The sequence below is a fragment of the Zea mays genome, chromosome 9 (genome assembly GCF_902167145.1).
Source record: "Zea mays cultivar B73 chromosome 9, Zm-B73-REFERENCE-NAM-5.0, whole genome shotgun sequence".
Classification (NCBI taxonomy): domain Eukaryota; kingdom Viridiplantae; phylum Streptophyta; class Magnoliopsida; order Poales; family Poaceae; genus Zea; species Zea mays.
The window spans coordinates 91,809,626-91,881,714 of NC_050104.1; the positions used below are offsets into that span (position 1 = coordinate 91,809,626).

The 72,089-nt window shown below is 49.1% G+C and overlaps 3 protein-coding genes across 4 annotated transcripts; 1 reads left to right on the forward strand and 2 right to left on the reverse strand.

Annotated features, from left to right (window-relative positions):
- Window positions 1-27,585: 27,585 nt before the first annotated feature.
- Window positions 27,586-34,556, reverse strand: LOC103638663 (zinc finger CCCH domain-containing protein 13). Of its 2 annotated transcripts, XM_020544223.1 has the most exons (6): window positions 34,473-34,556; window positions 34,212-34,391; window positions 34,046-34,114; window positions 33,508-33,870; window positions 27,866-27,971; window positions 27,586-27,731 (listed from the first exon to the last, which is right to left on the reverse strand). In XM_020544223.1, exons 1-4 carry the CDS (start codon window positions 34,528-34,530, stop codon window positions 33,677-33,679), a joined length of 501 nt encoding a protein of 166 aa, XP_020399812.1. In that variant the 5' UTR covers window positions 34,531-34,556; the 3' UTR covers window positions 27,586-27,731; window positions 27,866-27,971; window positions 33,508-33,676. The 2 variants fall into 2 exon arrangements, with proteins under 2 accessions (XP_020399812.1, XP_008659730.1); XM_008661508.2 differs by lacking the exons at window positions 27,586-27,731; window positions 27,866-27,971 and adding an exon at window positions 33,339-33,427.
- Window positions 28,117-29,721, reverse strand: LOC118473457 (ATP-dependent DNA helicase PIF1-like). The gene has a single exon (XM_035962837.1). The coding sequence runs from the start codon at window positions 29,719-29,721 to the stop codon at window positions 28,117-28,119; it is 1,605 nt and encodes a 534-aa protein (XP_035818730.1).
- Window positions 34,557-44,842: 10,286 nt separating the features above from the next.
- On the forward strand, window positions 44,843-46,734 carry LOC100285158 (uncharacterized). The gene is made up of 4 exons (NM_001370701.1): window positions 44,843-45,265; window positions 45,354-45,661; window positions 45,745-45,955; window positions 46,037-46,734. Exons 1-4 carry the CDS (start codon window positions 45,032-45,034, stop codon window positions 46,577-46,579), a joined length of 1,296 nt encoding a protein of 431 aa, NP_001357630.1. The 5' UTR covers window positions 44,843-45,031; the 3' UTR covers window positions 46,580-46,734.
- The last annotated feature ends 25,355 nt before the right edge of the window (window positions 46,735-72,089 follow it).

Below are 72,089 nucleotides of genomic sequence, written 5' to 3' on the forward strand. Positions count from 1 at the left end.
ATTATTATTAGGCATAAACAGAAATATCGTTGAATTACAAGTGTACCTTCAATCGGAAGGAGATGACAGTACAAGCGTGACGCAAAAAGCGAATGCCAAGTCAGCGTGAACAGTACGGGAGTACTGTTCACCTATTTATAGGCACGGGACGCAGCCCGTGCAAAATTACATTAATGCCCTTTACACTTGATAATAATCCTATGGTAATCTGTCGAGGTCTAAATAGCCTTTTCATCTTTAAGTCGGTTTCACCTGCTGCTGTCTCGCCGAAGCTTTCCTGCTTACACCTTCGGCGCTTCACCAACCTTCGTATTATTCTGGTCTACTGTGATGCCTGACTTGAGTCCGAAGATACCTGTTCACACATTATACTCCAGAAACACTATTAAATCCTGTTTTTGAGGACCTTCGGATGCCAAAGGTCCCCAACAACCAGATAACCCAGAGACTGCAGAAGTGTGGTGAATGTATTTTGATGGCTCGCTGAAATTGCAGGGAGCAGGAGCGGGAATTCTCTTCACCGCACCTGGAGGCGAGCACCTCAAATATGCCCTCCAATTGCTATTTCCGGCCTCCAACAATGCAGCCGAGTATGAAGCTTTGATCCATGGATTGAACATCGCCATCTCATTGGGCATCAAGAGACTGATGGTGTACGGAGATTCTCTGGTAGTCATTAGCCAGATAAACAAAGAGTGGGATTGTTCAAGCGATTCAATGGGAAAATACTGCACTGCCGTCCGAAAGCTGGAAGACAAATTTGAGGGTCTGGAGTTTCATCATGTAGAAAGAGATCGGAACACAGCGGCCGACATATTATCCAAGCTAGGATCCAGTCGAACTCAGGTCCCACCTGGAGTCTTTGTGCAAGAAATACTACAGCTGAGCATCTCAATGGATCAAACAGAAGAGTGTAATATTATAGATCAACCTGAGTCAGGCTCTGATGACTGGAGAAGGCCAATCATCAAGTATATAAAGAATGAAGAGGAACCAGATGACAAGAATTCGGCCGAGCGCATTGCCAGACAGTCGGCTCACTACACACTCATTGGGGAGACATTGTACAGAAGGGGTGCATCAGGCGTCCTCATGAAGTGCATTCTCCCATCTACTGGGAAGCGACTTCTGGAGGAGGTCCATGCTGGGCAATGTGGAATACATGCAGCATCCAGAACACTAGTCGGGAAGGTCTTCAGGACAGGATTCTATTGGCCAACAGCGAAGAATGATGCAGCCGAGTTAGTTCAGAGGTGCGAAGCTTGCCAATACTTGTCAAAACAACAACATCTACCAGCACAGCAACTGCAGACCATACCAGTAACTTGGCCTTTTGCATGCTGGGGACTGGATATGATTGGACCTTTCAAGAAAGCTCAAGGAGGATACACTCATGTATTGGTAGCAATCGACAAATTCACTAAATGGATAGAGTTCAAGCCCATTGCTTCTTTAACCTCAGCTAAGGCCGTGGAATTCATACAAGACATAATATTCAGATTTGGGATACCAAACAGCATCATAACTGACCTAGGATCCAACTTCACGAGTTCAGAGTTCTTCGACTTCTGCGAACAAAAAAGCATTCAGATCAAGTATGCATCTGTAGCACATCCAAGAGCCAACGGGCAGGTTGAGCGAGCCAACGGGATGATACTGGAGGAACTCAGGAAAAAGGTCTTCGATAAGAATGAAAAATTCGCAGGAAAGTGGATAATGGAATTGCCCTATGTCGTTTGGAGCCTAAGAACCCAACCTAGCCGAGCTCTACATGGAAACACTCCTTTCTTCATGGTCTATGGGTCAGAGGCAGTGCTACCCGCCGATCTCAAGTTTGGGGCACCAAGGTTGATCTTCGAAAACATAGCAGAAGTCGAGGCCACCAGGCTGGAGGACATTGATATACTCGAAGAAGAACGGCTGAATGCGGTAATCCAATCAGCACGGTACCAGCAGACTCTAAGGCGCTATCACGACAAGGCTGTGCGACAGCGATCCTTCTCAGTAAGAGATCTCGTCCTCCGCCGAATTCTAACGGGGGAGGGACGGCACAAGTTATCGCCCTTATGGGAAGGACCCTTCATAGTAGCAGAAGTCACTCGACCAGGATCATATCGTCTCACTCAGATGGATGGCACAGAAGTCGGGAACTCCTGGAACATAGAACACCTCAGGAAGTTTTATCCCTAGTTGAATTTCAAAAGCTATCGGGACGACGATGTACTCTGTAAAATGGAAACATGTCATCAATAAAAAAGGATTTCAAAGATACTCAGTTTGTTCATGATTGACTCGCATTCTTACTTAACTTGGGGTGACCACTATGCCCTGCTAACGGAGCAATCGGCTTAAGTCGGCAACGACTTAAGGCGGTGCAACATGTTCACGCTTACTTAACTTAGGGTGACCACTATGCCCTGCTAACGGAGCAATCGGCTTAAGTCGGCAACGACTTAAGGCGGTGCAACATGCTCGCGCTTACTTAACTCGGGGTGACCACTATGCCCTGTTAACGGAGCAATCGGCTTAAGTCGACGACGATTTAAGGCGGTGCAACATGCTCGCGCTTACTTAACTTGGGGTGACCACTATGCCCTGCTAACGGAGCAATCGGCTTAAGTCGGCAACGACTTAAGGCGGTGCAACATGCTCGCGCTTACTTAACTTGGGGTGACCACTATGCCCTGCTAAGGAGCAATCAGCTTAAGTCGGCAACGACTTAAGGCGGTGCAACATGCTCACGCTTACGCAATTCAGGGTGACCACTACACCCTATTAACAGAAGCAACCGACTTAAGTCAGCAGCGACTTAAGGCGATCTGACGTGCTTACAATTATTCATATAGGGATGACTTCTATATCCCGCGAACAAGTCTCAAAACCGTCGCACATCATTTTACTACTGCAAATTCACGAACTAATTCTGAAACAACATGAGAATAACAACATCGTTCAAATACTGAAATAACGTCTTCTAACAAATGTCTGACCATGCTAACCGCGCGCTCAAAGCACGCAAAATGTCTCTCTATTTTGTGATATTTTTCTCAGGAGCAGTCGATGAGGAGGGACGACTCGAGGAATCAGGGGCAGCATTCACATCAGCCCTTATATCTTCGGGAACAACCACGCCGGGTCTCCTCATCAAGATTCGCCCCGCCTGAATAGCCTTGTCCATGGCTCTATCGCGCTGGGCTCTGAGAGTAATAGAAGTTTCTTCGGCAACCTTGGTAGCCAACCGAGCAGTTTCTAATTCTTGGGCGATGGATTTCTTGGAAGCTCGGAGTTCTTTGATAGTAGCGTCCTTCGCTGATATCAACTGCTTGAGCCGGGTCACTTCATCCGCGGATTCCTGCAGCTTACAGCGTTGATTGTCCAATTCTTCCATGGTGAAGCGATGGCTCCTCTCCAGGATGGTCAGCGAGTTGCTAGAATCACGATACAATCTGTCGAGACTGTCACAAGAAGCAGCAAGGATACGTTTTTCTTCCTGCAAACAAAAGACAACTACCTCAAAAACCAAGCAAGTAATAGGAGCGCAACAAGGCACACAATTTCATAAATCACCTTTTCAGAATTGAGCTGAGCGTGAAGAGAAGAACTCAGTGCATTGGCATCATCTAAGGCAGCAGAGACCTGAGTTAGTTCGGTCTGACTTTGAGAGTACTTTTCCTCGAAGTCAGCGCACCGTTGGGCTAATTCAGCCTGATCTCGGGAATGTTTTTCCTCAAGAGTGGAAATCTGCCGAGTCATACCTAGCAAGAGACAATCAAACAAGAAGGGGTCAGAATGTAAAGCAGTCTACAATGAAGACAAAGAGAAGCAAGAAAATCACTAACCAGCGTTGGTCGCCTCCAATTCAGAGACGCGATGCTGAAGTGACACTGGATTCCAACATGCAAGCGACGAAGCTACTCCTGGGATAGAAGCACCCTGTAACCTCAGCTGGCTAGCCATCCCATCCACCAAAGCCTGATGAGAAGAACAGATGAGCGTAATGACAGCAGTTTGTGCAATGTAAAAACCAAGCTAAAATACATCACAGTACCTGGAGGTTGGAAAAGAACGAAGGGATTCCCAAATCAGGAGAGATCAATTGATAACTGGGCGTAAGGCCACTACCCGAAGCAGCTTGCAACGAACCAGCAGGAATCAACTCGGTGCCATCAACAGAGCCCAACACTCGGTCAGCGAGGACGCTGCCCTCTAAAGCGACCTCCTGGTCCAAGGTTTGGGCTACCACCATATAGCCGGAGTGTGGAGGCGATCCCGCATGAACGTCCATGGAAGTACAAGAGGGAGACCCCGCTCGGACACCCTCGGGGGCTGGGTCATAGTTTGCACTGCCCACTTGAGCCGGATCATCCCCGGCGGCACCCTCGGGGGCTGGGCAGTGGCTTACACTTCCCACCCGAATCAAGTCATCCCCGGCGACATCCTCGGGGGCTGGGCATGTGTCAGCACCACCCTGGGGGTCCAGGTTCTCTGCGGTAGCCACTTCTAAGGCTGATGGGCCCTCAATTACTTCCATGGGACCAGAACGATCCAATTCAGTCTCCCGACCCTCGAGATCGCGCTCCAAGGTCGACGAGGCACGGGATGACCTCAACCCAGCATCTAGCACATCAGCACAAACCTCCATCACACCATCATCCACTGGCTCCGATAACAAATCCTCTGGAACCATATCCTCAAGAGTCTGATCAAAATTGGCCAGGGACAGTTCTTGCAGGCCAATGAGAGCAGACAAAGCAGGAGAAGGGACTCCACTACTTTCACCACTAGCAATGAACTGCCGACTGTTTTTCCGAGTCAAAGGAACTTCATCTTCTTCCTCCTTGTCGTCCATGTTAGCAACACAGGCAGCACCCCCATTGGGATCAACAACAGATGGAGCACCCACATTGGGATCAGCAACAGAAGGGGCACACCCATTGGTTCAGCAGCAGATTGGGTACACCCATTGGGGTCAGCGTCAGTAAATTCAGTCACAGGCACTTCTTCAGCAGCAGGAACCGAAGTACCAACGTCCCTATCCAAACTGGATACTCGCCGGAGGCGTCTCCTTTTCTTTTTCTGCTCATCAGCAGAAGGATCAGGCTGATTGGCCCGGCAAGGGTGCCTCGGGCGAGTACTGGCAGGCTTCTGAATATCCAAAGTTGTATCAGCCTCTGAGAGGGGCGCCACCACCGATGTCCCAGCAGGAGCAGCATTAGAAGAGTCCTCAGCCAGCAAATCAAGCATAGCACTTATCTCTGCATCGCTAGGATTCAGGGGCACCTCAAAGTGGACCTACCGTTCATCATCAGGAATCTCCCCGAGCGAGGCAACCAAGGCACTAACTTCTTCAGCAGAGGGTCGCACTCTAAGACCCAAACTGCCATCAGTAACAGGTGGATTCGACACAAAAAGGGTGAAGGCTTTGGGAGGAGGCAGGATCCAGGCCGAGTATGCCACTGGGGCACCAACATTTGACACTTTGCCTCTAAGGATCATCTCAAGTCGGCTCACCAAGTCTGCAGAGGGAATTCTTCTGTTGGTAACCCGAGTTGAGTCGGCTAGGCCTCGATACAAATAAGCCGGGTGCGCCCTGTCTTTCAGCGGCTGAATATTCTTGAAGACAAAATCAGCAACAACAGCTTCAGCAGTCAGACCCCTCTCCTTCAGCAGCCCAACTTCAGCCAGCAAAGCACCTGCCTCAGCTACCTCCTGATCTGTGGGGGACTCGGTCCAGCTTGGGGTGTGAACATCCGGCTGTCTTCCCGACCGAGGGGGGAGAGAGTTTCCATAATTCTCAACTATGAACCACTCCAAGCGCCATCCCTTGATACTGTCTTTGAGGGGGATTTCGAGATACTCAGTCTTCCTCCCGCGGCGCATCTCCAAGCTGGCACCCCCAACCAACTGATGTTGTCCCCCGGCCATCCCAGGGCGACAGTGATACAAGTACTTCCACAACCCGAAATGTGGCAGCACACCAAGAAAGGCTTCACATAAATGAACGAAGATGGAGATTTGCAGGATAGAATTGGGATTCAGATGGGTCGAGTTAAGATGGTAGAAATCAAGGAGGCCGCGGAAAAAGGGAGAAATGGGAAGGCCAAGACCGCGAAGAAGGAAAGGAGCATAAATCACGGACTCATGGGTATCCTCAGTTGGGACAGTAACCCCATGGAAAATCTGCCAAGAACAGAGTTCCCTCGAAGGAAGAACCCCGATGGACACGAGGTGGAGAAGTTCGGGCTCAGATATGACGGACATGTGGTTACCTGCGAAAGGCAACTGGCTGTTGGGGTCGATTGGAGGAATCACCACGGCAGACGAACTCGAGGTTTTCCTCTTGGGCGTCATCTCGATTCTACCGGCGAGCAGAGTGGGAGGCGAATTGCAGAGAGGATTCGGAAGCAAGAAAGCAAGAACTAGGGCACGGAAAGCAGAGGCGGCTAAAAGCGCAGCACTTATGGGATATTCCCAAGCCAGATATCGTTTCAAAAAGCGCCTAGTCAGCACCCGGCAGTTATTTCCAGAACACCAGTGCGCCACATCATCACTCGGCTATTATCAAAGTGGCCCACGCAGCCCTCCAGTCACTCGGTGTTACCTCTAAAACGCTGACATCGTCTTCAAGTCGCTCGGCGTTACCTCTAAAATGCTGACGTCGCCCTCCAGTCACTCGGCGTTACCTCTAAAACGCTGACATCGTCGTCAAGTCGCTCGGCATTACCTCTAAAATGCTGACGTCACCCTCAGGTAACTCGGCAGTTATCTCTAAAACTCCGACACCGTGCTCAGTCGCTCGGCAGTTACCTCTAAGGCGCTGACGTCGTCTACAAGTTACTCGGCAGTTATCTCTAAAACTCTGAAATCATCTACAAGTCGCTCGGCAGCTACTTCTAAAAGCATCAGTATGATGCCCGAGTTATTCACTTACTGTTTCAAAGGAATCAACTTCACGAAAAAGGCGGGAAGTTAAATGATTCAAAAACTTTTAAGTTATGAGTATCGAAGAGCAATCATCGCAGAGAAGCCAACTTCATTTCATCATTAAAGGGAAGATATCATACTTACAAATCAACTCATTATGAGTTGATACTTCCCTATTACTACTACTACTACATTACATTACATTACTGCTACTACTACTACACTACTCTACACTACTAAATACTACTACATTATTCTAACTATACTATACTAACATCTAAAAGACCAGTGGCGTCTAGCCACTGGCCCTGTTGCTGCCGCCGCCGCTGCCGCCCCTGTTGCTGCCCCTGCTGCTGCCGCCACCGCCGCTGCCGCCCCTACTGCCGCCACCGTCGTCGTCCTTGCTGCCGCTGCTGCCGCCCCTGCCGCTGCCGTCACCATCACCGTCGCCACCGCCTTCGTCGTCGTCGTCGTCATCGTCGTCCTCGTCCTCGCCGCCACCGTCCGAGTCCCCCTCATCCGAGGAGTACTCCGACTCATCCGAGCCCTCGAGCCCGGAGCGCTCGACGGCCCGGATGTACGTCCAGACCTCCACCGCGAGCCCCTGGGAGTCGTCTGAGTCGTCAGACGACTCACGCAGGGGGATGGGAGCCGGAGACCCCTCAGACTCAGAGGAGAACTCCTCCTCTAAGTATTCCGAATCACCAAAATCCTCCGATGGAGGAGTTGGCTCACGCTTGCGCTTGTTGTTCTTGCCCATGGTGGAAGTGAAAAGGAGAGAAGAAAGGCAAGCAATAGAGAACAGCAAGAGATGTGAAAAAGCCGGAGAGACAACGACATTATTTATAGAAGGAGAAGGCAACCGCTCACCTCCAACCGCGGTCACTGAACAGTCGTAAAGCATTCAATAAGCACTTCAACCCGTCTGAAGACACGTCAGGCGGCTGACGCCGTTCCACACAACACAACACCCATTGGGACTCCAGTCAACAGCGCGGAGGATATGATTACACCCGCCGTCACATCACATTACTACTCAGAAGCAGCCGGCTAAAACACTCAGCGTACCAAGCCGTCCCCTGCCCACACCCATTGGGGGGATGCCCAGGAATTATCAGTAGATTTTTCAAAACGGTCACATCTGCGCAGGGTATGCAGTGAATACCTCAAGACAAAAATGAGATATCAGTAAGGATCAGAGGAAAGCCAAATATAGCCAGTGAAGTACAAAATATGGCCGACAGAAGCGACGTGGAGACTAGACAAAGAACGTCCATCAAATGTCCAATCAGTCGCAGAGCAAATAAATTACGCTACCTAGCAAGATATGGATGGATTGTGAACTCGGCTGCAAAAGACAAAATACATGCTGACCTCTGAAGCATAATATTGATGACATAATGCCGACCTCCAAAGCATAATGCGGATGGCATCATGCCGATTTTTACAAGCAGAAAGGATAATCTTCAGCAAAAAGACACAAAAGGAAGACCTTCGAATGGATTATCCTCAAAAATCCACTTGAAGGTCGGGGGCTACACCCATTGGGTGCACCTTCGGTGCACCCCATGGATCATCATTCCAAGCCGAGATAGTGTCGACTTCTAAGGCATGGGACAAGATTAAAGACAAGGCTGGCCATCAACCAAAACGCAGGAGTAAAATGGAAATAATTTCTAGGGAAGACCTTCGAGTAGATTATTTTCTAAAATCTACTCGAAGCTCGGGGGCTACACCCATTGGGTGCACCTCCGGTGCACCCAATGAAGTTCAGGGTCCTGCAAAACGAAATGTCAACCTCTAAGGCACAAGCACGAAACAAAGCTTCGGTTTACGAATGATCAAAGCAGGAGGAAACAGTAAGAAGTCGTTTTCTTCAAATCGCCTGCAAGCTGGACCTGGGATCTTTGGGTTGATTGCCTCTAAATTAACCCAAAGATCGGGGGCTTGTGGGGGACAGATATCCCCCGGGTCCACTAAAAGAGTAAAAGACCTCACGAAAGGCCCAAGGGCCCAATAAATCGTAAGGTCATTCTTTCGTGGGCCTGGGGAGGAGCAATCAGCAAAGCAGGTTGACATGAGGCTGGATTGGCGCAAACCCGGACGGCCCACAATGTCGAGAGAGCGGCCACAACGGAGGTCCGACTTTCCCGCGCTGGAGCCCCCATGCAACGGAGCCATGCGAGGATAGGTCGGCAGAACTACAGGGAGATAAACTCAAACAGTTCACTATCTTTTAGCTACACATTGTTATCATATCCACGTGTATTGCCCCACGGTCGAGTATATAAGGCCTAGGGGGCACCCCTTCAGAACGATGGACCCTATTACTTAGCCACCCACTTCGACTCTCTGTATTCTCAACTCAGAGAGCCCTCTTGTAACCTCATTCATCCAGCATACCCACCAGGACGTAGGGTGTTACGCATCTTTAAGCGGCCCGAACCTGTAAACATTGTCCACTGTCCCTCGTGCAACTGACACGAACCATTTTGCTACAGTCGTCGACACCGTCCTACTCCTAAAAACACCTTGATGGGCAACCCCGGGTGTGCGGTCGGACCCAAAACACCGACACCGGTGCATTTGTCACCTTGCTGTTTTAAACTCTTTATCACTTGAATGATGCATTAGGTGATAGGAGTTGGGTGTTAAACCAATTGCTGCATTTCCTTCCTTGAAACTATTTACCATTCCTTGATTACCTAATTTATTAAAAAGGTTTTTCTGATGCTTAGTCCTGCTTTAGAAAAACAAATGTTTTGTTTTTAAACAAAAGATGATGCTTCACAGTGGATGGGATGTTTTCAAAATAAAAACTTGATGGTGGATCCATCATGGACATGATGGGTGCAACATCAGAAAAAGATGTACCTCTGCCAGGTACCAGACTTTGGGTTTTTAAATGATAAAGCTAAGACCGGGCGGGTGACTTGCATGAGAAGAGAGTCTCGGTGTAGTGTCTCCGTCTGAGTCAATTAAGGACCGTGTCGATGTAGGATTGATGATTGAGGACCTTTTAACTGGTCACATGCCTCATCATGGGTAAGTTTTGCCTCGGGCAGACTAATACCAGAAAGGCCAACACACAATGGGAGTGGAGAGATGGCGAGAGTAGCGTGTACCCTCCGTGGCAAGAAGCTGGACGGTGGTGTATCTGTGCTCTCGGTTGGCGTGAACCCGGTCTGGTCTTAAGAAACCCAGTGGCGAGTTGACATATGCAAGGGTTAAGTGCTACATATGTCGTGTGATTAGAGATCCCCAGCTGGGTATTAATCGATTCGGATCGCCGTTACTTCTCGGATATGAAGACTTGGTCACTGCCCTACATGTAGCAATCCAGTGAAATGAAGGGATGATAAAAAGATGGCTAGTATAGGCCAAGTGCTTGAACTAGGGTAGAAAGAACTCTAGATGCAGGTAACTTTACTTAACCTGACAAGTAAAAATGGATTTTTAAGGATCCACTCATAGTAAGCTTTTATGCAAACGGAGTCCTTGATTCTTGATAAACCATACCTTGAACTCTTTTAAAACCAGCATACCCTTGAGAGTCTTTTCTTTAGTCGGGTAAGTCTTGCTGAGTAGTTGCGTACTTACGGTTTTATTCCCATTGTTGCTGCAGGTTACGAGTCACTTTGATTGTGATTGGTGTTAAGCGCCGGTGGGCACGGCCTTCTTATAAGTCTAAGTAACTCTTCTATACTTCTTATTGAGGATGGTCACTTGAGCTAGCATATATTTCAAAACTATAAGTAATTTTTAACAGTTCAAAGTTATTTCTCTGAATCCCTTTTGTAATCACTCCGATCATGTACATTGTAAAACTTGATGTAACTTGTAAAATTTGGTAATAAGATTTCCGCTGCAAAATGTTGGTGTGTGATTTGTGTTTACTTAATCCTGCGGTCCTGGTTGTAAGTGGTTTATCCGAGGTCCTTGGGGCACTCGGACAGATCCTGTTAAGTTATCTAGTGCACATGTATAGCCGTCTGAGGGCTTTGAGACAAGGGCAGGTGCATGTGGGCCCAATAACTTGGGAGGTTCTGCCACATCCAGGATCACCACCGCTCGTAGCTCGAGGAAACTGCCGCCATCGCTCGCTTGCTTGAGGGAACCACCGCCCCCGCTAAAACCTAATCCCTGGCGGCCTGTGGATGTTTTTATAGCCACCCGAACTTGGTGTGGCTGGACCGAATGGCACCGTTGAGCCAGGGCTTTCACTAGTTATTGGAAGCCCATGGATCCAAATATACAAACTATATATATAGTTTATATATCTAAAGCCCTAAGCTTAAAATAACTAGAGGAAGCCCAGGTCAGACACTAGGCTATGCAATCCAACCCAACTGCCCCCGATGTCTAGAAAATGAGTCCTAGACCGCTACAGTTCATTTTTTGACGCCCCATCCTGACGCACGAGCATCGGTGGCGGCCTCGGAGACGCGAGCGCCAGCCCTGTCTCGGTGAGGCGCTAGGGTCGCAACATGTGTGCCCCTCACTTGTTGACGGTGGTTACCCGAGGCACGAGCGACGACGACGGTCCCAAAGGCGCGCACAACGACGTCGGTGGCCCCGAAGGAGTGAGCGCCGGCTGCGGCCAAAGGCTCGTGTGGCGACGGCTCCGCATGCGCGCACGACGATGATGGCCCCCTCCGACGATCGCGCGAGGCACTGTCGTCTCCGGCAACGGTGACCACATGAGGCGCGAGTGGCTCAGGTGGCGATAGCGGTCGCACGAGGCACGAGCTGCGAGGGTTGAACTATATATAGGGAGGGAATATTGGGAGCCCTAGGCTTCCAAATGTTAGAAGAAGCCCTGGCCGACTACTCCTGACCTAGCTGGACTGCACCAACGCGCCCACTTACACCCCACACCAGGCTGTCTAGTGCGTCCCTCACCCATGCACCAAGTCAACCTCCCCCACGTGCGTCAGTCAAACATCCAGTCCAACAGCCAACCTCCCGCGTGGGTCGAGCCATAAATTGTGGTTTTGTTTTTTGCGCAAATAAAAAAACAGTTCACAGAAATAGCGTAAATAGTTCATAGAGATAGCATAAACCACGTCCACGTGCACATGCACAACTGCATGCATGGAAATCCTATTTTTATGGTAGATCTAAAAATTATGGCAGATCGTAGGAGTTTTTATTGCATGTACGCAAATTTTAGATGACATTTTCGTTTCCATTGCATGCACACAAAATTGGACGAGTCCATAAATATATGATCCCTCCAACAGCCACACAACTAGTCTTGTTAAAATCAGTTTATGATATTTGTTGATACTAATTATGCTACACGGTGTAGGAATTTATGCAATTTGGTACACTATGTAAAAATTTGTTTCCTACTGCATGCGCATAAATTTAAGATGACAGGAATGTGCGATGAAAGGAAATTGATTGTCATACATGGAAATAATAAAATCTTATTTTAGATGCTCGATTTCCTCCATAAATATAGAATCGCTTTAACAACCATGCAGCTAGGCTCGTTACAACCAGTTTATGATTTATACTTATACTAATTATGCTACACAGTCTTAGTATTTGTGCAATACGGAACGCTGCATAAAAAACTGCCACGTGGTACACTGGTAGACGCATCTCCAGATTCGAGCGTAAATACCTTAAGTTTTGAGCATAAAATCACTAATTTATGTGCGTAAATACCAAGCCGTGTGAGAGAGTTTGATAACTCTGGTGCATTGTATTCACCATCCTATTTTTATGGTGGATCCAAAAGTTATGGGAGTTGAATGCATGTGGTTTCTATTTTTATGCAGATCAAAAAATTATGGTAGATCGTGGGAGTTTCCGTTCCATGCGCGCAAATTTTGGATAACATTTTCGTTTCCACTTCACGCATACAAAACAAATAGGATGACATGATTCATGCAGAGCATAAATTCATATACAAAGTCGCATAAATGCATACACCATGTAGCATAATTGATAAAAAACAAGTATCGGTTCAACTAACAGCCCCCACGGAAATTAAGAATAGTTTTATGGAAGACATAAAAATCGTATTCATCATCGAAAAACCATCACTGGAATGCATAACTAGTGTAAGTAGCAGGCATAAAACATAATCATCGATGGCATAAACATGGATCGTTAGTTCGTCGCGGCAGGACGATCCCGAGGCCGCCAAATCAAAGGACTCCTCAGAGGCCATCGAGTCAAAGGTGGTCGTCGAAGGAGGACACCCTTCGATGTGCCGCATCGGAGGAGATCATTGTCTTCATATGCCACTACAGACAGTCACCGCAGCCATCACCGCTCGTGCCTCGGAAGGTCATTGCCACTGCCACAGATCACGCCTCGCGAGGTCGCGGTCGCCGCCACCGCTCGTGCCTCTGGCAGACACGGCCACCGCCGCTCGCGTCTAGGGCAGTCACGACCACCGAAATGCTCACGTCTCAGGTCGTCACTCACCGACATCGCCTGGGCCGCCGCTGACGCCTCACGACGCCGCAGGACGTCATCGTCGATGTCCGGCAGCCGCTCGCCACCACTCGCACCTCATGCGGTTGCAGCCGCCGCCAGGCCCCGAAACCCTAATCCCTTGGGTCCTAGGGTGTATTTATAGATGCCCAGACCTAGTCCGACTCAACCGAATGGCACGTCTGTCCTAGGCTTCCTATAGTTTTTGGAAGCCCAAGCTTATTATATATATACTAGCTTGTGCAAACAACGTCACCATAGTTGTCTTGCTGATCTAGAGGAGCCAAAAACAGTCTAGAAGCATTGACATGTTTAGAAAGCAAGTTGGTGACAATCTGAATTCCCAGATTCTAATATCAAACAGGAAGACCACACAACATTGAACAACCTAATTTGAGAAGCCCTACAAGTCTCCAGCTGAATTGCACAATTCCTCAGCAACTGCAAGTTCATTTATGTTCAAGAGTTGACATAGTGACCAACATCATATATTGCTATCATAAGATTTGTCATGATTGGGACTGGTTATAGGAATTTAGAATTTGACCTTCTATTGAGAAAGGAAGGTGGTCCATTAGGTATATTCATCACATCTAAGAACTGGTTCGGTATGAGTTTATGGGGTTAGAACCAGCGTTCTTTACCCCTTTTTCCTTAATATAGCTAATCTTCTTCTTCTTCTTCTTCTTCTTCTTCGAGAGAGAGAGAGAGAAAATCATCAGCACCAGTGATGCAATACAGGTACCACAAACTAGGTCCATGAGCACGTCTGCTTGACTACCCTTGCCAGTGACTTGCATGGGGACCACTGGCACCGTCTGCGCTCCCTGCTCCCTCTCTACAGGCCCATCACGACCTACGATGTTGTGGACGGGTGGTCCACAACTTTTTAGTTTGACGATTGGTGTGGTGGCGTTGACCTCGCCACTTGGTTCCCTATGTTGCTCTTGCACTGCCCTAAGCCGGAGGTCAGTGTGCGAGGGGACCTACAGCTAGGCGTGGACAACATCTTTGTGCCGTGCCTCTTGCCTCAGGCCTCCGATGAACTCCAACGCCTCTGTGTCATTATCTCCTCTATCGAACTCAACGATGGGCATGATGTTCGTCGCTACCTCCTGTCTAGGCCCGATGGCAAACTCCACTGTGGCCACCTCTATAACATTTTGCATGGCCTCGCGCTCCCTGCTCCCCTAGATCAAACCTAGTGCCTCAAGACCACATGGATAATGCAACACACTAGGGTCACTCAATCATACACTAGAATTCAATCCCAAACAATGGTTGTGAGTGAGTGTTTGTGAGGCTCAAGTGTGCTCAATGTGTGCAAAGAATGTCCAAGAGAAATGCCAAACACAAGCACCACTTATAATTATACCCCTCCAAACAAAACTAGCCGTTATGGGAAATATATCATGTTTCTGCGCACTCGTGGATGGTTCACGTCCTAGGGTCGGACGGTCTGCCCTTTCTGTAACAGGTATTTTCCATTCAAAAAGGTGCCAGAGGTGTTAGATAAAGTGACATGCGGATGGTCCGCCGACCGGTTCGCCAATCACTACAGTGACTTCTATGACTCTGTCCCTTGCCACAGTACCCTCTCCGATCTCTGCAAGAATTCGATTCAATACCTGTGGACGGTCCACCAACCATGGTCGGATGGTCCGCGACTTGGGAACAGGTCCGAGGCTAGACCCCCAACAGTCTGTAATACAAAACCTCCTAGAACACATAGTCCCTACTCAAACAACTTGAACACTTACAGATAGTCCGCGCCCGACGCCCGGACTGTCTGCACAACAACTCAGGAGCTGTGTAGAACAAGACCCTTCCTAATTAGGATTGTCAGATGGTTCGACCACTTCGCCCCTATGGTTCATAGTACAATCACTTCGGATCACTCTAAAAACATTAAATCTGCAATCCTCTCTGTTATCTCGCGGACGATCTAACCACTTGGCTCGAACGATCCGCGCATTAGACACCTAGCCCCTTTTCAAATACGTTTTTGAAAAAAAAATCTTTCGCGAATCAGAAGTGTTGTTAGTCTTCATGCACATATAACATCTATATGCTCTATGAGGCACTAAGTTTCCCACAAGTAATCATCATTGTCCCCTCTTGATAGTACGACTGTCTAGCCTACTAACCCGTTCAATTTACTTCTCTAATCACCTTATGACCGACAATAGTAAAACCCTACCCAATACCTTTCCCTTGAGCAGTTCCATAATCAATGCCAAAGTTGCCAAGACTTTCAGTATGGATCATCTTCCAGTGGTCCAACCTGCATTTCTTATTTCTCCAAGAAACTGTTTGTAACACCCCAAGTGTTACCTAGGATTATTTTTCCCTCCACACCCACAGTTGTGAACATTATCACATGTAAATGAAATTGAGAAAAAGGCACCAAATTGAAAATCAAAAACTTAAACATGTATTTTTCATATGAAGAAACATACCATAAACACATCATGCACCTCAAGGGAGAAAAATATTCAAAACCCTAGTACTACCCTAACTAAGTCATCTGAACACCAAAAGGGAATTTAGTGAAAAGACTATGAAAAACATAAAATCATAATTTGGACCAATTAACAAAGTTGTAGTACACTAAATAAGCTACAAAATATAGTAAGGAAGTTTAATCAAAAGGGTTTTTGCAAACTTCCCAAAACAGCCCCTTAAGTGAAGACTCAATAGGAAATTCAGAAATCTGAAATTTGACCTCTTCATAAAGATCGACCGTGTTCTCTAAATTCCAAAACTCAAATCCACATGATCCAAATATCAAAGTGGCGTCAAATTACCTTGAACACGCCCTTGCAAAGTTTGAAAACAAATCTCAGCCGTTGACATGATCTTGGCATGTATTTACCTCGGGACGCGACAGCGAGACACTCAAGACTTGGCAACGCGACAACTCCCTGTACACGACCGGAAACCTCTCGACTTCCACACGAAAATGACAAAGCAACATTGGGAGAACATATCTTGTATAGTGATCTTGCCCATATACGTGAAGATATGGAGCCTATGGACGCTTAAACGCAGGCAGAAGCAAAGCGCCACGTGCTCGGTGCCTTGCCAGGCCGGCCGAGCACGGACTGGCCACGACAGCGCGCGCCCCCACACGCGGTCGCCCCACCCCAAGCGCCTGCGCGTCACCCCTGCCTATAAGTGCCCCCAAGGCCTTATCCGTCTTTACTCATGCACCCTAACCCCCGCCTGAGCCAGTGGTCACCGGAGTTCACCGCGAGAGGCAAGCGCCACCGCCCGCCACCACTGCCCGAGCACGACCGTTGTGGCCAGCCTTTTTCCGTAGACCCCCAGCCTCGCCCAAGCCCTTGGAAAGCTTCCCCGAGAGGTCGTGAAGCTTTTCCAAGCTTGAGCCGAGACCCTAACCCGCCGGAGCAGCGAGCACGACCTCGCCGGACTTTGGCCGCCCACCACCGCACGTAGACCGGGCTACCAGGTGAGCTATTTACAAATTCCTTGCGCCTACAACCTCCCTGACTTGCCGTGAAGCTCTCCAACTCACTGGATTGAGCTATACTACCGTGGTTAGGCCAGATCACTCACCGCCGACGAGCTCCAAGGCCTACGCGCAAGGACCGACCAACTCCGGCCATCTCCGACACCGACCCGCACACCGACGTGACCGTCGTGACCTCCCCGACGTCGTCGACCACTTCACCGGAGCTAAATCGTCGCCGGTAAGTCTCGTCGACGTGATCTTTGCCTCGGTCACTGTTCCGACCAACTAGGGACCGCGAGATAGATTTAGGCTAACCCTAGGGGGTTTTCTGCATTGCCAGCGGCTCAGTTGAATAGTAAACCTAGGACTAGTCTATAAGGTAAAAGGAAAAATACACCAGAGACCCAAGTGCAAGATGCGTTTTCCTTCCCTTTTCGAATATTATGTTATTTAAATCTGTTGTAAACTTGATAAATATATAACTTGAAAAATATTCATCCAAATTTGGTCAAACAAATTTTGCTAGACTCTATAAAATATGAACTATCAAACAAAAATATTGAACCCCATGTTTTCTGTACTAATTTTTAGAGTTTTGAATTAAATAGGAAAACTACCCAAATCTTAATAATACAGAGAAAAATAGAAATACTTCTATACTGGACTTGAGAAAAATTGTGGAGACACTCACCTAGTATATACACTGTTTAAAAATAATGAACACCACAATATACAAGACTAAGTCAGAAATATTCATTAAAGATTATTTCTGCCCAAACTTTAAAAAAATAAAAAAGGGGATAGAAAATAGAAACCAAAGAGTTACCATATTTTTCCTAGTATGCCTAAGTGATATAGATCATAGGAAAAATATATGGAACCCTAGTCTAGTGCTAATCTAAGGTTATAAATTTATTTAGGCATTAAGAAGTCAACAAAGGCCATGATTAAAAATATAAGGGCACATCCAATAATGGCAAGAAAAATTCAGTAGACCCCTGACCACTAATATACCACTACAAAAATGGTAAACACCCCAAACCATCATAGTAAGTGAGTTAAACAAATAGAACTTGAATTTGAACAATACTTCAAATAAATCAAAAGAAAGACTAAAAATGTGAAACAGTGAGCAACCCAATTTTTACCTAAGTACTTATGACGTAAACTACCAGAGAAAAATATAAGACTAAGATAAAAATATGATGTAATACACCTCACCCCCTACCCATGAAAAAGACATATATTCCAAGAAATTTTACAGCCCCATCCCTATGAGCAAAGTTAGCCAACTTAAACAAATATGTTGTTTGACATTTTCCAAATATAGTAGTAGTAGAAAGCACCACTAAGCCCTAAAACTTTGGAAAATCCCCATAAAATAACCAGTAGGTATCTTTGGCTAAAATTTGGCATAAGGTCATAATATTATACCTAGATACCAGCAAAAATAACTCTTAAGATAAAACCCACTCCTAGAAGAGAGTTGTAGTTCAAAGCACCCCCTCTGCCCTAAATTTTAATATTTTTGTGCAGAGAAAAGCAGTCCCATTCTAGGCCTCAATTTTTGAGACTGAAACACATACACCAGTGAAAAGCCACTGTAATTTTTACAGAATTCTTGGAATTTTTTGAAGCTATGTTGTAGTTCAAACCTACTCTAAAAAGCATAAGTAGGAAAGGGAAAAAGAGAGAATTAACAGAAATGATAAATCTTCACCATAACAACTTCAGCAAAGACCTTGTTAGAATTTTCACTAAGACATTAAAGGTTAGTGGAGTACTAAATTATTCCAACCTCCAGATCTTGGCCACACCCAATTCTGAATGGCTAGATTAAGCTTTACCTTACTCTATAATCATTTCACCATGCATCAAAATTACTAAATTGCATATCATGGCATACATGAATCTTAATCATTGCATTCATTTAGATTACAACCTCGCTGACAGAGAGTACATGCTCATCCCTGAGCAAGGAGTTGCCCAAGAGGAAGTCCAGGAGCTAGCTCCAGAGCCTGCCACCGAGGATCTCCCCGCAGCCTCAGATTTTGAAGGCAAGCCTCAGTTTTATGCATAACCATTTATATATGCTACTTTACTACACTTAATGTTTGTAGGTTTGTAATGTGCACTTAAGTGTAGGAGTTGCTTGAAACCCTTAGTTGCATGAACTCAGGATTCCTTTTTGAGATGGATACTAGTATGCTAGATCGAGTAGCTGCTTTGCTAATTAGGGATCTCGGTAAAAGTCGAGTGATTTTCCTAGCACTCGTGCGAGGTCAGGAATTGATTGTATTCATCTTGATAACAGGATCTATGTTTATGAGACAGAAATGGAATTAAGGATTATTGTGTGGATACCCGAGTCAAGCGTTTGAACGTACTAGACACATGTTGAGAAATATGGTAACCGATAAACCTAGTACCTGATTGAACCTGCCCGCAGAATTTACTCCTCACTGGACCTGAGATGGGTTCTCCCATGCTAGCTATGGTGGGTACAAGTGCGGCCGTTGCACGGCGGCAGCCAGGGACAATTGGAGCATTGTACGCCAAGGTTGTGAGCCCTATTCTATTGCCAGGGAATCGATGGGGACGGTTGTTATGTGTGGGGACGGAGTGCCCCTACATGTCGTGTGTTTAGGTTTAGCTTGCAAGGTTAAAACTCGATTCGAATCGCCTACTTCTCGCGGCTAATGAGACTGCTTGACCCCTTGTACTGCATTGAATAAAAAGTGAAATGAGGTTCTATTTGAGATAACATGTTGATTGTACTAAATGATTGTCACCATGTATGCTTAGAAAGGAGCAAACCTAGCTAAATTAAATATGCTAGAACTGGAAAAGCTAAAATTGTTTTTAGACTCAGCTAGTGCTTTTGGCAAACCAAACCCCTCAGCCAAACAGCTGCATGGTCTAGAGGTAGAGGAGTAGACTCCTCACACCGGGTAATTCTAGCTGAGTATTAGTATACTCAGTCTTGCTTGTGGCATATATTTTTTTCAGGTACGCTACAGGATATGGTTGATGGTGTGACTTGGCCTTCCACCCTGCCACCGGGTTGGACGGTCGAGTGGGATGCTGCCTCGACAAGAGAGGACTAGGAGGATTAGTGGGCTAGGCCTTGCCCTATTCCTCAGTACCGACATTATCGATTATCCGCTGCATTTTAATTACGAACTTGTTATCTTTTACTAAAACTCTGATTTATGTAATAACTCCAGTACCTTAATTTGTGGTTTCATATTTATTGTATTCTCTCTATGCCTTACCTTCGTGTGAGCTATTGGTATTCGACCTTGGTAAGTGGCTTTATCAGACTAGATCTGAGGGACTGACGAGTTATTCTGATTTAAGTGTGTTGTGGCCTCTAAGGCGTGACTCGGCCAATTAAGCTGGAATAATTCGGACGGTTCTGCCACACTGTTAGCCCACATATAATTGTCATTAATTACGAAAACACTACTTAGGGCCTAGATGCTTCACATAGGTACTAAAGGTTGCTAACATATAGAAGATCTAGTTCTCTAGATATAGTTTGCTACTCAGATGCTGACTAGGCATGTTGTAAAGATTCACTCCACTTCGGGATAAATATTTACACTTGCTGGGGGAGTTATTTCTTAGAAGAGCTGCAAACAGACAATAGTTGCATCGTCGACAATACACGTTAAGTTTGAAGCTGCGTATGAGGCAACTGGGCAGACAATGTTTTTTGACGAAGGGGCGAAGCCCCCTATTTCATTAAGAAATAGGAAAGTTTGTAACAACCGCCCACACGCGGTGGAACCACCAAAAGATCAACCACGGCCAGAAAGTTATCTAGACTCTAACCACTATCACTAGATCAGTGAAGAGACTACGATAACAGGAAAAGTTTTGGCCTCCAAAGAACTACATAAGACTTTCTTATTTACACCCAACATGACAGGCAGAAGCCACAAAAGACCTGAACAGTTTAGCCAACAAAAGACAGACAACTATCCCAACAAGGCTTCACAACTTCAACATCTTGTCATCCAGAAATCCGCCTGTCAAGCGGACACCACCCCAAGGCCCTCCCGAAAGCTTCACTTGCCGTCTTTCGGATTAACTTGCTTCCTAGCACCACCATTCTTTGCTCCTTCTTTTTCTGACGAATCGCCCAGGAGTCCAACCAGAAGCAGCAAAGAAAAATGATGTTAGATGGGTCAAGTAAATGACTATTTCCAAAGCACCAATCATTTCTAGTGCGCCAAATAGCCCAGAATAAAGCACCACAACCAAATAACACCCGCTGAGCCATCTTGTCTTTTGGTTTACATAACCAATTGTCATACAAATCTTTGATATTTTTCGGAATAGATCTCAAATTCAAGGCAACTTGAATAACTCTCCACATGTATTGAGCAATGGGGCAATAAAAGAACAAGTGATCAATAGATTCATCCACCCCACAGAAACAGCAGTTTAGCGAACCAATCCAGCATCTTTTTCTCAAATTATCCTTAGTAAGAATCTTATTTCTTACCACTAACCAGAAGAAAACCTTGATTTTATGAGGCAATTTAGATTTCCACAAAAACTTATATGGAATCAAAGATTGATTTTCCATTTTCTTTCTGTATAAAGAATTAACAGAGAAGTTTTTATTCCCCAGGGACCACACAATTCTATCATCATGATCAGAAAGACAAATCTGCTTACAATAATTAATCAAATCATCATAAAGCACCTTCAGATTACCCACAATCCTTCTTCTGAAAGTAAGGGATTCAAAATTTGAAGTGAAAACTTCGTTGACAGAAATATCTTTGTTATAGGCCAAGTCATACAAAACTTTAAACTGGCCAGACAGCGGTTGGTTACCCAACCAAGTGCTTTTCCAGAAACTAGTTTTCAAACCATTACCCACATTAGTTTTACAGTATTTGTAAAAGATGTCTCTTAAACTCAGAAGCTTTTTCCAGAAATGAGAGTCATTTTGTCTTTGCTTAACTAGGATAAGGGGTTTTCCCTTAAGATACATACTAGCAATAATTTTTTGCCATAATCCATTCGAATTCTCAATATTCCAAAGCCATTTAGAAAGAAAGGAGTCATTCATAACTTCAAGATTCAAAACACCCAGACCCCCCTGAATTTTGGGGGAACAAACCGACTCCCAATCTGCCAGGTGAAATTTCTTGGACTGCTTACCCCCCTGCCATAAAAGTCTCCTTCTCAACAGATCAATTTTTTTAATAACAGATTTAGGGGCAGGATAGATCGACAACATATATAAAGGAACATTAGAAAGGCAACTATTTAGCAGAGTAAGTCTACCACCAAGACTCAAGAATCTACCCTGCCACCCAGCCAATCTTTTTTCCAATTTCTCAATTATGGAGCTCCAAAGATTTTTATTAATCTTTTTCTTATCTATTGGCACACCAAGATATTTCATAGGTAAATTACCTATAGGACAAGTAAAAATATCAGCATACAAAAAGTCTATCTCTTTAGCATCACCAAAACATAATATTTCACTTTTGTGAAAGTTAATTTTCAAACCTGACATACTTTCAAACAAACATAAAATGAATTTAAGATTCCTGGCGCCTTCTAAGCAATCTTGAATAAGAAAAATGGTATCATCAGCATACTGTAAACAACAGCAACCATTTTGAATGATGTGAGGGATAAGCCCTTCAATCAGACCTTCCTCCTGAGCTTTTTTAATCATACAAGCAAGACCATCAGCAACCAAGTTGAACAACAGGGGAGAAAAAGGATCCCCTTGCCTCACCCCTTTGTGAGTAGTGAAATAAGGGCCCAAAGTATCATTAGTCTTGATGGCAACTTTACCACCTCTCACGATCTTCATAACCCAATCACACCACTTACTTCCAAAACCTTTTTTCTCCATCATATTATAAAGGAAATGCCAATTCACTTTGTCATAAGCTTTTTCAAAATCAATTTTTAAAACTACTCCACTTTGACTTTTCCTTTTAACTTCATGGAGAATTTCATTAAGCGAAACGACCCCATCCATAATATATCTATGCTTAATGAAACCATATTGAGAATCACTTATCACTTTTGTGATACAACTCGCCAGTCTGTTGTTCAGAACTTTTGAAATAATTTTGTAGCACACATTCAGCAGGCAGATAGGTCTGAAGTTTTTCATGTCAGCCGCATTGTCCACTTTTGGTAATAATGTTACCACCCCAAAAATCAGTCTTTCAATTTTGAGACTATCATTGTAAAATTCATTGAATAATTGGACAATATCCAACTGAATAGTATCCCAAAAAGTTTGAAAGAATTCAGCAGGAAAGCCATCAGGCCCAGGAGCACTGTTATGCTTCATCTCAAAAATCACTTTCTTAATCTCCTCCACTGAGAAAGGAGCCATCAGGAAAGATCTATCAACTTCTGATAATTGCTTCATGTTACACTGAGACATATTGATATTAGACTAGGTGAGTGCCCGTGCGTTGCAACGGGACCACTACATTGCAACCTTTTAAGCACAAGGGATTTGTCACTTGCAACGAGGCCAAAAGCTCCAATGTCCGGGAACAATTTAGAAGAGGCGAAAATCATAATGCAGAGTCCTTCAGACGGGCAACAGATTATTGACATCATTGGTAAGTACCAAATGTCACAACACAACAATGTAGCAACAGAGAATACAGACCTGAGTCCTGAGGATGGTATCCTTGTCCACCTTGGCCTTTAGACTTTGTCATGGACGGTGCAGTCGTAGTGTGAGTTGGATTGTCCCAGCTCTTCCTCTCGGGCTTCGCAGCCGACCTGCTCCCCAGATCAATCATCTTGGAGATACCAGCCACCAGCACCCCAACCTTCTTCATGGCGGTGCCTTCCCTAGACAGCCAGCGTGAGCTAGGTGATAGGGACGTCTGGGATCCAGCGGGCGCGGGCGACGGCGTGGGAGAATTTGTCGCCACCTCAGCTCGCCCTCCTCCTCCAGTGCTGCGCTCGAGCCCCCGGCTTCGGCAATCAGCGGCGGGGCCACACTGGACGCGACGTTGGGTGGGGGAGTAGCGCTGGGGTGGGATTCTAGATTAGAGATGGTGCAGGAGCAGGAGAGGAGGCTGAGAGAGCCGTCGTGGGAGATGCCAGAGGAGTTATCGTGGGAAGAGATGTCGGGTGTCGAGGGACGGCCGTGGTGGTCCTTGAGGGGATGACGATGCACGCGGGGGCTGAGAAGACAGACGGGCGCGACGTTTCAGGGGGAGGAAGGAGGCGCAACGGCGAGCACGGGTGAGGGCCAGGCTGGGGTCGACGAGGATGGGGCGTGGGAATGGCGGGCGTTGGGAGATGGCGGGGGCGATGGTGAAGCAATGTGGACGCCCACGTTACGTCCTTATAGAGTAGTAGATATTTTATATAATCGTTGTGCACTAACATTTTATCGAATATTTTGTATATCGTTGCAACGCACGGGCACATACCTAGTAGTAGTAGAAATATATACCGCTAGGTGGTTGGTGGATTTAATCTGTATTTATTATTATTATTATTATTATAAACTGGCTGGTAATTAAGAATGACATACTGTATCTAGCACATTCTATAGATAAAGAGCCGGGAGCAAAGGAGGAAATATGTGCGTCCACGTCGGCTTAAATTCTTACAGCCATTCGATATTCTGTCAATGGCTAGAAATGTACCACACGTCCTCTAGCAGCGACTGGAACCTTCCCCGTAGCAGCTTGGGTCAACACATTCAACTGTTCAGGTCCTTGCACATCCGTCATATGTTGCCGTCAGAAAAAAAAAAGAAAAAGGTCCCAGCTACATTTCAGAATAATAAAAAATTTATATTTTCCTATAGAATATATTACATACTAAACTGACTATTAAATTCTAAAATTTGTTTACAGATTCAAACAAGGGACGATATGCATCGGAAAAGAAATAGACATCAAATCCTCTAAGAACTAAATTTTCACTCAGACGATCTTTTGAGTTGCAGAATGTCTATTTTGCAACATATGTATAATTATATATGATGACCTGCTCAGCTCTCTGAAAACAATTTATGTAAATATAACAACCTAATTCTACGTAATGAACAAAAATGTTGACCGTGATCACAACTCACGTAACTCTATTTCATATAAACATATAACATCCGCAGTAATCAAATTAGAAAAAAGTTCTAACGCGCGCAGGGCGCGCGCCAGTGACTAGTCTTCTAGAACAGAGTTCAGGTGATGCGAGAAAGCAGGCACAGATAGAAGCGTCAGCAACGAGACCGCGTGCAGCATGTTTCATTCGTCAAAAGAAAATTAACGAGGCAAAGCCGTAGTACTCGTGGCGAACATTAATCAAATTTAGGCACTCGCACCATAATAAAGATTATTAGGATCTAAGCAAGGCCTAAGATTAATCTATTTGCATGCCGTAAGGTGGAGCCGCCAAGCAGGACGGCTGTAGTGTGGAGTGAAAAATGGTCCATGGCGCTGGACATCAGCATCCAGAATTCTCCGCCTGCACGTCGAAAAGAGAGGCGGCCGCACCGTCGTCATTGTGTCGGAGTTGCCGACCGGCAGCGCAGCGCTGCGAACACCGCCGCCGCGCCGTGGCCCGTGGGCAGAGCAAGCCTGCATGCTGGACTGCTGGAGGAACGCTGGAACAGGACACAGAGGAGGCGTACGTAGTCCTGGAAGCCATAGGAGAGAGTGCGAGAGGTTCACGGTGCGATCGTCAGGCACCCGAGACCCGACGGTGATGCTGCCGGAGTAGCAGGTCATGTGCGGCGCGGCTGGCGATCCTCGATCCGCACGACGCCAGCTGATCGTACCTCCTCGTCCGACTTCGATCTCCTCGAACAACACCCGCTGCTAGCCGGGCCAGGCTAATGAAGCCCGCCAAGTACTACCATGTCCTTCGTGCTAACCGCTTGCGCACTCTTCATGTGTGAACACTACGAACGTGCCCGTGCGATGCCACGGAACACAAATTACGACCTTCTAATGGACTTAGGGCCCTGGCGACGGGCGGCGTGAGTACAATAGTGATGACAAAATATGTGATTATTAAACATAGATACAGAACGATATAAATATGTCTACCCAAATAGATTGAAATAAAATCACACAAATAATTTCTAAAAAGTAAATATATAATGCATCCTAATGTTGTTGCCTACAGTTACTGGGGGTACAGACATAATGCTGTTTCAAACACATCCTTGAGATTATGTGCCCCTTACAAACATACCTACGATTTTAGCAATTTGTGCCACAATACATGGAAACTTCTGTAATTTAGCAAGGTTTCTGAGTTACATCCATCATGCACAAGCACTGATCAAAATTGGTATACCCATTTGTTATTCCAGCATAAGTCAAGATCACTCTCACCGTTTCACTTGTTTTGATTTATTCATTGGATTGAAGGTTGGCGCCTGGATTACTTTCTTGTGTCCGAATCAATCGCAGAAAAAGTGCATGATTCATATATTATTCCGGACACCTCTGCCAGTGATCACAGTCCCCTTGGTCTCGTGCTGAAGCTGTAGGCTGTATCACGGGCTATGCCAAACATTCAGTCTGAAGCCTGGGCCATATTTCTCAGACAGCGATGCTTATTCCTGATGGTTTCTGGTTCGTGCAGATCCCTGGCAGGAACAACGACTTTTGTCAGACTATTAGTGAAACAAGGCTTTGTAATGCACAGAGCAGATTTGACTATTAGTGGATAACTTACTGTTAGCAAAGCTGCACCTTTGTAATGTAAATATGCGGCCATATCTTGTGCTGCACTTGTGCAGCTCAATATGAAAAACTGAATCAACCAAAAGCATGTCTGAACCAAAAGGCGATGATTATAAGCTTACTGCTGCTTATAAGATAGCCAAATTACTGCTATATGTAAGCAAAACGACCAAAAGATAAATAAGGAACAATAAATAGATCTTACTGCTGCTTATAAAGGATAAGGCTGATGACATTTCAAAAAATAAATAGATAAATAAATTTAACACTCTTTTCTACAGCAACATATTTACAAAATGATCGATAGATATATATCTTTCCCCATCTGCCGACACTCGAGTGATAGAATTCTCTGCTACTATGACTGCAGTGTCCTAACATCGCAGCAACGCTCACCAGATCATAAGGAAGGAAATGAATGTTCTTTCCTCATAACCAAACAGAGTCACCTTGACATACAAAAGGGATAGTTTCACACAAGGGCACAAGGCAGTGAAGAAGTGATAATTTTAGACAAGAACACATAGATGATAAAAAGATCACCAGTAGAAGAAGAATCTTCTGAACCAAACCAGCTGAGATGGAAGCAAAGGTGGACACACAAAGCAGGAAGATTTGCTGTTATCTCATAGCTATTCACAGGGTTCCCCTAATCCCCTTATTACATGGTTTCTGGACAACAAGTTGATGGCTACAAAAGTTTTCAGATCTCCCATAAAACTGAGCACTATAAATATATGTACCTAGCTAGGTCCTGCTTTATGGATGCTTAAATAAGATAAGAAGACTACTATAGTGGTCTACCATTGAAGTGTCGGGCAATATAAAAGGTCAAAAAAGCTAAGAACACGTTGATGATTCTCATGCAGTGCACTCAACTTGCAAAAAACAATATCAAGGACAATGATATTGATATGAACTATGAAGAACACTTCATTCATTAGTTAATTGATTATGAATAACAGTTCATTCGTACCAATCTTCTGATATGCTTAGATAACTGATAGGGAAACACTGAATTAAAGTCACATGAGGTATCTGCACATTAGATTAGAGATTTTTTAAGAAAAGAGCAATATACCAATTGCAGCAGATCGTAGAATCAGGAACCAAATATATGTCAAACAGTTCTTCAGATACAAATACATGGTATGTCACAGCTGAAAAATAATGCCAGTCAAGTTTTTGATGTGTCAAAACATCACACGTCATCCAGAATACAACTGATAAAGATAAATTGCAGATAATTAATTCAGATGGCATATTCCAGAATACAACTGATAAAGATAAATACCTTCCTATATGCAGAACCAGTAGGGAACCATCTTTTCAGATTATTGGTACTTGAAGATATTGTTGTTGTTATCTCCCAGCACAAACACATAACCTTCCGGTACAAGCTGAAGCAACAATCAACAAATATGAAAAGCGTTAGGACCCAATCATCCAAGTACCAAACAATGAATGATCATGCTTACAGAAATTTACTCCATGAGATTTTACGTGGTTAACAAACAATTCAGTTTTGACAAACTTACCCTAGGTCTAGTTTGTTAGGACCTCCTTGTATACGATGTTCTTGGTGCATGTCCCACAATCTACTGTAGGGTTCTTTCTTACACCCTTCCTCGACCTCTTCTTCCCATCGAAGGTTGGGATGGCAAGGATCTTTATGTTCGATCGGGATGTCGCTCTAGATAGAGCAACATATAGTTGGCCATGAGAGAACACTGGTTCGGGCAAGTACACGCCAACATTGGGAATAGTCTGACCCTGTGCTTTGTTAACCGTCATTGCAAAGCTAAGCCGTACAGGAAACTGCTTTCTTTTGAACTGGAAAGGGAACATTTCTTCATCGGAGGGACACAGAGGTATACGCGGCAGGAAAATCCGTTTTCCAGCGTGCTGACCTAGTACAATTTCTGCGTCAATGCTATTTCTTTGGAAACCACGAACGACCAGCCTGGTGCCATTGCAAAGTCCATTCGCAGGGTCTATATTCCGAAGCAATATAACGGGGCATCCAATCCTGAGCTTCAAAACATGTGGTGGCAGCCCATTAGGCATCAGTGTGTTTAGGAACTCTGGAGGGTAGTAGTTATGGGGATCATCCATGGCGCTATCGAAACTATGGTACACCATATGCTCCCCTTGAAAACGATCGATCATCTTTGCATTTATCATATCCACCCAGTCGTTCCGCGTTGACAGTATCGCCCTTGAAGTGATATAGGTCGAATTAGACATATTTTCGTTGAGATTTGGGAAAACGAATTCTATTAGCTTGTCAAGATCGTTGTCACTCCCACTATAAGGCACACATACCTCGTCAGGAAGACAGATGTCGTTGTCACTATTTGTGTCCTCGGTTCCACCGCCTACTCGCAGCAAATACTCTGCAAACCAAGGGTCGTTTTTTGCCCTCATATTGCTAACAAGCTTTAAGTGGGACATGGACTCCCATAGGTAAGACATCCGTAGCGAAGAAGCAACCACTTGAGCCCTTGACCCTTTACGAACAACAGGCAAGACTTGTCTAAAATCCCCACCGAAGACAATGGTTTTACCACCGAATGGTAGTTCGGGCCGACCCATTATATCGCGCATGCTATTGTCCAGTGCCTCCACGGCTTGTCTCTTGGTCATAGAAGCCTCGTCCCAGATAATGAGAGATGCTTTCCGTAGCAACTCTGCGGTTCCACTCTGCTTCGTGAAGCTACATACACCGCCATCGTCAATAGTGAGGGGTATCTTGAAGCGTGAATGGGCGGTTCTTCCTCCAGGCATTATGGAAGCCGCAACGCCAGATGTAGTTGTTGCCACTGCAATTTTGCCCTGGCTGCGTAGCGTCGCGAGCAGCACTCTATATAGATAAGTCTTCCCGGTGCCACTAGGTCCATCCACAAAGAACAATCCGTGCTGATCAGTGTCAACGGCAGATAGAATCTTATCATAGGCGGCCCTCTGTTCCTCGTTAAGAGAGTCTTTGAGAGCCACATCTCCCACTGCCGGTTCGATACTTTCCTCCTTGTAAACCTCCCTAGCAGTACCAATAGCATCGTCATATGTGTCGATGATAGGAGGAAGAGGGAATGTCTTTATGTCCTTTCCCATTGATTGTAGCATGTTCCTAATGTCAATCAATACCATCTGCTCAACATGAGTTTTACTCTGACTCCTGTGTTGATAGTCCTCTGACATAGCATCTAGGTGTTTCTGCCAGAGTACCGCCACGTCACTTGGCTCACAGTACACCAATATTGTGGCAAAAAGTCGTCGCAACGTCGATGGCATCTGGAAAAGAGCACGTTCAGTGAGACACTCATCCAGTGTGTTGTCTGACTCAAGCAGTCCCCTTCTCTCTGCTGCCTCACGAAAAGTTGGTAGCGTGACACCATTTACTGTCCTTAGATCCACATAGGAGGTGGCGCAAGTCACATGGTTTAGGAGAACACGGAGATAGTAGCGCTCCCCCTCAGCGGGATGAGCAGAGACTATTCTACCGACTTGTCCACCTGTATCACGCTTCCTCCGTTGCCATACTTTGCCCTTACCACTCTGCCAAGTGTACCACTCAGGGAAGTCACGATACAAGATGCCACGAGCCCCCTCATGTAGCCTATTTGCTTCAAAATATGCCGTGAGCATTGACCTATCAGCACCTGGACGGTTGACGACTCGCTCGACCATTTGTCGTTCGTGAAACGCTACCATGTGCATGTTTGGAAGATGGAGTTGCAGTTGCATCACAGGTGGAGAGTTCTGACTAAGCTCAAAGCCGTATATCCTCCATAACGCTTCTGGAGGAGTCACCCACCTTGCATCTCTGTACTGCTTGATCTCATCTACATCATCATCTGCCTTGCTCGTATCTCTCATAACAACAGACGCACGATCATGGCCTTTGTATATGTACTTGAACAGGTATTTAACAGCCTTGATGCTCCCGCACGCCTCAACATTGATGTGGCAATTGAAGAGACGAAGGAGGTAAGGGTTGTAAGGGACAACCCATCTATTGTCCAATTCGCACCCTCGAACCTTTTCCTTACGCCCATCATCACGACGTCTGTAAATCGGGTATGAGTCCTTCCCTTGCAAGGTTGTGTCACTAAAAGGCCGAGGGTAATGATTCTTACACGATGCATGGCCCTTAGTGCATGGGCAGTTAGGGTTTAGCGACCCACATGGGCCATGCATCATATGCTTGATAACCATCTTTCGTAGTTCAGGGTACTTGTTGTGTGGGATCTCTGCAGAGATCAAAAGGTCATACTGCTCAGGGCTCGTTAGCTTGTACTTCCTCTGCATGATGAGTAGAAAATGGGCATGTGGCAAACCCCGCTTTTGAAACTCCACGACGTAGACGTAGGCCCGAACCTTACCAAGAATATCCTGTTTAGTCAGCCTATGCTTTAACTCCTGTAGCTTCGCATGAAAGACACGCACTACAAGATCAGGACGATCTTGCGGTGTTTGCCCAGGGAGAAGCTCCCTCCTTATCTCATCCCAGTTGGGGTTACATGTCATGGTAAGAAAGATGTCCGGTTTACCAAACTTCCGCACCAGAGCCATAACATCCATATACCGACGTTTCATGTCACGAGGACCGCCAATAAACGACGTAGACAACACAGTTCGCTTCCCAACCTTTTCTGCTCTGATATCTCCGTCTAACATGCTATCCACCAAGCCCTGGTATAGGTCTGCCCTTAAACGATCCTGATTCTTACGTATGAAATCTAAACGAGAGCTCTCAATCTTGATGTACGTGTCGACAGCGAACTGCTGGAAAAGCCGCTTTCCATGAAGTATTGGATTGAATACCCCGGGACGAATCTGGAATTTGTAGCAGTAGTAGTCACGTACGGACACACATAAATGGGTAGGAGATTCTGCATACACAAGGATTGAAAAGTGAGTGATGTTGAAAGAATAGTTAATAATGTGCAAAAATCCCAAAGTACAAAGAAACAACTAACCTGCATCTTCATCATTTGAATTATTTGCCCTATGTGTCGCACGGTATGCATCCACTTCATCCATGGATACACCAACCTTTGGGATATTTGCATGCCATCCAAGTTCACCTCTAGGGAAGAACAGTGGATACGATAGTGCATCGTAGCAACCATGGTATGAGCGGATGCCGTGGCTTGACCTATCCTTCCCATGTAGCATAACACTCTTGCTGAACTGGCCTCGCCGTTCGCTCCCCTCGATCCATACAGCGGCCACCTCCGAAGTGAGAGGTGTGTTATATGTCTTCTGGTTTAAAGTCTGGTCAAGGTTCAATGCGATATGATAGTCATCAAGGTTCTCAACATGGCCCATGCTCCTAAGGTGCTCGGAGTACGGGTTTCCATGGAGTATGCCAACTATCTGTTTAATAACCTCTTTGTCTTTCTGAAGCTGCTCTTTACGACACTTACGGTACCGATGCTCGAGACTGGGATCATCATCGTAAAAGTAAAGCTCTAGATGTTTATGCTCCGACCCACCTTCCTTACCGAATGACTTGATATTGTGGTACATCACGCCTTGTGCTCGGAACGTGTATATACCAGAATCTCGCACATTAGTTGTCATACTATCGAGGCAACAATACAGGGAAGTGAAAGAGAAATGGCCATTAAAAAATCTAATGTTATCACGAAAGTGCTTAGCATCAGAGTCTGCACTATCCCACAACCTCCTGAGCTGGGGAGGGGTATCGAGTGGTGCTAGCTCAACCTTCCCACCACGACAGCAAAACCCAGGTGGCTCGTACTCAAACTTCTTCGCAGTGCAATAACCGCAGTCAGGAACAGGCTTCAACATATGTGTTTCTTCAGGGAGGTTACTGTATACCTTGTCGTATGGGTCAGGCACATCAATGCCAATAGATTCACCTTGAGTACCATCGATTTTGATGTCCTCGTCAGTCTCCTCATCTAATAGTGTTTGGAAAACAACGACTAAGACATGTGTATTTATACAAGCCTTGGTATCATAATCATAATAAAAATTGACATAAGTACATTGGCCAGCGAATATGTATCCCTCCTCGTCGTCGTCGTCATCTTCTCCGAATATAACAGCCTCATCATCATCATCATCTGGATCGTGAAAATACGAGCCACGTAAAAGACAAAGACATTCTGGGTTGGGAAAATGTGTAATCTAAATAAAGATTTTTTACAATTACAATTTGAAATGACCCTTGGCTTCTCTTGTGTATGCTCCACCTCACTTTCTTGTTCGGTTATGCCTTCACTTCCATTTGTTGGCAATGTAGCGACTTGGCATGGAACGCTACATTGTGCTGATGGAAACACACGATTAGTCTGACTATATGCTATCATCGTCGTGCAAGATCCATTTAAGATTGGATAGTAATTACCATTGTTGTTGGCGTCACCGATAGTATCCCCATTCAAAGTAGTCACGTTTCTTGCAATGGATGCTTGAAATTGCTGGTTTCGACGGGCTAAGATAGCTTGTCTTTCCCCACGCGGCACATGATGTTTACGTCTTATTGCTTCAGTAGACATATCGAATGAACCGACATCCTCGGTCTGTGTTTGAGCTGGTAGGAAAGGTGTCCTAACGAATTCAGGGATAACCCAGTCGCAGGCGGTAACTGTTGAAGGTTCCGTTGTAGGGTGCACAACCTCAGGGGTATATGTTGGGTCCTCCATGGCGATGGACGCAACATTCAAAGTGTCAGCCTGTACCACTCTACGTTTTCTCATGTACTCTATCTTTGCCTCTTTCCGCTTTGGTGTCTGATTATACAACCTAAGGCGTTGAAGCCTATACTCCCTCAAGCTGATACCTGGTTCCCCAATGACACCAACAGATTCATGCACACTGCCTAGAATATGGCATGTATAGGTTCAATTGCACGAAATCTGTTGTTTTTGCCTATTTTTAGTAAAGTGAACAGTCATGTACCTGGTGGCAGAAGGTCCGTCGTTGCGACATAGTCGTTTGACTGGAATGTCTCGTTCCGATGCAGCCAGTCGCTATCATCATCTGGATCCACGTTTACTTTTTTGTCGCCATCTACAAAATATGAATACAATTACTTTACAATAGTAGGTCTATGAACATACATATTAATTTAAATTTGACGGGTTTCATCACCTCCTGAAACATTGGGCATCACATTTTGTCCCTTATTTCGTTGACGCATTTGACGACGCTTGTTATTGTACTCATTCCTTTGTTCAACCGACATTGTTGCACGCCTTTCTCTATCCCTTTGCCTCTTTCGTTCGATAGAATTACCAGGCGATGGAGTGTTTTTAATAGGACCTACCATAATCATCCTAGCATTAGCCAAATGAACGGTGGTACAAAAGGCAAAATATTGTGAGATCAATGGTGCTACAGTTAACTGCGAACCATGATGAAATAAAAAATATATAGGATTAATTCATACTAACCAGCAACATGATCTACTGAAATTTATGGTAAAATGTTTTATTACCTGAACCAAGATGCACATCTCGACTTATTTCAACGTTAACCGTCTCACGTGTCTGATTCGTATTAATGTCTTCTTCATTTAATTACCCATATAGAAAAGATACATGTCAACTTTTATTTGTAGGGACATGTAGGTATAATAATTACAAAATTTAAATTTGCATCACCTCTAGATGACTCGGACTTTAGGGGTAGTGCTTTATTTCGTTGACGTGCTTCACGGCGCTTCCTATTTTTCTCATTCTTTTGTTCAATGGACATCGTGGCATATCTTTCCTTATCCCTTTGCCTCTTACATTCATTAGCATCGACTATTGGTACAAGCGAGTTTGATCCATTTTGATCACCTACAATTCAACTGTTTGTATTAATGAACACATACGTACTAAGTTTCAATCATTAATTGACACGTGGGAACAAACTTTTACCTATAATGCTTGTGTTTGAGATGTCTATGAATGGTGTGCGACCAGCATTATGCCCCATTATATCCGTTTCTGTTGGTTCTTCGTTTTCACTGCTAGTTGAGAATGGGATGGTTTAGTTAGTTTCACACAGACTGATTAGCATATTGTCAGCATGTATCAGTTTGCACACATTTTTTACGAGAAACCAATTTGTTGTCGTCACACACTTTTACACGATTTATATACTTCTCAAACACACCAAGGTTCAAAGAATGTTGTAACATAACAATCAGGTTCATAGTGAGATACCAAATCTGGTAGTGTGTACTGTTTACTTAATGGATCTTTCTAGTAAGTTTATCAATGTGTTTACAGTTATTTACCTCAGCTAGCTCAATGTTGCAAGATAACATCAGTTGCCTATAATTATATGCAGGTTTAATGAGGGTAAGATGGAAAGCCCTTTTTTGGTTATTATAACTATGTGGATAAAATAGGTGGTGATGTCCAAATACTTGAACCTAAGAAGGCACCAAACCTTGCGATACAAAGTTCTGTATGATCAGATGTGTTTGTACAAGTTAAAAACACAAGTTAAAAGCATGCGATGAAAACACTGGTAATTATTAGATGCACACAAAATAGTAAGCAAGACGTAATGGTAAAGTAAGACAGAACATGATTAGAGATAGGATCAATGGATAAAAAATGGAATGGTGAATTAAGTTGGTTGTTACCTAGCCGACTTAAGTTATTCGTTTATAAAGGTCCTGTTGAAATACAAAGCTTGAGGTTCCTTTTAATGTCGATCTCTCTTGTAACTGGATTCGAGAGGGAAGGTAATCCAGTTCACCTATCACAATGAAAAGGATGTTATTAGTCCAAAACACTAATATGTACGATCAGATGCAAGGAATTTTAATTGTAATCATTGCTCTATATACAGTATGACATATATCTATGGAGCTCATTGTTAATTTAAACAAACCTCTATATACGAGTTTCTATCAATTCAGGTTTACGCTCAAAGACTATACTGTTTTTGAACAACGTTCACCACCTCAAACGATATTCTAACAGAACTATTAAATAGACATGTACATCATTGAACTGAACCTAGATTCACACTGTACTGAACAAGATCTTAGTGAACCATTAAGAGTAAACCTATTAAACAGACATACATGGAATAAAAATGAAACCGGTGGGTTTATGTAAGTAGTTTTGAAAAAATAAAAAGCATTGCAGATCTGTTTCAGTAGTAACTTAAATGTGTTTGTGTAGTATTCATATGACCAGAACACCATTGTAACGGTGAATTGGAAGAGTACCAGACCAAAAGACTAAATTAATTGAAGTGTATTTCTACAAACTACTACTTGCGTGGGCAACCACTACTAAAAACCATAATTTAATTTTGTAACAGATGAAACCTCAACTACACATTAATCATGCGTGTGAAATCGGAAACTTGAAGTACACAAACTTAATAATCAAGCATGTCTGTGTAGCAGGAGTAACTTAAATATGTTTGTGTAGTATTTAGATGACCTGCACATCATTTTAACGTTGAAATTGAAGAGTAACATGAAAACAAAACTTTGGATAGAGCAAGTGTATTACTGGAAACTTTAATTTAATTTTGTAACAGATTAAACCTCAACTACACAATAATCATGTGTGGAGGAAATATGGCACACATAGGATGATGGGATAACAGTTCATGATCCATGGCAGATCAGTGCAACATCTGTTAAACTTAACAATGCAATCCCTAATCCATAAAATTAAAAGGTGGCATCGACAGCCTGCAACTCACACATCTCCAATTTTCACACAGACACACAACAAAAAGAAGGATTGGGATGTATTCGGGACTCACCAGATGAAAGTGAAGGCGCGCAGAATACAAAGGTCTAAAAGGACCAAAACAGGCTAAAACAACATGTGCTCGCAGAAATCCGACCAAAATAGGCTAATAAATTTTAGGAGGGAACTTTCTGAAATAATCAAACAAAAATTCAACCATATACTATGAGCTCGCAGAAAATTTATACTAAACAAGATAATGTAAATTTCAAGTTGGGTTATATTTCCAAGATCAACATCTCAAAAATAAAACATATAGAGTGGGTCCCGTACAATGATATTTTACATCTAGAAACACTATCGCACAATATATTTGCTATTCAAAAGATCGAAAGGGATTATGAGGCAGCCGCGAAAGGGATTCTGGGGCATGGGATTGGGGGCGCTGATGGCGTCCTTGGTTGGAGATCGCGGATTCGAGGCGTGGTGTGGGCATGGCCGGGTGGAGGGGATTCTGCCGTCGCCGTTGCGGGGTAGGCGAGAGGAGGTGTGGCGGCCGGTGCTTCTGTGGGGCAGGCGAGATGGGACACGAGGTTATTGATAGGGCCAGTATGGCAGTGATAGGTAGGCGGAGCCATGGACGCGCCAGGCGCCCACATTCCATGCTTAATTAGTAGTAGGATTAGATTAATTACGAATAAAAAATATTTTCATATGTCTTCAGAACTTGCAAAACTGAAACAGACCAGGAGAGCCAGTGGGAGCTACGTTCTTATCTTCTTTTATTCTCAGTTTCAGGCTTTCAGCTATGGCTATCAATTATAAACAGTGATGGTCGAACTGGTACCTGGTATGTCAAGTATGGTAGTAAATAGTAATATGACCAACTGATCACAAAAGAGCATTCTAGTTTCAGTTTTTCGATACTAACTAAAGCACCAAATGATACTGCAACATTTTTCAAGAATACAGACAAGAGAAAATCAACTAATCGAATCTGATCCAACCTTGAAATGATACCCAATAAAAGATTTTTGTCATTTGTTTGTGATTTAAACATTGTTCTTCTGGGTACCTGCTAGGAAGAACAGGTGTGGCTCAGGATGCTCTAGAATGTAAGCAACAAGGCATCAAAACGAGGAAGAATAAATATATTCTCTCTAGCTGAAACGTGTAAATGGAAAATAGCAACAGAAATAATGACAGTGTCTAGAATATTATGCTCATAAAAACAGCACAGATCTTGTTGAAGTAAGAATAAAATGGTATAACTGTCACATAGTTCAAATGACCATTGGTGTCAAGCCTTCTATTACAAACAAACTGACTGGGAAGAAAAGGTTAGTTTAAGCATACCTATAGGGGAATCATAGCACGAAAATTAAATGGGCATATCCCAGTGCAAACACCAGGTGGCTCCCGAATGCTAAAGGTGTCGTTCCCAATAGAAACACTTGATTCATATTCGCCCATTTGCAATGTTCCCATTCCACAAGCATGCTCCAACACCTCTGTGGCTCTGTATGATAAGGAATTCAAAACCAAATTAGTACAATAATCTGTCAACATAAGAAAGAGTTTTATCACAGAAAAAGGTCAACATTTGGAGCATATGAGCAGAATATTGGGGGCTACAATAAATAATTCATCAGTAATATTGGCATCTCATGAAATCTATATATAGAAATCATGAGACCACATGTAAGACTACACAAATAATTACCAGCATATATGAGAAAGCAAAGTTTATGTGCTTGTTGTTACAAAACTAAGGTCTAAATTAAGTGATGGCTGAAATTTTCTTTTGGGCGATACAGAAACTTTAAGATAATTACTCTAGTTGTCTAACCAGAAAAGAAAACCAAGTGTGTGCTTTCAATAAATATGCGGTTAAATAAAAAAACATGGTCGTCATGTTTAGCTCAATAAATATGCGGTTAAATAAAATATTTATTGAAAAAGCGCATTAGCTTGCAAATATGTTTAGCTCAAGAAATGTAGCTTCATAGCGGCAGTGCTATTTATAGTCATGAAAAATAGAAATTGGGAGTAATGAGGCTGCATGCTTTTTGCAAAGAATAGAAATAGGTTTCTTGAAAGAACGTGCATTGCTTTCCTGCTCATGAGATGCAAGGAGCAGTATTGTCCAAAAAAACGTGCAGCCTATTCATGTTTATGTGCTTGCAGCAGTAAAGAACTGGCTCTGCTGAACTCTAGCAAGATAGGAAATCATCATTCAAGATTTATGAGGACATGCATTTCTTTACTGCCCATGAGCTGCAAGCAAAAGCAGTATTTTCCCCCAAAAAAACATGCAGCCTATTCCTGCCTATGTGCTTCTAGCAGTAAGGATTTGTCTCTGCTGACCTTTAGCAAGATAAGAAATCACAAGATTTATGAGGACCAGAGTTTATACCCAACAAAGAAGAAATCAGCAAGATAAGAAATCTCAACTAAGAAGAGAATTTGTATCCACCCATTACAAATCGAACTAACTTGCTTTGGATAATTTCACCTGAACCCAACAAAGAATGTTCGATGTAAACATTTTGACCATGATTGGTTGTTGGGCAGTTTTTTCTTTTGTTTTATGGGATACGAGACTTCTTCACGACTCCACTGCACCACCCATATGGTCCAACCCACTCTGACAATAGGATGCAGCAGGCGAGCTAGATCTCGCGACACGACTGGAACAGAGATAGCAGACAGGCAGGCAGACTCACCTTCTCGTTCATAGTCTGGCACTTGGACTGCACATAGACGTCGAGATCGAGGTTGTCGGCGAGCTGCACCCTGCCATCGCCAGTGCTGCCTCCCCCACCCCCGCTCCCCACCGTGGTGGTGCTACTCACCAGGAACACTCTCGAGTGGCCCGCGGGCCGCGACCGCGACGACTTGGCTAACGCCTCTTCGGCGAGGAGAATCAAGGATGGCCACGGGGATGCGTTGTCGGCGTCGTCGGAGGGATTGAAGGAGAGTGTGGGCCGGGTGTTGGGAAGTGAAAGGAAAACTCGAAGGAATTTGGGATTAGGGTTACCTCTCCTCTGCTTGCCGTCCTCTCGGAAGAACTTGAACGCCTAAAAAAGGGCGATGGAGAACTGGTGGAGTCGCCGAGATGACTCGGTTGGATTTGGACTGGCTTCCGCCGCCGCTCCCGTGAGACGTCCTAGCTTGAGTCAGATGCGTCGCGGTAGGATTGTGTGGCACAACAGTGGTTGAGGAGGCGGCGAGCTGTGGCGGAGAAGCAGTGGCCGGCTACATGGACAGGAAGAGGCCGAGGTGGGGGCGGCGGTCATGGATCCCGGTCATCGCATATGTGGACGCGACGCGGGAGGAGCAGAGCGGCGAGCATCGCGGTGCGGGGTGAGTAGGGCGACTCTTGCGCGTGGGGAGGAGCGGGGGACACGGTATCGCCTGGCGCTGTCTGACAGCGCAGAGGGGGTGCGCGGAGCGGAGCCGTGGTAGCGCCAGCGCCCACGTTACGTGCTTAATTAGTAGTAGAGATATCAACGAATGACCAAAAAGATCTTTATAATAAGAAGTGGCAATTTTATTAATACCATCAGCATCACTCACAGGGACATCATCTTGATTTAAGAACGGAATTTTAACCCTCCTCTTCCGACCTTTAGCCAAAAGATGAAAGAACTTGGTATTTTCATCACCCTCATTGATGAATTTCTCTCTAGCAGTTTGTTTTTTTTTACAAATTTCTTCTTCCATAATTTTTTTCAGATTCCATTCCATATCAAGCTTTTCGATTCTCTCAGAATCCGAGATACCCATTATTTCACATTTTTTATCTAACATATCAATTTTTCCTATCAATTCTTTTTTTAATTTCAAATATCTACCCTCAACATTGATATTCCAACCTTTCAACAATTTTTTCAATCTTTTGACTTTTTCTTTCCAAATATCTATACCATTCTTACTTCTAACAGGCAAAGACCAATTATTCACAACTAAAGTCTTAAAATCAGGTCTTAACTTCCAACAAAGCTCATACCGAAATTCTCTTCTAGCCGGAGAAATGTAATCAGTTTTTAAACATAACGGGACATGATCAGAAAAGGATCTACTTAGGCCAGTAACATTCACATTATTATAATGCAGATCCCAATCAGGACTAACAATAAACCTGTCTAACTTCTCAAAAGTAGGAGGATTACGATTATTCGACCAGGTAAAATGACGACCACTAAGATCCAACTCAATCAACTCATGAACATCAATAATAGAATTAAAAAGAGAGCTCCACTTGTTATTCCCCCCGGGCTTGTTCTTATCCGATTCCTTTCTGAGAATATTAAAATCACCGCCAATCAATAAAGGGTGAGAACAATTAGAACAAAAAGCTGATAACTCACTCAAGAATTTCTGCTTTTGATCATTTTGAGCAGCACCATAGACATTAATAAAATTCCAAATAAAACCTGAAACTTTATGAATCACCAACAACCGAATCATAAATTCCCCCAACTCTTTTTCTCTAACATCAAACATGTCCGAATCAAAACCAACCAACAAACCACCAGACCTACCATTAGGAGGAGACCAAACCCAAACAAAAATTCTATTACCACTAATAAAATTCAGCCAAGATTCTTCAAAATCTTTCTTATTGGTTTCTTGAAGACCAATGAAGTTAACCTTCTCTTTCGTGATAATATCACGAAGGAACTCACTTTTCACACTTTTACCGAGCCCCTGACAATTCCAAATCACACCAATCATTCTGAACAAATAAGGGGCTGGCCATCTGACTGGCCTTTCCTCTTAATAGGTATTTTCCTATTTTTAGGAGTTTTACCAGCCAAGTTACTATTGTTTTTTTCCTCACAGTTTTTTTCCTGTGCTAAATTTTACGACCTTTTCTAAGAATCATAACATCTTCGAGATCAGAAAAATTATCATCAAGATTATCGTTATGCATGTTATTATCATCATCAGAAACAATACAATCCTCCTTAGAATTATCACCATTACTCCTAACAGATTGGGCCACTAAATTTTTCCTAGACAATTCTAAAGATTTAATCAGGTTTAAATTTTCAACTGCATCATTAAAAGAAGAACCTAAATCAACACCTATTTTGCTAGCCACTTCCATTAAAACATCATTATCAGTATTCAAAACCGAGAAAGGATTATAGGACGAACCTTTATTGATGAAAGCATCTTTAGCCATAGCTCTTGCAGCAGCCTTATCAGCAATTTTCACTTCCTCAGATGATTCCAATCTGCTGCTCCTTCTCACTCCTTCCGTAGCTACGCCTTCCATAGGACCACCTTTTTTACCACCAGCAATCATGCTAGCATCCTCAACATTGCTCAGATGCAATTTCTTTTTATCTTGGACGGGTGAAGGAATAAATTCATCATCCTTGATGAATTCATCCAACTCCTGTGAATCCAACAGATCATCCTCACTATCATTGAATTCCTCATCCTCATTTCCCTGACTATCAAGGTAACCTTTAGGGTCTTCAGAACCTTTTTCCATTTTCATGCTGTCGGAATGTTCAGACAGGGAACCAGCAACATTGGCCTTACCTGAAGAAATTTTTAAGGGAGATTTTCCCTTGATATCCTTGCCAGAGTCCTCATCACCACTCTTGGCCTTTTTAGCATCTTTGCCAAGAGAGATCTCACCAAACCCTTGTCTATCAACCGAAGCCCTCTTGCCCAGATTAACAGAGTCATCATTCCAACCTTCATCAGTAATATTGTCAATTTTGAAGTAAATGTCATACAAAAAAGGTTTGACACCAACTTCAATGATAGGAGGGATCATAGCAACACTCTTCACATGAACTTTAAACCTCACAATTTCTTTAGAGTTTAAAGAGTTAATATCCACTTCTTCCACTGCTCCAATAGTGGATCCCAATTCACAAATGGCCTGATAGTTTTGTAACTCTTCTGGCACATTCTCAGCAACAATCCACACAGAATGCAGTTTAGATTTAGGCTTAGCCTGAGAACTCCAAGAAGAGACAGAGATTTTGGCTCCAGACAATTTCATTTTCAACTCGGGGAAATTAATCATTTCATCCAATCTCTCTTGAGAGGGGAATTGCATGAGAAAACCAGAATGGCACTTAGTAGCTTTCCAAGTGCGGCCCCAAGGAAAGTGAAAACCAAAATCCTTCTCCAGATCATCGGCGGTGATCAGACCCTCAACTATCTTAACCAAGCCAATAAAACTACGTTTAGGTTTGTTGGATAGGGGTTTGGCGAAATGAGAGGAATAAAACCCTAGCCCATCTGCCGCCATACCAACAATCGGCATACTGGGCTTATTCTGTTTGGGAAGAACACACCGAGCAGTGTTGTGGGTTTCTTTGCGACAGATATCGCACCACAAAGACTTAAAGCACTCCCTAGCATGATGACCATCTAAACCACATTTCTGGCAAAAAACCCTACGCACCAACTCATTCTCAGATTTTGGAATAGGGGGCGGGGGGTTTTGAGGATACCTGGCAAAACAGCATCACCAGGAGTGGAAACGGTAATATCCTCTTTGACCTCAGATTTTCCGGATCCAGACTTCAAGCGCCAGCTGAGGTTCCGATTCTTTCCCCACGACTGAGAACCCTGCGGCGCCTCCTTCGGACCCCATCGATCCCAGTTAGGGTTTCGATTTTTCGAATCCATCAGAGCCGACACACCAGAACGGCCCGGAAGAGGCCACTCCTCACCAAGAGAAGGCGGGCGAAACGGAGAGGAGATCCACCCTCCGCAGAAACTTTCACGCGACGAACTCGGAAGCGACCAAAGGCGAGAGAGACGCAAAGCAAGATGGGGAAAGGAATGCGACCCAAGGAAATCAATAGGAAACCCTACCAGCGTACCTGAAGGACTCCGTCCAACCCGAGCCACGCCGCGCTCCTGTAGCAGTGGGCCGCACTCCTGCGCGACCACTCGCAAGGGACGTGGAGAAGACGGCCCAGCAGCAAAATCTTCAACCGAACGGGCCGCCAGCGGACGGAGGAAGACGGACGAGGGAGCATGGCGTCGCCCTTTTTTCTTTTTCCTCATCCTGCGCAGCTCGATCGAAAGGGCTAGCTAAGCCTTCCTTTTGCAGGTTGCGTAGTGAGCTAAATCGCGGGTGTTTGATATTCACTGGGCAGACAATGTGGATGAAGAAATTCTTACCCAGATTAATAGTGGTTGATAGCATAGAGAGACCACTGAGAATTTACTACAAAAATGAGTCAACAATATTCTACTCCTATAACAACAAGTCAAGTGGCCCTGCCATGTTCATTGACATTAAGTTTTATGTTGGTAAGGAGAAGATCCAGGATCACACTATTAAAGTTGAACATATTAGAACCCAGATGCTAGTAGATCCGCTCACAAAAGGCCTTCCATCCAATGTGTTTAGACAACACGTAGCCGGCATGGGGTTAAGGTGGAGCATGTGACCTTGAATCAAAGGGGCTATAGAAAGAAACCTAGTAAAGATATCTCATTTCGATGCAGGGGAGCAATGTTGTAGTCAATGAGTGACGCGACACTTAATCGATCTTCGTTACTCATTGGTCTTGATGTGTAAACTTTGTCGAAGGGTGGGATCCAGAAAAGTTAAGTATAAGAAATGTAGAGAAACAAAGGGGATAATGTTGGATATGTCCTCTACGGTCGATCAATAGGGACCAGATTGAGCTTAACCTAACTAACTCTGCCTAACCTCGCGCCCTTGATCGGAGAGGCCACCCTAACCATGGTTGCAGCTTCCGGTCACACATCACCATATAGAAGGATTAAGGAGGCGGCATGATTAGCCAACGCTAACTACTAGCACCAAAACCCTAATCCACAATTCTAGAGAGGTCCCCATCGCATAGGCTTCGTAGTGATTGGAAGAGTTGTGATCTATAGCGTCGGACAACAACGGCCCAGGATCCGAGCCTCTTCCACATGAGAACCAAGACACCGGCAACCACGCTCCTCCTCTAACGCGCCAAGATCCACCTCCACCACTACAAGATTCAGAAGAATCCTAGGACACTACACACCTCACCAACCTTTTTCCTTAATCAAAGGCAGACGGTACGCCTCTCTCTCTTTGTTTATGTTCATAGATTAGGAAGGCTTAACCCATTCTCTGTTAATTAAGGCTCTCGGATTGCTAAATTAGGACACAGATCCGCTAAAATCATCACATGAATCTTTTCGCCATCTCGTCGAACAACTTTCTTGCGAAATCCGCACGGCCCAGCATCTTGTACATCTCCATCAGAAAACTTAGGCCTTGTTCGTTTGTGTCGGATTGGTGGGTCGGAACTATTCCTAACCGGATTACTTCTCTAATTTATATAAACTTTGATTAGCTGGAACGATTCCGGGTGCAATCCAACGCAAACGAACAAGGCCTTACGGTGTATGCATCCCAGCCGAACCCGGTCTTCACTGCGGCCGCACGCACGCACCTTGCGCCCCTCGACAGACAGCTTCATCACGCCGATTGCCCTGAGCACGAACGGGCAGGTGTAGCTGTCTGCGACGAGGCCGCGCGCGGAGATCGTAGTAAACTGCCATGACGCATGAGAAACTGCCGCGCCTGGCCAGGGTCCTCATCAGTACGTTGCAGTCGCGCAGCGGCATGGCCTGGTGGCACGCCGTCGCCATCGTGGGACATGTGGCCCTGTGGGTAGGAGGCGCCAAGGTGGAATCTTTTGGGGGGCCGTACGTATAGAAACGGGAGAGCGACGCGGATGGTTGTGGACCTGTGGCCTTGTGGGGCAATTGGCTAGATGGGAAAGAAGGTGGCTGTTGTGGTGGGAGGGAGCGTTGCTGGGCTAGCGTGCGCTCACGCCGTGGCTGGCGCGGGATGGGAGGTGGTTGTGCTGGAGAAGGCGGCAGCGCCGGCGGCGGGGAGCGGCACGGGCGCCGGACTGGGCCTCGACGCGCAGTCTATGGAGATTATCTCGCGCTGGATCCCGGGGTGGGGAATCGACGCGGTCACGCTGCCGCTCGCCGTCGATCTGGTAAGTTTCCCCGTCCTCTCCGGATCGCCCGCGCTCGCGTTGAGGTGAGATCCATTGGAAGTTGCGAGTTGACCGTTCAAGGCTACAGAACATAGCCACGGACAGCGCGACGAAGGCGGCGCGGACGCTGGCGAGGGACGAAGACTTCAAATTCCGCGCGGCTCACTGGGGCGACCTGCACCGGCGGCTGCACGAGGAGCTGCCGCCCGCGGTGACCGTGCTGTGGGGGCACCAGTTCTTGTCGTTCGAGGCGCCGGACGACACACGCGGGGTCGTCGCGACGGCCCGCGTGCTGCGGACGGGAGGGACGGTTGAGGCCACGGGGGACCTGCTCATCGCCGCGGACGGCTCCACGTCGTCTGTCCGTCGCAGCTTCTTGCCAGACCTCAAGCTCAGGTTCAGCTGCCTGCGCGTTTGGTTCGATGATTTGGTCCATAGTGACCCATTTCTTACCCGGCGAGTCACCGTGGTCGGGACAGGTACTCCGGGTACTGCGCGTGGCGAGGCGTGTTTGATTTCAGCGGGAAAGAGAGCTCTGACACCATGACCAGCATCCGAAGAGCCTACCCGGAGCTCGGCAACTGCCTCTACTTCGACCTTGCTTACAAGACCCACGCCGTGCTCTACGAGCTGCCCAGGAGCAGGCTCAACTGGCTCTGGTACATCAACGGCCCAGAACCGGAGCTCGCGGTAATGGCCGTCCCCTCACCGCGTCGTTGACGTGCTAGATGCTGCTCGCACGAGGTACTGATGATTATGCTCGATGTTCAGGGGAACTCGGTGACCATGGAGGCGACTGACGCCATGGTGGGACGAATGCGGAACGAGGCGGAGCGCGTCTGGTGCCCCGAGCTGGCGCGTCTGGTCAGGGAGACCGCGGCGCCGTTCGTAAACGTGATCTACGACGCAGACCCGCTGCGGCGGTTGTCGTGGACGGGCGGCCGCGTGGTACTGGTCGGCGACGCGGCGCACCCGACGACTCCGCACGGGTTGCGGAGCACCAACATGTCGGTCATGGACGCGTGCACGCTCGGGCAGTGCTTGGCGAACTGGAACTCAGAGCCGACGCCTGCGCGCGCGCTGGCAGAGTACGAGGCGGTGCGCCTGCCCGTTGTGGCGGAACAAGTGCTCCACGCCCGCCAGCTCGGGCGGCTCAAGCAGGGCCTGCCAGTGGACGGTGAGGCGGAGGACGGGTTTGACGTGACGACGGCAAAGGCCGAGGTGCTGCAGCTACGGCAGAGGACAATGCCGTTCTTCGATGGCGCACCTGCCGCAGTTGGCGGTGATTTTCCTCTCGTTGGCAGTACAAGATGAATCGAGACAGCATTACCTGTATGACTCTATGACATTTAATCATGGTTTGGCATAGCTTCACCAAATACAATTAAAAAATATATAGTTTAGAATTACCTGTATGACTATGAAATTTAATGATGGCTTGGCATAGCTTCACCAAATACAATTAAAAAATATAGTTTAACTAGCCAACTGTAACACCTAAAATCCTACTTTGTAATTTATAGAATTCTTCTCCAAGAGATTAAGAATTTAAACTGTCTCTTAACATGGATTCCTCACATGTGAAGTCATTTCTCCCAAATTTAAAATGTTTCTAATAAAAGGTTGAGTAAAAAGGATCCCTACGTGAACTTAGTCATCTCTTTGTTGAAGTAATCTATAAAAAGATATCTTTTAGTGAATTTTATACTTAGAAATATTCTCTTTGGATTTAAAAAACATTAGATTTTAAATATGGTTAGAACTTATTATCCAATTTGATGGTACGAGAGGATCCATAATTAGTTAATACTGTGACCTATTTTTTATTTAGTATAAAACATCTACCCAAATAAATGAATAAAATAGGTAGTATATATTAAACTTTGCATACATGCTGGGTTTTTGTTTGAGCGTTTATATTGAAATTTTAAACTAGGATTTGAATCTGGAATTTGAATAGAAAACAAACTAAGAAATAAATGAAAACAAGAAAAAAGAAATGAAAAGAAAAAGAACATCTACAGTGCTTGGGCCAAAATTAAAACCCTCCCAGCTTGGCCCAGGAAGTGACCCCAGCCAGCCAAGCCAACCCCATTTCACCGACATGTGGGCCCAGGTGGCAGGCGCACACACACGGTTCCTTCGCACCGACAGCTGGGACTCTTCTGTCAGCCTCTCCACCCTTACGTAGGCACAAAGTCGCTGGCGCATGGGCCCACGCCCTCAGTTGCTCGGCCAACCTTATTCACACGCGTGCCTGCTCGTATCACTAATCAATGAGACCCAAGCAGCGCCTCCTTTTCGCGCGTAGGGTTATGTAACTGATTCGTGGGCCCTTCCTGTCAGCCGGGGTGACACCGTGTCCTCATGTCTCACTACGTCATGGAACCCATGCTCCAAACTCGTCTTCAATCCAGTAACCAACCCTGATTCTATTACCGAAGATTCAAGCGTCTCTCTCGTGGGCCCTGCTCCTCTCCAAGGTATATATATGAGCAAGCAATCGACTTCTCCATTGCGCCATTCTAGCCAAGAGAGAGAGAGAGAGAGTCATCCATATCAGGATGCAGCCACATCGTGTCGCTCTCGTGACGGGAGTCAGAAAGGAGGTCGAAGGCGCTCCTGCGCGGGGGTAGCCATGCTCGCGTCACTACTGCATGCGCGCGACCATACCAGCGCAGTGGAAAGCGTGGAGAGCAATGTGGGCATGGAGTCTACAACGCATCGAGGATCGATTCTGCTACCGTCGAAAGACATAAGACTATTATGGTTAGGTCTAGATTTTTACGAAATAAACCCTGACGACTTAAGGAATAGTACCATAGGTCATCCAGTTAAGAAATAATAAAAGAAATATGAAAATTGATTTTCAAATATAAAAAAATAATTCTCGAATCTTAGAAAATTCATAACTTACAGGTTTTAACTTTGTTTTACTCCGTTTCAGTTGCGTTAGGTTCATATTAATATTGTCTACGTGGTAACACTATTATTTGCAACATATCACATAGTTTTATTAGAGATTTTTTAAACCTATATTTAGTAGATTAATCTTGATAATCAAAGATAGATCTGACCATAATTATGAACCGACTAAAATACAATCTATAATCTGGTTATAACTTAGATTAAAGTTGAATTAGTTGTTTATTGGTAATATATTTTCTCACAAGATTTATATTAATCAGAACAACATAATATTATTGTTTAAAGCACCTAAAACTTCAGAAAAAATCATATCTTTTTAACCGTAACTCTGATCTTAATGGCTCTCCAACCTACCATCTCTTAGCGACGCGTAGAATATTATTGTGTGTTTTATTTCCATCTTTGGTGTAATGTTACCATATCCATTATTTGCTCGTTTGTATGTATTGCTACGCATAGAAGCGAGGTGACGAGAAATCTGAAGCCTAACTTTTGGGGCAGCATCTGGACTAAAAGCTTATCGCAAGTATAAGGCAAGTGGTGACCTTGATCACTCTTCTTTACCTAATAATGTTCTTGTTAATCACTGTGACATGCTCAGGTTAATTTGATGGGACCTAATAGGTTACCCTAATTTTGTTTACCCCACACCTTGCAAACAAATGAACTATTGGGTAGAATTGCTATTCCTCTACCTGGTTTTGGGATTAATGTTATATCTTAATTATGATCATGTTCCAATAATACTGTTGATTTAATTATTGTTCATGATAAGATTATTGTGTTAATTGGAATATGGAGCTTAACTTAAGATAACAGTGCTACCACATGGGTGGAATGGGATGCCCTTGGTCAAGTAATTAAGAAATCCGGGGAGAGACTACCTTACTCAAAAGGGGCAAGCGAGGAGTGCGTCGCTGCAGAGTATAGATAGGTTTTTCGGGTCGGACTGTCTGTAAATCTTTTTGGATGATGGATTCCTATGCTTCCTTCTTCCTGAATCCGTAGCGGGTTTTCTCGAACTAGTGGAACTTAGGAAAGGCCTCGCAGTTAACCTCTAGTCATTCACCTTGGAAGCGTCTAAGGGTCTAGCTAACCCTGGCTAAATAGGAAACACGTCTTATGGGTAAAGATACACAACCTTTGTAGAGTGTAAAACTGCTATATCAGTCGTGTTCACGGTCAAGAGCAACTTAGGACTCTCGCATGATTAATTTATGGAATTAAACTTAATCTATCATTTACACTGCATTGTGGGATAATTATTATTGTGATCTCATATTTAATTGGGTTAGTATCTATTTATACTTAGTAACTGCTAATAAAATTTTGACCAACTTATTAAAAGCAACGCTCAGCCTTAACCATTCTCTTTGGTAAGTCTTACACTCCATATGAGCCCCCACCGTATGTGAGCTCATGCACATAATTCCCCATAACTTGTTGAGTGATGAACGTATGTGAGCTCACCCTTACTGTACTCACCCCAGGTCAAGAACAGGTACCGCCAAGATGAGGATCATGAAGGATGTCGCGATGAGTTCGTGAGAGGTCTAGGTCATCGTCTCCCAATCAACTATGGTTGTGGAGGATCGTTGTCTTTATATGATGTAATTATTTAGTTATTTTGTACAGAATCCCTATTATATAATTAAGATGTGGCATTCGTTTTTGTACCATGAGTCATCATATGTGTGAGACTTGATTCTAGCACACATTTGATTCGTGCCCGGATTTGCCCTTAAATCTAGGTGTGACACCAGCAGATAAGACTGAAAACTTCAGTCAATAGATACGAGAAGTTACTATTGGGGGAGCGCCTTTAATCGATGGTCTTTATAGTTTTGGATTATTTCTAAATCTGTTGTAGGACTCACAATATAAGCTTCAGATTAAATACCTTCGTAAGGGATGAGACGATAGCTTCATCAGAATAAAGCAGTCGGAGCAGTGAACAAGAAGGTGAAAGAAGGCTCGAGTGACGTATATAGTACGTCTCTAATGGGGAAATAATATAATGTCCTCGATCGATCTCGTAGAACATGAGTGTAGAGTTTAATACACAAATGTAATTTCATGTGAAGTTATACGTAGTGTTGCCCCTATAACTAGAGGTACAATACTCATACATGCAGACACCCTTTTTAGGAAGTAACTAGTGTTTTAATCCTCGAGTCGCTCTGTGTCCAAAGCCACAGTAAGTAAGCATCATTCCGAAGGTAGCTTTGTAATTATATGTAAGGAAAGGCAAGATAGCAAATGAACAAAGCATATATGGAATGAATTGTTTGATATTATATTCTCATATCCTGCTTCATTATGTATTTATGCTCATTTAATCTTCTTCCCTCAGATTGATACATCATTATAAGTGGGTCAATGAGAGAAGAACCGTATTACTTTAATTGTGTTTCCCTATTTTGGTTCTTCAGGGAAAAATCTTAATAGGTGACCAACAGTTACAATCAGGTCCTCAAAAACATAATTGACAATCTCCTACAATCAGATTCTCAAAAACATAATTGACAATCTCCTCGCCTACTTCACATAGACCTATTCCGATGGTGTCAAATTTACTATGAAACCAGAGACACTACCAAAAGAGGTCAATCTCTCCACACCGTTGGAGGAACGCACTGCCACTCTCCATTAAGAAATGAACTACATCATCCTCCAAGACATGGTGAGGCAGTCAGAGGTCCTACTCAACTCTTAGGAGGGAGTTGTCGTGGGAGTGGCTAAATAATTTTGGCTGATAACTACACCGCCCTTGTGCTCACTTTTGGGTCATATCAGGGTGAGAATAAATTCAATAATCGGCCAATGGAGCCAATGCAGGTTAGTTCCCCTGAGGGCACCAGGGTGGATATTTCTCGTCTACCGCACTGACATGCCACATGAGGCCTTCGACATACATTCTAAAGGCTTCGTGTGCAGACTGTGCTACAGACCGCTAAGAGAAGGGAACACTCCCCTTAGCAGCCAACACATACCACCCTAGACAAGGGCAATGCTAACGAGCAGGAGCTGCTCGAGTGGCAGATAAAATTCGGCAATGGTCTGGCTCTTAGCAGTCAGGGCCCATTTTTTTGGAGGCACCAACACCGTTAGCATGTAAGACTGTCTTCAGCGGTTCCTCCTAAATTTCTCCCCCTATATCTCACTCACGTGCCACGTCAGCGTTCTCTTTCCCCCTATATCTCCACGCTGTACAGCGGTTCCCCTTATATCAAACCTATATACCCCACCACACCAATATTTTATACTTTCATCATCAACTAACTCAACTACCATCCAATATTTGTTTTATTTTTATTTGGTCTATGAACAGTGCGCGGCCGTAACTTAGTACACAATTAATTAGCAAACTTCGTAAGCCTTGCCAAGAATACAAGATAACCTGCAAATGCCAAAGAACAAATCAGTTTTAACATTGAATTTACGAATCACAAGATCACCAATTATCCCAAAAACTACCATCGTTAAGATGCATTAGCTAGGAGACTGAATATCTAAATGCATTAGAATTGTCAAGCATAAATCCTCGAACCAAATATATCAATTCAGCTACAAGACTAAGTTTTTCAATAAGAACAGCTACAGAGGCTAAACAAACAAGCAACCTAGGCGCTAACTATGGTCAACAAGCACAAGAACACACAAGCCCGTCGTCGATCTCGCAGCCTCCCACCCGGTGGTCCTCGCAGATCAGGTTGCGGGACGAGCTCGCGCGCTCGCTGTCGATCCCTATCGCTCGAGGCCGGCGGCGGCTCCGGCGACGAGAGGTCCCCGAGCGGCGGGTTGGGCGGCACCGGCAGCAGGGGCGGGCGTCTGCGCGACCAGCCTGCGGGAGCGCCTGTCCCACCTGTCCGTCTCGGAGGGCTCCAGCGCGGCGGCGTCGGAGTGCGCCAACCCGGGCCACGAGACGAGGCGGCGCGCAGCGCCGGTGTCGCTGCTGATGCGGCACGAGCGGGTCGTCGGGGACGCCGACGCCGTGGCGGCGTTCCTGCTGGCGAGGAGGGAGCAGAGGAGGGCGGCGGCGGCCGCACCGCCGCGAGCTTCTGGGCCAAGCTGCTGCGCGCGACGCGGGGAGCAGGGAAGAAGCACGACCGAGGGTGCTCGCTGGCCGCGCGCGGCAACACGAGGGCAGGGGGTCGCTCCTTATCCAGGGGGAGAGAGAGAGTTACCGCAGGATATAGCGGGATAGAGGGTGGGGAAGAGGTCACCGTTGTAGTCAAAGTGGTGGTCCTGTAGCCGCTAAAGCGAGGGGAGGGGGATGCGCGATGGAACCGTTGAAGCCAGTCTAAGAGCTCTTGGCGAACTTCATGAATGACCATTTCTGCATCCTCCTGAAGCGAAATGTGATCGTCTATGCCAAACCATATCCGGAGGAGTTCGATAGGATGCCACCACTGCCAAAGTTTAAAGTTCTAGAGTTTTTGAGCGATGGCACAAGCACAATCTAGCACGTAAGTCGACACATAGCGCAGCTCGGTCTAGCAACTTTGGTCAAACATATGAAAGTTTAGTTGTTTTCTCTTTCACTGTATAGGACCACATTTGGATGGTGCACTTCCCTCGGTCCAAGCTCCATAACCTCATGGAAGCAGATGGAGGGCGCTTCCACACACACTTCTACTCTGCACTGGTGAGATGACCATCTTAGATCTCATCGCACTTTGGCAACAACAGGGTGAATCGGTAAGCCAGTACACCTAGAGGTTCTGAGATGTTCGGAACAAGTGCTACTCACTCTCTTAATCATGGCAAACTTCAAATCCATTGGCGAGTTGTTGGCATGAACATTGAAAGGGAAATGGCCATAACCATGTTCCATATCATTTTTGGTGCTTGACGACCATCACAAATTTTATGGACTAACTAGTTTGGCTAAGTTGTTTATTTCTTAGGCGCATAAGTTCATCTAAATCAATTCTAAGTCAACTGTCCGGAATACCATAGATTATTCCGAACAAGAGATGCTTTTTGGAAATTCAGCTATGTGCGGACCGTCCGTGACACTAGGGTGAGCCTCGGACAGGAACACTGCAAAAACAACATTTACACTGCGGACTATCCGAAGGAGAAGCGAGCACCGTCCGAGACCAAGCGCGGACCGTCCGGCCTCGAACGCGGATCGTCCGACTGTTGAAAAACAAGAAAACCCCGAAGGTGACGGGTTCGGTAAAATGCATTTTTAGCATCCTCGCGGACCGTCTGGGATAGACGACCAGACCATCCGCGACTGCTTTATCTGACATCCAACGACACATTAAATGCACTATAGCCGTTGATATAGCCATTACTACTGACCGTTGTGATTTCAGCAGTTGATGTATAGGGCGGACCGTCCGGACAAGGGGCGCAGACCGTCCGCGGTTGGTAGAAAAGGAGCAACGGCTAGGAAGTGGTTGGTGGTTATAAATACAACCCCAACCACCTCCATTCACACATCCAAGCATTCAATTCACTTACATTCAATACAAGAGCAAGGAATTCATTCCAAGACACATCCAAAGCTTCCAAACCTCTCCAAGTCCCACAATTGAGACAAGTGGTCATTAGTAATTAGTCAATTGAGAGAGTGTGATTCGTGTTTCGTTTGTTGCTCTTGTTGCTTGGTTTTTAATTGTGCTTTTTTCACCTCCTTTTAAACTCTTTAGTGACTTGTAAAGATAGCAAGAGACACCTAAGTGTGTGGTGGTCCTTGCGGGGTCTTAGTGATCTTTGAGATTAAGAAGAAGCACTCAACCAGTCTAAGTGATCGTTTGAGAGAGGGAAAGGGTTGAAAAGACCCGGCCTCCGTGACCTCCTCAACGGGGAGTAGGTTCATTGGAACCGAACCGCAGGAAACAAATCGTTGTGTTCATTTGTGTTGATCATCACCTTACGATTTGATTCTTCCTCTCCCCCCTCTCTCTCTAAGTTCTCTTGCTCATAATATTTTGAGTTAGCTCCCAAAGATATCCACGTTGATTGAGAAACTCATAGCAAGAAGAACTCTCTTCCGCACTCTATACTCATTATAATTTGTTTCTAATCCTAACCCCGGGTGAAGTTCGTGTTCAAAGTTTATAAGTTATAGGTTTTGCCTATTCACCCCCATCTAGGCGACTTTCGGACATTGACATTGGAAAGGTGTGGGGGACGGATATCCCCCGGGTCCACCAGAAGGACAAGATGCCTCTCGAGGGACTCGTGGGCCCAATAATCCGCAAGGTCATCCCTTCATGGGCCTGGGGAGGAACGCCCAATAAAGCGGATCGACGCGAGGCCGGATCAACGCAAGACCAGACGGCTCGATGAGATCGAGCGGTGATCACAACAGTGACCCGACCTTCCCGCGCAGGGGCCCCGTACATCGGAACTGAGCGAGGATGAGTCGGCTGAACTATAGGAAGATAAACTCAGTTAGTTCGCTATTACTTTGTGTCGGGGACCATAATTAGAGGTACCCTCAAGACTCCTAATTCTCAGCTGGTAACCCCCATCAGCATAAAGCTGTTAAGGCCTGATGGGTGCGATTAAGTCAGGGATCAGTCCATTCGAGCGACTCGATCACGCCTCGCCCGAGCCTAGCCTCGGACAAGGGCAGCCGACCCCGGAGGATTTCCGTCTCGCCCGAGGCCCCCTCCGACGGCGAACATATTTCCGGCTCGCCCGAGGCCCTGCCTTCGCTAAGAAGCAACCCTGACTAAATCGCCGCACCGACCGACCAAATCGCAGGAGCATTTAACGCAAAGGTGGCCTGACACCTTTATCCTGACGCGCGCCCCCCGGCAGAGCCGAAGTGACCGCCGTCACTTTGCCGCTCCACTAACCGGCCTGACAGAAGGACAGCGCCGCCTGTGCCACTCCGACTGCAGTGCCACTTGACAGAGTGAGACTGACAGGCAGTCAGGCCCTGCCAAAAGCACCATAGGAAGCTCCGCTTCGCCCGACCCAGGGCTCGGACTCGGGCTAAGTCCCGGAAGACGGCGAACTCCGCTCCGCCCGACCCAGGGCTAGGACTCGGGCTAAGTCTCGGAAGACGGCGAACTCCGCTCCGCCCGACCCAGGGCTCGGACTTGGGCTAAGTCCCGGAAGACGGCGAACTCAGCTCCGCCCGACCCAGGGCTCGGACTCGGGCTAAGTCCGGAAGACGGCGAACTCCGCTCCGCCCGACCCAGGGCTCGGACTCGGGCTATGTCCCGGAAGACGGCGAACTCCGCTCCGCCCGACCCAGGGCTCGGACTCGGGCTCAGCCCCAGAAGACGACGAACTCCGCTTCGCCCGACCCTAGGGCTCGGACTCCGCCCCGGCCTCTGCCGACGACCTCCGCCTCGCCCGACCCAGGGGCTCGGACTCGGCCTCGGCCATGGAAGACAGACTCGACCTCGGCTTCGGAGGAGCCTCCACATCGCCCAACCTAGGGCGCAGGCCAGCCACGTCAACAGGAGGCACCATCATCACCCTACCCCGAGCTGACTCGGGCCGCAGGGAACAAGACCGGTGTCCCATCTGGCTAGCTCCGCCAGATAGGCAATGATGGCGCCCCGCATACTCTGTGACGACGGTGGCTCTCAGCCCCCTTACGGAAGCAAGAGGACGTCAGCAAGGACTCAACCGCTCCGACAGTTGTCCCTCCGCCAGGCTCCATAGCTCCTCCGACGGCCACGACATCACACCAGCTGGGTGCCAAAATCTCTCCGGCTGCCACATCGGCATGTACTTAGGGCGCTAGCTCTCCTCCGCTAGACACGTAGCACTCTGCTACACCCCCCATTGTACACCTGGATCCTCTCCTTACGCCTATAAAAGGAAGGACCAGGGCCCTCTTAGAGAAGGTTGGCCGCGCCGGGACGAGGACGAGACAGGCGCTCGCTTGGAAGCCGCTCGCTCCCTCACCCGCGTGGACGCTTGTAACCCCCTACTGCAAGCGCACCCGACCTGGGCGCGGGACGAACACGAAGGCCGCGGGATTCCCACCTCTCTCACGCCGGTCTCCGGCCGCCTCGCTCTCCCCCCTTCGCGCTCGCCCTCGCGCTCGACCCATCTGGGCTGGGGCACGCGGCGACACTCACTCGTCGGCCCAAGGGACCCCCCGGTCTTGAAACGCCGACAGTTGGCGCGCTAGGTAGGGGCCTGCTGCGTGTTGACGAACAGCTTCCCGTCAAGCTCCAGATGGGCAGTCTCCAGCAACCTCTCCAACCCGGGACGGTGCTCCGTTTCGGGAGTCTTGAGCTCATGTCCCTCGACGGCAGCTACGACATGATACTCCTTTCACCGCCGCGCGACAGCGACAATGGCGGCCGACAGCCCACCCGCCGACGGTGGAATCGACGACGTCTTCCCCGTGTGGTGGAAGAACAACTCTCGACCTCATCCCGCCTTTTCCCCCGCCGACTGAGGGGGAGGCAGGGCGACCAAGGCCAAGTAGGAGGCAGCGCCTCGTTGGCTGTCGAGCGAGTCGACAGCGCCGACACCCCAACGAGGGGCGCACCGGGTATCGACTTCGCGCCTGAGACGAAGACGAGCGCCGTCTCCCCGCGACACGCCAATCCTGAGCAAGCGGACGACGCCAGCGCGCTCGCGGAGAGCTTGCTGGACGTCACCCTCGTACCTGAGACGACGGTGCAGTCATTCCCCGACGTGACTTTGTCGCCGCTCGTCGACCAAGAGGTACCGACCGATTCCCATCCCACGTCATTCGGATCCAGCCTCAACCCACCTAGAGACCTTGCTTTGGCGGGCGCTCTCGTAGAGGCGAGTCCAAACCCTCTGGGGTTTCGCATGCGGTCGCCTTGGGATCGGTTGACGGACGTCTCGACCTACGGGCCCTCTGGGTCCGAGGAAGACGACGAGCCCAGCATCTGTTGGGATTTCTCTGGACTTGGCAACCCCAGTGCCATGCGGGACTTCATGACCGCATGTGACTACTGCCTCTCCGACTGTTCCGACGGTAGCCGCAGCCTCGACGACGAGGACTGCGGCCCAAGCCGCGAATGTTTCCACGTCGATCTAGGGGGTCCCTCCGAAGGCAATCATCTCGGCATGCCAGAGGACGGTGATCTCCCTAGGCCGGTGCCCCGCGCTGACATCCCGCGGGAGCTAGCTGTGGTCCCCGTTCAGGCGGGGGGCCATGACCCACAGCTCGAGCAAATCCGTGGGGTGCAGGCCAGGCTCGATGAGGGAACAGGGGCGCTTGAGCCGATCCGCCGGGACGTCGGGCAAGCATGGGCGGGCCAACCCCCGGCCGGAGAAATACGTCATCTGCCCCAGGGTTTCCAGCACCGCGTCGCCGACGACGTCAAGGTCAGGCCACCACCCGCATCTAGTGGGGTCAGCCAGAACCTGGCTGCAGAAGCGATGCTTCTCCGCGCGATGCCGGCGAATCCAGGGGGAGCTCAAGAATCTCCTAGAAGGCGCCGCGGTCCGACGGGCCGAGAGCTCTGCCTCCCGAAGGCAGGGATACCCCTCGGAACCTCATGCCGCGACTTCCCGATTCATGCGGGAAGCCTCGGTCTACACCGGGTGCACGCGCAACACCGCGCCTGTGGCTCCGGGCCGCCTCGGCAACGAGCACCATCACCGCGACCGTCGGGCCCACCTCGACGAGAGGGTGCGCCGAGGCTACCACCCCAGGCGTGGGGGACGCTACGACAGCGGGGAGGATCGGAGCCCCTCGCCCGAACCGCCCGGTCCGCAGGCCTTCAGCCGGGCCATCCGACGGGCACCGTTCCCGACCCGGTTCCGACCCCCGACTACTATCACAAAGTACTCGGGGGAGAGGAGACCGGAACTGTGGCTCGCGGACTACCGTCTGGCCTGCCAACTAGGTGGAACGGACGATGACAACCTCATCATCCGCAACCTCCCCCTGTTCCTCTCCGACACCGCTCGCGCCTGGTTGGAGCACCTGCCTCCGGGGTATATCTCAACTGGGACGACCTAGTCCGAGCCTTCGCCGGCAATTTCCAGGGCACGTACATGCGCCCCGGGAATTCCTGGGACCTCCGGAGCTGCCGGCAGCAGTCGGGAGAGTCCCTCCGGGACTACATCCGGCGATTCTCGAAGCAGCGCACCGAGCTGCCCAACATCACCGACTCGGATGTCATCGGCGCGTTCCTCGCCGGCACCACCTGCCGCGACCTGGTGAGCAAGTTGGGTCGCAAGACCCCCACTAGGGCGAGAAGGCTGATGGACATTGCCACCAAGTTCGCCTCCGGCCAGGAGGCGGTCGAGGCTATCTTCCGAAAGGACAAGCAGCCCCAGGGCCGCCCATCGGAAGATGCTCCCGAGGCGTCTACTCAGCGTGGCGCCAAGAAGAAAGGCAAGAAGAAGTCGCAAGCGAAACGCGACGCCGTCGACACGGACCTTGTCGCCGCCGCCGAGTACAAGAACCCTCGGAAACCCCCCGGAGGTGCCAACCTCTTCGACAAGATGCTTAAGGAGCCGTGCCCCTATCACCAGGGGACCGTCAAGCACACCCTTGAGGAGTGCGTCATGCTTCGGCGCCACTTCCACAGGGCCGAGCCACCCGCGGAGGGTGGCAGGGCCCGCGACGATGACAAGAAGGAAGATCACCAAGCAGGAGAGTTCCCCGAGGTCCGCGACTGCTTCATGATCTATGGTGGGCAAGCGGCGAATGCCTCGGCTCGGCATCGCAAGCAAGAGCGCCGGGAGGTCTGCTCGGTGAAGGTGGCGGCGCCAGTCTACCTGGACTGGTCCGACAAGCCCATCACCTTCGACCAAGCCGACCACCCCGACCACGTGCCGAGCCCGGGGAAATACCCGCTCGTCGTTGACCCCGTCATCGGCGACGTCAGGCTCACCAAGGTCCTTATGGACGGAGGCAGCAGCCTCAACATCATCTACGCCGAGATCCTCGGGCTCCTGCGCGTCGATCTGTCCTCCGTCCGAGCAGGCGCTGCGCCCTTCCACGGAATCATTCCCGGGAAGCGCGTCCAGCCCCTCGGACAACTCGACCTTCCCGTCTGCTTCGGAACGCCCTCCAACTTTCGAAGGGAGACTCTGACGTTCGAGGTGGTCGGGTTCCGAGGAACCTACCACGCGGTACTGGGAAGGCCATGCTACGCGAAGTTCATGGCCGTCCCCAACTACACCTACCTGAAGCTCAAGATGCCAGGCCCCAACGGGGTCATCACCGTCGGCCCCACGTACAAACACGCGTTCGAATGCGACGTGGAGTGCGTGGAGTACGCCGAGGCCCTCGCCAAGTCCGAGGCCCTCATCGCCGACCTGGAAAGCCTCTCTAAGGAGGTGCCAGACGTGAAACGTCATGCCAGCAACTTCGAGCCAGTGGAGACGGTTAAGGCCGTCCCCCTCGACCCCAGCGGCGACGCCTCCAAGCAAATTCGGATCGGCTCCGGGCTCGATCCCAAATAGGAAGCCGTGCTCGCCGACTTCCTCCGCGCGAATGCCGACGTCTTCGCGTGGAGTCCCTCGGACATGCCCGGCATACCGAGGGATGTCGCCGAGCACTCGCTGGATATTCGGGCCGGAGCCTGACCCGTCAAGCAGCCTCTGCGCCGATTCGACGAGGAGAAGCGTAGAGCGATAGGCGAGGAGATCCACAAGCTGATGGCGGCAGGGTTCATCAAAGAGGTATTCCATCCCGAATGGCTTGCCAACCCTGTGCTTGTGAGAAAGAAAGGGGGGAAATGGCGGATGTGTGTAGACTACACAGGTCTCAACAAAGCATGTCCGAAGGTTCCCTACCCTCTGCCTCGCATCGATCAAATCGTGGATTCCACCGCTGGGTGCGAAACCCTGTCTTTCCTCGATGCCTACTCAGGGTATCATCAAATCAGGATGAAAGAGTCCGACCAGCTCGCGACTTCTTTCATCACGCCCTTCGGCATGTACTGCTATGTCACCATGCCATTCGACTTGAGGAATGCGGGCGCGACGTACCAGCGGTGCATGAACTATGTGTTCGGCGAACACATCGGTCGCACGGTCGAGGCCTACGTCGATGACATCGTAGTCAAGACGAGGAAAGCTTCTGACCTCCTTTCCGACCTTGAAGTGACATTCCGATGCCTCAAGGCGAAAGGCGTCAAGCTCAATCCCGAGAAGTGTGTCTTCGGGGTGCCCCGAGGCATGCTCTTGGGGTTCATCATCTCCGAGCGGGGCATCGAAGCCAACCCGGAGAAGATCGCAGCCATCACCAGTATGGGGCCCATCAAGGACTTAAAAGGCGTACATAGGGTCATGGGATGTCTCGCGGCTCTGAGCCGCTTCATCTCACGCCTCGGCGAAAGAGGTCTGCCTCTGTACCGCCTCTTAAGGAAGGCCGAGTGCTTCACTTGGACCCTTGAGGCCGAGGAAGTTCTCGGGAACCTGAAGGCGCTCCTCACAAAGGCGCCTATCTTGGTGCCTCCAGCTGCCGGAGAAGCCCTCTTGGTCTACGTCGCCGCGACCACTCAGGTGGTTAGCGCCGCGATTGTGGTCGAGAGGCAAGAAGAGGGGCATGCATTGCCCGTTCAGAGGCCAGTTTACTTCGTCAGCGAGGTACTGTCCGAAACCAAGATCCGCTACCCACAAGTTCAGAAGCTGCTGTATGCAGTGATCCTGACGCGGCGGAAGTTGCGACACTACTTCGAGTCTCATCCGGTAACTGTGGTGTCATCCTTCCCCCTGGGGGAGATCATCCAGTGCCGAGAGGCCTCGGGCAGGATTGCAAAGTGGGCGGTGGAAATCATGGGCGAGACAATCTCGTTCGCCCCTCGGAAGGCCATCAAGTCCCAGGTCTTGGCGGACTTCGTAGCCGAATGGGTCGACACCCAGCTACCGACGGCTCCGATCCAACCGGAGCTCTGGACCATGTTTTTCGACGGGTCGCTGATGAAGACGGGAGCCGGCGCGGGCCTGCTCTTCATCTCGCCCCTCGGGAATCACCTACGCTATGCGCTACGCCTCCATTTCCCGGCGTCCAACAATGTGGCTGAGTACGAGGCTCTGGTCAACGGGTTGCGGATCGCCATCGAGCTAGGGGTCCGGCGCCTCGACACCCGCGGTGACTCGCAGCTCGTCATCGACCAAGTCATGAAGAACTCCAACTGCCGCGACCCGAAGATGGAGGCCTACTGCGATGAGGTTCGGCGCCTGGAGGACAAGTTCTACGGACTCGAGCTCAACCACATCGCTCGGCGCTACAACGAGACTACGGACGAGCTGGCTAAAATAGCCTCGGGGCGAACAACGGTTCCCCCGGACGTCTTCTCCCGGGATCTGCACCAACCTTCCGTCAAGATCGACGACACGCCCGAGCCTGAGGCGCCCTCGGCCCAGTCTGAGGTACCCTCGGCCCCGCCCGAGGTACCCTCGGCACAGCCCGAGGCGCCCTCAGCTCGGCCCGAGGCGCCCTCTGTTCAGCCCGAGGTACCCTCGGCCCCCGAGGGTGAGGCGCTGCGTGTCGAGGAGGAGCGAAGCGGGGCCACGCCTGATCGAAACTGGCAGGCCCCGTACCTGCAATATCTCCAACAAGGAGAGCTACCCCTCGACCGAGCCGAGGCTCGGCGGGTGGCGCGGCACGCCAAGTCGTTCGTCTTGCTGGGCGATGAGAAGGAGCTCTACCACCGCAGCCCCTCAGGCATCCTCCAGCGATGCATCTCCGTCGCCGAAGGTCAGGAACTCCTGCGGGAGATACACTCGGGGGCTTGCGGCCATCACGCAGCGCCCCGAGCCCTTGTTGGGAATACCTTCCGACAAGGCTTCTACTGGCCAACGGCGGTGGCTGACGCCACTAGAATTGTCCGCACCTGCGAAGGGTGTCAATTCTATGTGAAGCAGACCCACCTGCCCGCTCAGGCTCTGTAGACGATTCCCATCACCTGGCCTTTTGTTGTGTGGGGTCTGGACCTCGTCGGCCCCTTGCAGAAGGCGCCCGGGGGCTACACGCACCTGCTGGTCGCCATCGACAAATTCTCCAAGTGGATCGAGGTCCGACCTCTGAACAGCATCAGGTCCGAGCATGCGATGGCGTTCTTCACCAACATCATCCATCTCTTCGGGGTCCCGAACTCCATCATCACCGACAACGGCACCCAGTTCACCGGTAGAAAGTTCTTGGACTTCTGCGAGGATCACCACATCCGGGTGGACTGGGCCGCCGTGGCTCATCCCATGTCAAATGGGCAAGTAGAGCGTGCCAACGACATGATTCTACAAGGGCTCAAGCCTCGGATTTACAACGACCTCAACAAGTTTGGCAAGCGATGGATGAAGGAACTCCCCTCGGTGGTCTGGAGCCTGAGGACAACGCCGAGCCGAGCCACGGGTTTCACGCCGTTCTTCCTAGTCTACGGGGCCGAGGCCGTCTTGCCCACAGACCTGGAATACGGCTCCCCAAGGACGAGGGCCTACAGCGATCAAAGCAACCAAGCTAGCCGAGAAGACTCGCTGGACCAGCTGGAAGAGGCTCGGGACAAGGCCTTACTACACTCGGCGCGGTACCAGCAGTCCCTGCGACGCTACCATGCCCGAGGGGTCTGGTCCCGAGACCTCTAGGTGGGCGACCTGGTACTTCGGCTGCGACAAGACGCCCGAGGGAGGCACAAGCTCACGCCCCCCTGGGAGGGACCATTCGTCATCGCCAAGGTTCTGAAGCCCAGAACGTACAAGCTGGCCAACAGTCAAGGCGAGGTCTACGGCAACGCTTGGAACATCCAACAGCTACGTCGCTTCTACCCTTAAGATGTTTTCAAGTTGTTCATATACCTCGCACCCACGCAAAGTTTAGTCATCAAGGAAGGGTCGGCCTCGCCTCGGCAAAGCCCGACCCTCCCTCGGGGGCTAAAAGGGGGGCAACCCCCTCTGCGTCGAAATTTTCCTCGAAAAAAGATCTCTTCTGCCAGAATATCTTTTGTGCTTTTTAACTACTTCGAAAAGTGGATCCTGAAAACGACGGAGTACACGTAAGCAGCCAAGGCTGACCGAGCCGAGGGACTCCTACGCCTCTGGGATACGGATACCTCACTCATCACCTTCTGCGATAAGTAACTCACGTTCGGATAAGTGACTCCGCGGACCGAACAAGTCTTCACGTTCGGAAGTTCTTCTGCCGAAGCGATCCTTCGAGCCTTCTCGACTGAGTCGGTGACAGGGCCTCATGGACGGGTAAAAGTGCGCGTAAGCGGCAAGGCCGACCGAGCCGAGGAACTCCTACGCCTCCGGGATACGGATCTCACTCATCACCTTCCGCGAGAAGCAACTCTCGCTCGCACAAACATCCCTGTTGCCGAAAAAAAGTCCAGATGCTTGAAACAAGAGGAAAAGAGACGCAGCTTTACAACGCAGCGAGAGTGTGTGTTCTGGCCTCGGCGGCCGCAGAAGGCACATGCTACAAGACAATCTGATCCTGCAGGCTCGGGTCTTGGCGCTGGAAGGGGGCAGCAGCATCCTCGGCATCGACGACACCTTCGGCGAGGTCCGACCTAGCCTCGGACGGCGACGCGGTCCGAGGATTTCCACTCCGAAGGACGACGTCATCGCCACGCCCGAGCAATCGTTGTCAGGGTCTTCTCCGGGAATCCGGCCCGAGCAGGCGGCTCGGCCGGTCGCCCCAGGGCCTCGGCCAGCCGTCCTTAGAGGGCGCCAGCCCGACCCGAGGCTTCGGCTGGTCAACTCCAGCATCGGTCCCACCAGCGGACGACCCGGCTAGGCTCCGGCCAACCAGGTTTCATTTTTGAGCCAACTCTGCCCCTGTTCATGCTGATATCGCTACCCCTGGCCTCGGCTCATCGAAGAGCGGCCAAGGGGTCCCTTTAACTAAGCTAGAGAAGCCTCAGACAACAAGGCCGACCGAGCCGAGGGATTCCTACGCCTCTGGGATACGGATACCTCACTCGTCACCTTGACACGGGGCGACTCACGCTTGGTGAAGCGGTTCAGACAACCAACAGGCGAGTCTTAGTGCTCGAAAATGAGGAAAAAACACGGCTCCGTGCCAATATTACATACATGTTCAGGCCTCGACAGCCATAATGAACAAAAACACTGGCATTCAAAGTGCCATTACAAACGGAACTCCGGTTCCCCCTCCGCAGGTACGAACAACCCCACTCGATGGGGGAGGCCCTGCGGAGCAACAGAAGACCGACGAACGGCGCGCCGTCGCTCGCTCCAGCAGCAGCGACGACGACGACTTCTGCTCCGGGGGGCCGAACAGCGGCAGCACTGACCTCAGGGCGGGTGCTGCTGCCAGGAGGCCCCCGCCCATGCCCAAACTCGTGAGGCAAGGACGGGCAGAAGGCCGTAGAGTTGGAGGTCGGTCCGTGGCCGGCCCTGGCTATCTCGTCGGCGGAAGAGCCTCTTCCAGCTGCCGTGGCAGATGCCGGCGCCGCGAGCGGCTCCGAAGCCACTCGCGTCCGAGAGCCAGGCACGGTGCAGCTGCCGGCGCCACGGACGACGACCGACCTTCCCTCCGATCACTGAGTGAAGGAGCGGGCCACCGCCCACGCAGGGGCCGACCCCAACTCGGCACACTCCCCTCCCCAGCCCTGGTGATGAAAATCCTTGAGGCTGAGGGAGGGGCAGAGGCCGCAGCCCGGCTCGCTTTCCCCCACCATCAAGCTGGAGGTCACCATCTTGGGTGACCGCCGGCGGAGGGGTGCAGCCGGGCTGCATGATGAAAATCCTTGAAGCCGAACGATGGCTGAAAGGTACCAACTCCCGTGGAGTTGCGTTCCTCCAACGATGAGGCGGAAAGACGGCGGGTATCCCCCATCCGGGGGCTTGGAAGGTGGACAGACACGATGCATGAGGGAGCGCGAAGACATGGTCTACTTCCAAGGGGGTCACCCTCCTTTTAAAGGCGACTATCCCTGCTTGCGTCCCCAGCCGTCACGAGCTGAGTCTTCTCCAACACGCTCCAAGGCCCTCCCCTGTGGCGCGGGGGCTGGGTCCCACACGTCATGCAAACCGGCTCAGAGCAGAAGAAGCCAAACCGCCGCGTGCGGTGTGCACGACCGCCCAGCGGTTACAAGTGACCCTCCACTTTTGCCCAGACCAGCGGGCGAAAGGGGCGGGCGGCCATGCAGGCGGCATGCAACCGCGCCAAGTGGACGTGCTTCTCCGACTCCCGACACGCCCAGCACGGAGGCCCAGGCCCACGCGTCACGCAACCGGCGCGCCGGATGCTTCATGCAAGCAACTGCACCGCCACTTGCGCCACCACCGCGCCTCCTCGATTGCGGAACCAATACCACGACTCGAGGTGACCCAGCGCACGACCTAGCAGCGCCAGCCTGGCGCGGCGGTCAATGCGGCCAAAAATGGGCCAGCAGTAATGACGGTGGTAGGCGGGCGGGAGCAGCAGTCACGTCGTCAGCCAAGCTCACGTCCCATCCGGGGGCAGCAAGAGAACCCCCTCTCACGGCGTGAAGACAACGCGCCCGTGATCCGTTCCTCGAACGGCTCGCGCACGCGCAACGGCCGCCCCGCCAACCACTCGCCCCGTCGCATTAACTCCGCGGCGGGACAGGCGGCGCCTTTGGCAGGAGAAGCGGGCGACGCTTCGCCTTCGCCATGATGACCGCGTCAGTAAAGGTACGCCGCGTCGTTCGATTTCGTATCCTTTTCCTTTTTTCCTCTTTCTCTCTCTCTTGCAACAGGGACCGGGAAAGGGGGATACCCCGAAAAGGATCCTTCCCCAGGAAGGAACCAGGCTCCGAGCCTCCCTACTGATCAGAGGTTCGAAGGCTGGCCCCCCGAAGGGTTCGACAGCCGCCTCAGATCGTGTGGGCCCTACACCCACTACTGGTCAGAGGTTCGAAGGCCGGCCCCCCGAAGGGTTCCACGGCCGCCTCAGGCTACTCGGGCTCCGCGCCCATTACTGATCAGGGGTTCGAAGGCTGGCCCCCGAAGGGTTCACAGCCGCCTCAGACGCCGAGCGAGGGATGACCATGGGTACGTTCGATACATAACCAAGGCTCGGGCTGCGCTCCCGAGGTACCCTAGGACATTTCCGAGACCAGAGGGAGCGATCTTGTAACGGAATCCCATCAGAGGGAGGCATCGAGCCCTCGGACCCCGTCGCCAGGGGACCGGGTCCGGCAGATCACCCGCAGGTACTTTTGGGTGTGCCTCTGGGCCCCTAGCCGACCCCTAACGAACGGGGCACGGACGTCCACTCGGATTACCCGCTTGCAGCTCACCGGAGACACCATGTTCGGCGCCCATCGAGGGCAACATGGCGCTTTCCCCCCTCCTCCTTGCGAAAAGGCGACGCAGGGGCGTATGTAAAAAAGCCGAGTCTGTCCCTGATCGCCCTCTCGCCCTGTGCGGAGGCTCGGGGGCTGCTCTCGCAAACCCGGCTCCGACCGACCCGTTGACAGCGTCAACATACCAGCCCGAGAACTTGGGACCCGACCGTACACCCGGGCTACGGCCAGCTCGCATGAGGGAACAACCAGACCAGCCGAAGCATTACGCGAGGCATTAAGACCTCGAAGGAGTGAAACCACTCCTCCGAGGCCTCGGGGGCTACACCCGGCGGGTGCGCTCGCGCGCACCCACCGGAACAAAATGCAACCGAGAAAGGCTGGTCCCCTTGCAAAAAAGTGCGACGAAAGCCTCCAAGCGAGTGCTAACACTCCCTTCGAGGCTCGGGGGCTACTGTCGGGGACCATAATTAGGGGTACCCTCAAGACTCCTAATTCTCAGCTGGTAACCCCCATCAGCATAAAGCTGCTAAGGCCTGATGGGTGCGATTAAGTCAGGGATCAGTCCATTCGAGCGAATCAATCACGCCTCGCCCGAGCCTAGCCTCGGACAAGGGCAGCCGACCCCGGAGGATTTCCGTCTCGCCCGAGGCCCCCCTCCGACGGCGAACATATTTCCGGCTCGCCCGAGGCCCTGCCTTCGCTAAGAAGCACCCCTGACTAAATCGTCGCACCGACCGACCAAATCGCAGGAGCATTTAACGCAAAGGTGGCCTGACACCTTTATCCTGACGCGCGCCCCCCGGCAGAGCCGAAGTGACCGCCGTCACTTCGCCGCTCCACTGACCGGCCTGACAGAAGGACAGCGCCGCCTGCGCCACTCCGACTGCAGTGCCACTTGACAGAGTGAGACAGACAGGCAGTCAGGCCCTGCCAAAGGCACCATAGGAAGCTCCGCTTCGCCCGACCCAGGGCTCGGACTCGGGCTAAGTCCCGGAAGACGGCGAACTCTGCTCCGCCCGACCCAGGGCTCGGACTCGGGCTAAGTCCCAGAAGACGGCGAACTCCGCTCCGCCCGACCCAGGGCTCGGACTTGGGCTAAGTCCCGGAAGACGGCGAACTCCGCTCCGCCCGACCCAGGGCTCGGACTCGGGCTCAGCCCCAGAAGACGACGAACTCCGCTTCGCCCGACCCCAGGGCTCGGACTCTGCCCCGGCCTCTGCCGACGACCTCCGCCTCGCCCGACCCAGGGGCTCGGACTCGGCCTCGGCCATGGAAGACAGACTCGACCTCGGCTTTGGAGGAGCCTCCACATCGCCCAACCTAGGGCACAGGCCAGCCACGTCAACAGGAGGCGCCATCATCACCCTACCCCGAGTTGACTCGGGCCGCAGGGAACAAGACCGGTGTCCCATCTGGCTAGCTCCGCCAGATAGGCAATGATGGCGCCCCGCATACTCTGTGACGACGGCGGCTCTCAGCCCCCTTACGGAAGCAAGAGGACGTCAGCAAGGACTCAACCGCTCCGACAGTTGTCCCTCCGCCAGGCTCCATCGCTCCTCCGACGGCCACGACATCACACCAGCTGGGTGCCAAAATCTCTCCGGCTGCCACATCGGCATGTACTTAGGGCGCTAGCTCTCCTACGCTAGACACGTAGCACTCTGCTACACCCCCCATTGTACACCTGGATCCTCTCCTTACGCCTATAAAAGGAAGGACCAGGGCCCTCTTAGAGAAGGTTGGCCACGCCGGGACGAGGACGAGACAGGCGCTCGCTTGGAAGCCGCTCGCTCCCTCACCCGCGTGGACGCTTGTAACCCCCTACTGCAAGCGCACCCGACCTGGGCGCGGGACGAACACGAAGGCCGCGGGATTCCCACCTCTCTCACGCCGGTCTCCGGCCGCCTCGCTCTCCCCCCTTCGCGCTCGCCCTCGCGCTCGACCCATCTGGGCTGGGGCACGCGGCGACACTCACTCGTCGGCCCAAGGGACCCCCCGGTCTCGAAACGCCGACACTTTGGCACATGTTGTTATCATATCCACATGTAATGCCCCACGGTCGAGTATATAAGGCCTAGGGGGCACCCCTTCAAGACGGGGGACATCATTCATTACTTAGCCATCCACCCCGCTCTCTACATTTTCCAGCACTAGAGATCTCCCTTGTAACCCATCGCATAAAGCACTCCCGCCAGGACGTACGGTGTTACGCATCTCAAAGTGGTCCGAACCTGTACATCATTGTCTACTATTTCTCGTGCGCCCAGCACGAACCATCGAGCTATAGTCGGTAACACTGTCCTACTCCTAAAAGCACCTCGAGGGGTAACCCTGGGTGCGCGGTCGGACCCAAAACACCGACAGCTGGCGCGCCAGGTAGGGGGTGTGTCATCGATCCAAGCTAGCTCAATGGTCGTCACCTTCCAGCACAAGATCATCCTCCGCCCCGGATCCATATTCTGCTTCGGTACCATCTCATCTGTAGCGGATGAGGATGGAACTCTGCATCGCCTCGCGGATCCGCCAGAGAGAAAGCCTTCCTCAGAAATCTCCGAGAAAATCGGGGCGAGGCTGGAAAAAGCGCAACCTCCAGCGCTCCTAAAAAAGATTACCTCCAGCAAGCTAGGAGCCGAGGGTCCTTCAGCCCGGAGAACTCCGCTGTCCACCTCTCCGACAAGAGAATGGACACGGATCACAAGGAAAAAGGAAGCAAAGGATCATCAAGCAGATCTTTCTGTGCCTCCGCCCTCAAAGGAGAACAGAAAGAAGATCGTCATGACAGCTACTCCATTCTACCCCGACGTCCTCTTCATCGGGAGAGTGGAGTCGCCCCCCATCTCCGACGACGAGCCGACTGCACCCGGAGAGGAACCTCCTCAGCGGGAATCCCGCCGACGAAGGAACCAACACCGAAATATCCAGCGACATCACGAGGCTAGATAGCGGGACCTAGCGCAACCTGTATCGCGAGATGAGGTCTCAGAGATAGGAGAAACTTCGGAGGAACGTGTCTTCAGGAAACGAAGGAATTCCCGACAACGCGATCGTCGACGGGCTCAAGAACAGGCCGAGCAGGAGACAAGGCAACGTCGGGAAAATCCACTCTTCGGGCGCAACCTGAACCCTGACTTCGCCCGAGCCATGAACACGCCGAGTGAAGTCGGAGGGGTGTTGGCTCGGATAGCTGATGGCCTCCCTCGGACTCCCGACGCCGAGGGCTATCGGCGGCTGTTCAGTCAAGCAGCCAATCACCTTCTACCCCTCGCTCACCGCCGAACGATCTACGACACGCCATCAACAGTCGTCGGGATGCGCGAAGCTCCATCAATGCTTCGCGTGAACGACGACACGAGAACGAGATCCGTCGCCGGGAAGAGTACGACCGAGACCATGGCATCCCAGCACGGAGTCAGGCTACCAGGACCGAGTCGGCCACGGCTTCAACTGGAGGCACCACCCAGGGACGGTTGAGGCACCACGATGACCACTCCCCTCCCCGGGACAGACAACATCATCGACGACAGGAGGATACATGTGGAGTATCAACACTTACTCCACGTCTCAGGGCCATTCAATGGCCCCCTAATTTCAAGGTATCCAACATCGACAAATATGAACCTAAGTAGGATCCGGGAGGCTGGCTGGCCGTCTACACCACCGCTGCCCGAGCTGCTGGGGCAACCGAGGACGTAATGACCGCGTACTTGCCTATCGTCCTCGGGCAAGACGCGCTGCAATGGCTGCGACACCTACCCCGACACTGCATCGACGACTGGAGCGACTTCAGTCGGCGCTTCACCGCCAACTTTCAGTCTCTCTCCGATAAACCGGCGCAACCATGGGACCTCAAATCCATCAAGCGCCAAGGGGACGAAACTCTCCAGTCATACCTCAAAAGGTTCCAGACCATGAGAAATCGTATCCCCGAGGTCGTGGAGGCGGCAGTGATCGAGGACTTCTACAAGGGATCCAATGACTCGACCTTCATCCGAACCATATTACAGAAGGCGCCGACTACCTCCGAGCAACTGTTCCGGGAAGCCGACCTCTACATCACCGCCGACGAGTGAGCTTAGGACCTCATCGGAGGAGCGAAGCCAGCACCAGCGGCACCGCGACGCGACACGAACCAGCAGCCCGACAAGCGTTGGGAGAAGAGGCCTCGCGAAGAAGTCCACGCCGCCGGACCACCTGCCTCTCGAGCCTGAGGAGGACCTCGTGGAGGCGAATGCACGCTGGACGACATCCTCGACGCCCAGTGCCCGTACCACAAGGACATGCGCCACACCCTTCGGAACTGCAGAGACTTCAAGCACTCCGTCGGGCACGGCCGACCCTTCCAACCTCTGCCTCCTCCTCCGCCGCGAGGAGGACCAGGAGAACCGCGACAACCCCAGCAGCAGGAGGAGGGAGGAGGTGGAGCCTTCCCGCGCGTCGACAGAGAGGTCAATGTCATCTTCGGTGGACACGGATCGCAGGAGAACCAGAGACAACAAAAGCTCAACGATCGTCAGATACTGGTGGCGGCTACCGGTCCACCCGCCCCATACCGATGGTCAGAGCATCCGATCACCTTCACCCGGGCAGACCAGTGGCCCAACTTTGACCACCCAGGAAAATACCCGCTCCTCGTCGATCCGTGATACGAGAGAGCAGGGTAAAGAAGGTATTAGTGGACGGGGGGAGCAGCATCAACGTCACTTTCCCTTGGACACTCCAAGGCTTGGGAGTTCACCTCAAAGAGCTCCACGAGTCAGACACTCATTTCTTCGGCATCGTGCCGGCTGAAGGAGAATACCCACTGGGCCACATCTACATGTCGGTCACCTTCGGAACTTCGGAGAACTACAGAACCTAGTTCCTAAGGTTCGAAGTGGCGAACTTCGACTGTGGGTACAACGCCATCATCGGGAGGCCTGGATTGGCAAAATTCATGGCCATTCCGCATTATACATACATGATATTGAAGATGCCAGGGCCACAAGGGATTATAACTGTGCGCGCTGACTTCCAAGGCGCCGCAGAATGTTTCCGAGTGGCCATTCAGGTGGCCCTCACCACCAAACCATCGGCGACTTCTTCTGCGCAGGCGAACTCAAAGCCTGAGGAAGACCTCGCGGTACCCACGAACGAGGCTCAAGCCGCGACCTCTATGCGGCCGACTGAAGAAACCAAAAGGATCAACCTTGGGTTCACTGATGAACACAAAACCACCATCATCAGCTCTAGCCTGGATGACAAATTGGAAGGCGCGCTCGTCCAGTTCCTGCAAGATAACCGAGACGTATTCGCATGGCAACCTGCGGATATGCCGGGAGTCCCAAGAGAACTGGCCGAGCATAAATTGAAGGTCTACCCCCAGGCGAGGCCGATTCGGCAAAAATTACGTCGTTTCACGCCCGACAAGAGAGAGGCCATCCGCGCTGAGCTGGCTCGCTTAGTCGCGGCTGGATTTATTAGAGAGGTGTTACATCCCGAGTGGTTAGCCAACCCTGTTCTTGTACTCAAAAAGAATAAAGTGGATTGGCGCATGTGCGTCGACTATACGGATCTCAACAAACACTGTCCAAAGGATCCCTTCGAGCTTCCTAGGATAGATCAGGTGGTAGATTCCACCACTGGTTGTTCTGTGTTGTCCTTCTTGGATTGCTACTCTGGGTATCATCAGATTAGCCTGGCGAAAGAAGACAAGGAAAAAACAGCATTCATCACTCCATTCGGAGCTT

Bases quoted from the DNA above. Each gene is read 5' to 3' on its own strand.
- LOC118473457 (XM_035962837.1), bottom strand. From the start codon at position 29,721: ATGGTATTGATTGACATTAGGAACATGCTACAATCAATGGGAAAGGAC.
- LOC100285158 (NM_001370701.1), top strand. From the start codon at position 45,032: ATGGGAAAGAAGGTGGCTGTTGTGGTGGGAGGGAGCGTTGCTGGGCTA. The intron at 45,266-45,353 runs GTAAGTTTCCCC...TCAAGGCTACAG, and splicing joins TGCCGCTCGCCGTCGATCTG to AACATAGCCACGGACAGCGC. The intron at 45,956-46,036 runs GTAATGGCCGTC...CTCGATGTTCAG, and splicing joins GCCCAGAACCGGAGCTCGCG to GGGAACTCGGTGACCATGGA.
- LOC103638663 (XM_020544223.1), bottom strand. From the start codon at position 34,530: ATGGGGCATAATGCTGGTCGCACACCATTCATAGACATCTCAAACACA. The intron at 34,115-34,211 runs GTGATGCAAATT...TAAATGAAGAAG, and splicing joins AAAGTCCGAGTCATCTAGAG to ACATTAATACGAATCAGACA. The intron at 33,871-34,045 runs GTAATAAAACAT...TGATTATGGTAG, and splicing joins AGATGTGCATCTTGGTTCAG to GTCCTATTAAAAACACTCCA.